Source organism: Scyliorhinus torazame, chromosome 7 (assembly GCF_047496885.1).
Source record: "Scyliorhinus torazame isolate Kashiwa2021f chromosome 7, sScyTor2.1, whole genome shotgun sequence".
NCBI classification, from domain to species: Eukaryota; Metazoa; Chordata; class Chondrichthyes; order Carcharhiniformes; family Scyliorhinidae; genus Scyliorhinus; species Scyliorhinus torazame.
In genome coordinates this window covers 306,797,946-306,870,034 of record NC_092713.1, presented here as the reverse complement: position 1 = coordinate 306,870,034, position 72,089 = coordinate 306,797,946, and the positions used below count along the sequence as shown (strand labels likewise).

General features: G+C 50.2%; 1 protein-coding gene across 1 annotated transcript; it reads left to right on the top strand.

Moving 5' to 3' along the window:
• The first annotated feature begins 13,437 nt into the window (after nucleotides 1-13,437).
• Nucleotides 13,438-40,696, top strand: LOC140427156 (H-2 class II histocompatibility antigen gamma chain-like). The gene is made up of 9 exons (XM_072512709.1): nucleotides 13,438-13,651; nucleotides 19,254-19,432; nucleotides 20,896-20,972; nucleotides 28,773-28,835; nucleotides 30,437-30,532; nucleotides 31,285-31,393; nucleotides 33,605-33,712; nucleotides 36,955-37,152; nucleotides 39,402-40,696. Exons 1-9 carry the CDS (start codon nucleotides 13,551-13,553, stop codon nucleotides 39,413-39,415), a joined length of 945 nt encoding a protein of 314 aa, XP_072368810.1. The 5' UTR covers nucleotides 13,438-13,550; the 3' UTR covers nucleotides 39,416-40,696.
• The last annotated feature ends 31,393 nt before the right edge of the window (nucleotides 40,697-72,089 follow it).

Here is a 72,089-nt window from a genome sequence, read left to right as displayed (position 1 = left end):
CATCCTGGGATACGTAGTGCGCAATGGGATAATAGGCCCCGACCCCGAACGCATGCGCCCCCTCATGGAATTTCCCCTCCCCCACTGCTCCAAAGCCCTGAAACGTTGCCTGGGGTTCTTTTCATATTACGCCCAGTGGGTCCCCCAGTATGCAGACAAGGCCCGCCCGCTAATACAGACCACTACCTTCCCCCTGTCGACAGAGGCTCGCCAGGCCTTCAGCCGCATCAAAGCGGATATCGCAAAGGCCACAATGCGCGCCATCGATGAGTCCCTCCCCTTCCAGGTCGAGAGCGACGCCTCCGACGTAGCTCTGGCGGCCACCCTTAACCAAGCGGGCAGACCCGTGGCCTTTTTCTCCCGAACCCTCCACGCCTCAGAAATCCGTCACTCCTCAGTGGTAAAGGAAGCCCAAGCCATAGTGGAAGCTGTGCGACATTGGAGGCATTACCTGGCCGGCAGGAGATTCACTCTCCTCACTGACCAACGGTCGGTAGCCTTCATGTTCGATAATGCACAGCGGGGCAAAATTAAAAATGACAAGATCTTAAGGTGGAGGATTGAGCTCTCCACCTTCAACTACGAGATCTTGTACCGTCCCGGAAAGCTGAACGAGCCGTCCGATGCCCTATCCCGCGGCACATGTGCCAACGCACAAATAGACCGTCTCCAAGCCCTCCACGAGGACCTCTGCCACCCGGGGGTCACTCGGTTCTACCATTTTATAAAGTCCCGCAACCTCCCCTACTCTGTAGAGGAGGCCTGTACAGTCACCAGGAACTGCCACATCTGCGCGGAGTGCAAACCACACTTTTTCAGGCTGGATAGAGCGCACCTGATCAAGGCTTCCCGCCCCTTTGAATGCCTCAGTCTGGATTTCAAAGGGCCCCTCCCCTCCACCGACCGCAACACATACTTCCTGAACGTGGTGGACGAGTACTCCCGTTTCCCCTTTGCCATCCCCTGCCCCGACATGACAGCGGCCACAGTCATTAAAGCCCTTGGCACCATATTCACTCTGTTCGGTTGCCCCGCATATATCCATAGCGACAGGGGGTCCTCCTTCATGAGTGACGAGCTGCGCCAGTTCCTGCTCAGCAAGGGCATAGCCTCGAGCAGGACGACCAGCTACAACCCCCGGGGGAACGGGCAAGTAGAGAGGGAGAACGGCACGGTCTGGAAGACCGTCCTACTGGCCCTACGGTCCAGGGATCTCCCAGTTTCCCGGTGGCAGGAGGTCCTCCCGGACGCTCTCCACTCCATCCGGTCGCTGCTGTGTACCGCCACTAACCAAACGCCTCATGAGCGCCTCCTTGTCTTCCCCAGGAAGTCCTCCTCCGGAACGTCGCTGCCGATCTGGCTGGCGGCCCCAGGACCCATCTTGCTCTGGAAACATGTGCGGGCGCACAAGTCGGACCCGTTGGTCGAGAGGGTTCACCTCCTCCACGCGAACCCGCAGACGGCGTACCCCGACGGCCGACAGGACACGGTGTCCCTGCGAGACCTGGCACCCGCCGGCAACACACACACCCCCCCCGACACCGATCATCCCCTCCCTGCCACCGGCGCACCCCGCGACCGCCCCTTTCCCGGGAGGATCGGTCCTCCTCCCGTGTCCGCCCAGGAGTGAAACAGGAACAAACACCGAAACGCTCCCGGAGACGACAACGCCGGAACAAGCACCTGCACCACCACCGGGGCTGAGGCAATCGACGAGGAAGACCAGACCGCCCGCTCGACTCGTGGCATCGGCGTGACATCAAGAATGTTGTTGGACTGTAACAAAATTTTTTTTCTCTTACTAATATTGTAAATAGTTTCACAAACCTTGTACATAGCCCAGTATAGGGCTAAAACTGTAATGACATGCCCGAAATTTACCTCCCAGGACCAGCCTTATAAACCCCTACCACCATGCGAACCACCACCCCGCCGGGTTCATTTTTAACAAGGGGTGAATGTGGTAGTATGTATTAGGGGTCATGTGGGACTGTGAAGCCGTGATGCTATTGGCTGACAGATCCCGGGTCCTGGTTGGCTGTTGACTCCTGGCTCCGCCCTGAAGGCGGAGTATAAGAACCCGAGCTTCTCCCCGCCGCTCCATTCTGTTGCTGAACTGCTGGGGACAAGTCTCGCTTAATAAAGCCTCATCGACTTCATCACTACTCGTCTCTCTCGTAAGTCATTGTGCGCTACAACTTCCTTTCATATTGACCAAATCCTGACTTTGATAGCACCCACTGCAACTTGCTGCCAGCCCCCGCTCCCCCCCCCCCCTCGATTTGGGCAGAAAAATCTCTTCATTGTTGTTTCCCTGTTTCTGAATCCTCGAAGGCGTCGACAAAAGTCCCAGTTATTTATTTTATTTTTTTCTCTGAGAACAAACTCTGTGATATCGCAATCGTTGAGGGAATGGGGGAGGCTGGACAAGGATGAAAACTCAGCAGCAGCAAAACCATCAGAAAAATCACTGGTTGGTCATCAGCCTGTGAGTCAGCAGTTACCAAGGGAAGGTTCCTTTCTGTGAATGAGTTTTCGGGGGGGGTCACGTGATGGTTGATAAACCAGAAGTGCTTCCAACAATCACAGAACTGTTACTGCACAGAAAGAGGCCATTCGAATGAGCAACTCACCTGACCGGCATTGTCCCGGATTCTCGCCATAACCCTGCGCCTTATTCATTTTCAGACAACAGCCTGGTTCCTTGTTGAAAGCTTCAATTAAAGTTGAAAGCTTCAATTAAAGCTTCAATGAAACCTGCCTCCGCCACACTCTCGGGCAGCGCATTCCAGGCCTTAACCTCTCCCAGCCTGAACAGCTTTGTCCTCGCATCATTATTCCGTCTTTCACTCATTTCTTTAAGTCGGTGTCCCTTCGTTCTCGATCCTTTCGCAAAGTGGAGGCTGCGATTTCTCGTTCCATGGCGCCGCGGAATGTGTCTGGCACACAATGGGGCCACTCCGCCCATCCTGTCCATGCCGGCCCTCTGCACAAACAGCTCACTTAGTCGCACCGCCCGGCCTTTTCCCCGTGGCCCTGCAAGTTGTCACCTCTCTTGATAATTACCCCATTCCGCCCCCCCCACCCCCACCGCCCCGCATCTCAAGCGGTGCATTCCAGGTCTTGACTCTCGCTGTGTAAAACTGTTTTCCCTCATGTGCCACCACTGCTTTCTTTGTCAGTCGCCCTAAATCGGTGACCTCCACGTCTCGATCCATCCACTAATGGGGACAGTTTAGACCATAAACCTAGGAACAGAATTAAGCCACTCGGCCCATCGAGTCCGTTCCGCCATTCAATCACGGCTCATATTTGTCTCATCCCCATTCTCCTGCCTTCTCCTGTTGCCTTTTTTACCTACTGTAACTATGGCAGTCAACGAGGTTGCCCTCCTTTTTGTGGATATCAATATTCTAATGCTCAGAATCGCCAGGTATCAAATGATGCCATCACAAGGTTCAACCGGATATCGATCAAAGAGCCAAACACCAGTTAGTTAGTTCAAGGTCAAGGGTACTTTATTTACACACAATTAATCACGCAACATAGACACTGCTAGTTAAACTACACCTATCAACTATGACAACCTGTACTTAACTTCAGGCACCCGGCTTAGGTCAGAGGAACAGTGGCCGTTGTTCGATTCTGGATCTATCGGATCTGTAGGAGTAACTGCTGCTCCGCTCGGCTCATCCGCCTGGTAGCGGGCGTTGAACTTGAACGTGCTTCTGGTGGCGCTGCGATTGGAAGTGGACGTTGCCGGAGCGCCAGGTCCAAGAGAAAGCGAACACATGGTGATCTCTCAGTTTATCCTTGGGGGTTTTCGCGCTCCTTTGGGCCGTCCTTCAGTTTGGGCCCCACTAATTGGGTGATTCCTGATCATTGTGTTCGATTCGAACCAATAAAGGGGCGGGTACCTTGATGGCCGGGCGTGTCCCAAGCGGTCATTGACCCTGTTGTTTACGCTTCCCGAGTACAGGGAGTGGCGCCGGAATGTCTGGGACTGTTTCGGTCGCTCAAGTATCAGTCCTTTGTCTGGCGGAGATGGGCCATCAAATGCTAATCGGCTGGGGATTTTGATACCACCTGGGTCCCTCATTCGGAAATATACATTCAGGCTCTGAGCCTGCCTGAATCTCGCATTGTCCATTTTACCCACTATGCTTTGTGACCTTCCCTTGTGTTTGTGCGGAGTCTGCACATTCTCCCCGTGTCTGCGTGGGTTTCCTCCGGGCGCTCCGGTTTCCTCCCACAAGTCCCAAAAGACGTGCTTGTTAGGTGAATTGGACATTCTGAATTCTCCCTCTGTGTACCCGAACAGGAGCCGGAATGTGGCGACTGGGGGATTTTCACAGTAACTTCATTGCAGTGTTAATGTTGTAAGTGGCCATCCCAGATGGCTACACTCCCCATAACCCCTGATCCCCTTATTAATCAAGAACCTATCTATCTCTGTTTTAAAGTTACTCAGTGATTTGGCCTCCACAGCCTTCTGCGGCAAAGAGTTCCACAGATTCACCACCCTCTGGCTGAAGATATTCCTCCTCATCTCTGTTTTAAAGGATCGTCCCTTTAGTCTGAGATGGTGTCCTCTGCTTCTAGTTTTTCCTACAAGTGGAAATATTCTCTCCACGTCCACTCTATCCAGGCCATGCAGTATCCTGTAAGTTTCAATAAGATCCCTCCCTCATCCTTCTAAACTCCAACAAGTACAGACCCAGAGTCCTCAGCCGTTCCTCAAACGACAAGCTCTTCATTCCAGGGATCATTCTTGTGAACCTCCTCTGGACCCTTTCCAAGGCCAGCACATCCTTCCTTAGATACGGGGCCCACAACTGTTCACAATACTCCAAATGGGGTCTGACCAGAGCCTTATACAGCCTCAGAAGTACATCCCTGGTCTTGTATTCTAGCCCTCTCGACATGAATGCTAACATTGCATTTGCCTTCCTAACTGCTGACTGAACCTGCACGTTAACCTTCATAGAACGTGAACAAGGGCTCCCAAGTCCCTTTGTGCTTCTGATTTCCTCAGCATCTCCCCATTTAGAAAATAGTCTATGCCTCTATTTCTCCATCCAAAGTGCATAACCTCACACTTTTCCACATTGTATTCCATCTGCCACTTCTTTGCCCACTCTCCCAGCCTGTCCAAGGCCTTCTGCAGCCCGCCTGCTTCCTCAATACTAACTGCCCCTCTACAGATCTTTGTATCATCTGCAAACTTAGCAACAGTGCCTTCAGTTCCTTCCTCCAGATCATTGATGTATATTGTGAAAAGTTGTGGTCCCAGCACCGACTCCTGAGGCACATCACTAGTCACCGGCTGCCATCCTGAAAAAGACCCCTTTATCCCCACTCTCTGCCTTCTGCCAGTCAGCCAATCCTCTATCCATGCCAGGATCTTACCCTGAACACCATGGGCTCTTAACTTATTTCACAGTCTCCTATGCGGCACCTTGTCAAAGACCTTCTGCAAATCTAAATAAATCACGTCCACTGGTTCTCCTTTGTCTAACTTCCTTGTTACTTCCTCAAAGAACTCCTGATCCCCTTATTAATCAAGCTTCTCCCTACCCACTCTTACCCCAAATCTTCATGATTTTGAACACCCGAGCAAATCCTCTCTTAATCTCCTCTTCTTCGAGACTAACAACCCAGTTTCTTCAGCTGCGCAGCAGTCAGCACTTTACAGTTGCTGTACAGTGCCAGGGACCCGGGTTCGATTCCCGGCTTGGGTCACTGTCTGTGCGGAGTCTGCACGTTCTCCCCATGTCTGCGTGGGTTTCCTCCGGGTGCTCCGTTTTCCTCCCACAAGTCCCGAAAGACATGCTTGTTAGGTGAATTGGACATTCTGAATTCTCCCTCTGTGTACCCGAACAGGCGCCGGAGTGTGGCGACTAGGGGATTTTCACAGTAACTTCATTGCAGTGTTAACGTAAGCCTCCTTGTGACAATAATCAAGATTATTATTACTACAACTGATTAGGCTCCAGTTACGCAGAATTCAATCGAGAGTACACGACAGAAACAGGCCATTCGGCCCCAAACTGGTCGAAATGAAAGATTTGCATTTATCTACAGAGCTTTTCACAACCACCTGTTTTGTCCAAGTGTTTTGCAACCATTCGATCCTTTACATTGACCTCAGAGGGTAGATCCCAGTCTATGTTCCACATAAGCACCCCCCCGGCCGCCCCCCCCCCCCCCCCCCCCCCCCCCCCCCACCAACTTTCTTCACCTAACCTCATCCACAATATTTTCATTCTGATCTCCCAGATGGTGTTTATCTAACTTCCCCTTAAAACATCCATGCAAGTGGGCAGCACGGTGGCGCAGTGGGTTAGCCCTGCTTTCTCACGGTGCCGAGGTCCCAGGTTCGATCCCGGCTCTGGGTCCGTGTGGAGTTTGCACATTCTTCCCGTGTTTGCGTGGGTTTCGGCCCCACAACCCAAAGATGTGCAAAGCTAGGTGGATTGAACACGCTAAATTGCTCCTTAATTGGAAAAAATGAATCAGGTATGTTAAATTTATTTTAAAAAAAACATCCATGCAATGCACCACATTTATTCCCTGCGGTACCGACCGAGTTCTACATTCACACCAATCTTTCACCAAGGTTTTGTGAGCCTTGCTTCATTGAGGAAGTACATCAAAGCGATAGAAAAGGTGCAGAAGGAATTCAACAACAAACTGCATCCATGTAGTACATGTACACCAGTAAAAACACCCGAAGGTAGTTCGAAGAAGTGTTACCGGGCAGAATCTCAGGAGACATTGTCAGGAGGTGAGAAATTTAAAATTGAAGTGTCGGCAGACTGGGATTCCACCTCACGCCGTCGGGAAACCCACGGTGGGGGTGCTCTGTTGGCGGGGGCGGGGGGGGGGGGGGGGGGGGGGGGGGCACCGGTGGGACCCACCGGTGGGACCAGAGGATCCTGCAGGCACAAGGAGCCAGAAAACCTTGCCCGTGAACTCCTTGCTGGAGACACACCTGTCGCGTTGGCGGGGCATTCCATTCTGCAGGGGGCTGAACCTGATTGCTGGCTCCCTGGATCGTGCAATGTTTAAAGAAATAGTAATTTTCTTGACTTCTCCTGTTGCCCTGTTTGACAGTCTTGTGGATGAATGCCCATTAAACATCCAGCCACCCTAACCCCATGCAAGAGGTCCTGATATTAGCCACAAAGGGGAGAAATTGAGCAGGATTAGTCCTGTATTCATTCTGGTTTAGAAAAATGAGAGGTTTTGCTGAGGAAATAGTTCTCCTGGCTGAGGAATCTAGAAGATGGACTCACAATCCAGGGATAAGGAGATTGGCTATTTGTGAGGAGATAGCTCTTCGCTCAAAGAGTTGTGAATCTTTGGAATTATTTCTCCCAGAGGGTTGTGAATGCTCCATCAATGAGTATATTCAAAACAGAGCTGGATAGATTTTTGGATACTCAGGGGATTAAGGGATACAGGGAATTGAGGTAGAGGATCAACCATGACCTCATTGAATGATAGAGCAGGCTTGAGGGCTGAATGGCCTACTGCTGCTCCTATTCTAACACAGTAAAAGCAAAACGAGGGCAGATGGGGAAATGAGACTTCTTGAAAAAGAACTCACAACAAAGAATTTCACTCACTCACTGCCGCCCCCCTGAGGTAAAGGTAAACGAACCGGTTTGACGTTTCTGCTGTGCTTATTGACATTACATGGAGTCGCACGTAGGCCAGACCAGGTAAGGACGACAGATTTCCTTCCCTAATGGATGAACGCGATGGGTTCTCACAACAACGGTTTCATGGTTATCATCACTTCTTCTGCACTGTAAATTACCATACGTCCATAAGACATAGGAGCGGAAGTAAGGCCATTCGGCCCATCGAGTCCACTCCACCATTCAATCATGGCTGATTTCAACTCCATTTACCCGCTCTCTCTCCATAGCCCTTAATTCCTCGAGAAATCAAGAATTTATCAACTTCTGTCTTAAAGACACTCAACGTCCCGGCCTTCACCGCCCTCTGTGGCAATGAATTCCACAGACCCAACACTCTCTGGCTGAAGAAATTTCTCCTCATCTCTGTTCTAAAGTGACTCCCTTTTATTCTGAGGCTGTGCCCTCGGGTCCTAGTCTCCCCTGCTAATGGAAACAACTTCCCTACGTCCACCCTATCTAAGCCTATCTATGATAATTGGACTTTCAACTCCAGATTTTTCACCGAATTCAAATCTCCACCACGTGCCGAGGTGGGATTCAAAGCCGGATCTCCAGGACATTAACCACTATGCCATCACCACCTTGCCATCGCCTCCCCAAACTCACCCACGGGAACAGGAAAATGGCCGTTCTGGCCGCTCGGACATGCCCCCCCCCCACCCCCCCCCCGCCTTTGTGTGTGTATTTCTCAACTTTACTGCTGAAATTTCTGTCTCTAGTTTTCAGGTTACGCTGTGGGTCTCCTGGGAAAAAATCATCGGGACATTAAAAAATTATTGTTCCTTTTGTCATTATCAGATCTGAAAATATTGAAAATGGAGGGGGGGGGGGGGGGGGGGGGGGCGCCTGAGAATGTCTGCTTGATTGACTTGTCCAATTGGGCATTGAGTCTCTTGTCTTCCCTACTGGTGTCGGAAGGCCGGGTGTCACAAGAATGGATGTGTTGTTCGACTAATGGCTCGGTGTGGGGGCAAGTCCTCCAATGAGACCTCCAGGAATGTACACACTCGCCGTCCTGCAGATGGAATGTCTGAAGCAATAGGGAGCAAGAGGCCTCTGACCTAATCCCCAGACTGTTCAACCAGGACAGTGGTGAGTGGAGAGAGGGGAGGGAGAGCGGGGTAGGGGAATATGGGGATGTGGGTAGAATCAGGCAGCATTTCACTTTCCTGATTGTGATCTCATGGTTTGAGAGGTTGGGCAAGGTTAATTGCTTGGATGACATGTGAAGATCATGGGCGGGATTCACCGTTCCCTGACGCCGATATCGTAATCGGCGATTGGACAAAGAATCCCTTCCGACGGCCACATCGGGGGCGGTGCTGGTTTGACGCCAGTTTCCTGTCCTCCGCCCCCTCGCGTCGCACGCTGCACGCCGTTGGAACGGCGTTGGCACGTCGCCTGAAGGCCCCGCCCTGATGCTCCACCCCCGCTGGGCCGTGTTCCCGACCGCGCGGTCGGGAACCCTGCGTGATGGCCGTGGATTGTGTCCAGCGCCAGTCGGCTGGGAGCTACGAGTCGGGGAGACTGGTGGGGGGGGGGGGGGGTGGCCATTATTTGGCAGGTTGGGTCCACGCACGGCCGGCGCCATGTTTTACGGCGAGGTGAGGTCATCGCCGTGCACATGTGCGACCACGAACCCGGCCATTCTCCAGCCGTTTATACCGTGGGAGCCAGGGGTTTTACCCGGCGTGGCTGCGAACTGTCGCAGGATCGGTGAGAGTTCGGCGCTGGTTTTGGATCGTAAAACACCACAGTTCCCACTCCGGCGTTGTCATTTAACCTCAAAAACGGTGAACCCAGACCCATTTATTTGACAGAGGAAGCAGAGGAATATGGATGGGGGCATTCCCAGTCAACACTTTCAGAGAGAGGGCAAGGAAATTAGAAGCAAGAACCAACAGGGGGTTGAGTTCTCCGTTGGCGGGATTCTCCAATCCGCCGGCAGCACACCCCCGCCCAGGGGTTTCCCGGGGGCGTGGGGGTAGTTACAATGGGAAATCCTATTGGCCAGCGGCAGGAATGGATAATCCAGCGACGGCGTGACGCTGAGAAACATGCAACTGAGGAGGTGGAAAATTCACCCCAAGGTCCCATTTTCATTGGAATCATTGAGGACAAGAGTGTATCTGTGCCCTGTGCCAAAGTTAGTTTTTAAACGTTCATCCTCAGTGTGTGGACATCACTGGTTGGGCCAGCATTCGTTGCCCATCCCTAATTGCCTCCTTGAACCGCTGCAGTGTGGCGTAGTAGTATTGTCACTGGACGAGGAAGCCAGAGACCCAGAGCACTGCTCTGTGGCCCCGGTTCAAATCCCGCCACCGCAGATGGTGAAATTTGAATTCAATAAAAGTCTAGAATTAAAAGTCAAACGACGATTGTGAGCAGCTTGGAGGGGAACTTCCAGGTGGTGGTGTTCCCATGCATCTTCTGTCATTGAATCCATAGAGTCCCTACAGTGCAGAAGGAGTCCATGAGAGGCCGGGGGATGAAAAAAGGTTGAGTAGATTATCATAGAATTTACAGTGCAGAAGGAGGCCATTCGGCCCATCGAGTCTTCACCGGCTCTTGGAAAGAGCACCCTACCCAAGGTCAACACCTCCACCCTATCCCCATAACCCAGTAACCCCACCTAATCCCCATAACTACTAAGGGGCAATTTATCATGGCCAATCCACCTAACCTGCACATCTTTGGACTGTGGGAGGAAACCGGAGGAAATCCACGCACACACGGAGAGGATGTGCAGACTCCGCACAGACAGTGACCCAAGCCGGAATCGAACCAGGGACCCTAGGATTGTTTTCGTTGGAAAGACGGAGGTTGAGGGGGGTCCTGATTGAGGTCTACAAAATTATGAGAGGTATGGGTAGCAACAAGCTTTTTCCAAGAGTGGGGGTGTCAATTACAAGGGGTCACGATTTCAAGGTGAGAGGGGGAAAGTTTAAGGGAGATGTGCGTGGAAAGTTTTTTACGCAGAGGGTGGTGGGTGCCTGGAACGCTTTGCCAGCGGAGGTGGTAGAGGCGGGCACGATAGCATCATTCAAGATGCATCTAGACAGATATATGAATGGATGGGGAACAGAGGGAAGTAGATCCTTGGAAAATAGAAGACAGGTTTAGATAAAGGATCTGGATCGGCGCAGGCTGGGAGGGCCGAAGGGCCTGTTCCTGTGCTGTAATTTTCTTTGTTTTTGTTTTGTTATTCAGTCCATTGAGTCTGCACCGACCCTCTGAAAGAGCACCCTACTTAGACCCACTCCCCTGCCCTCTCTCCACAACCCTGAGCATTGATCATGGCCAATCCACCTAATCCACCGAATCTTTGGACACCAAGGGGCAATTTACTATGGCCAATCAGCCTGGTCCTTCTGGGTGATTGAAGTCACACGTTTGGAAGGTGCTTGCTAAGGAGCCTTAGTGAGTTGCCGAAGTGCAGTGCATTCGTCAGGAGTTGAGTTACTCTGCAGAATTCCCAGCCTTTGACCTGCTCTTTAAGCCAAAGTATTTATACGGCTGGTCCAGTTAAGTTGATGAAACCTCGGGAAATAGAGCTGGCAATGCCAGGCTCACAGTCCAGTGAGGTGCTGAGGGAGCACTGCATTGTCAGTGGTGCCATCCTTTGTATAAGATGTTCAACCAAGATGTTTGCCCTCTGGGGTGGGTGCAGACAGGCCCCTGACCTCCATTTGAAAAAGACCAGGGGAGCAGTCCCCAGCGATCTGATCAATATTTATCTCTTAGCCAGTATTCATGAAATATAAATATTTTGTGTTGTGGGAGTTTGTCATCCACAAATTGGCCAAGGTGTTTCCCTCGATTATAACAAAAATAACTTGAATTGCCTATAAAATGCTTTGGGATGTGTTTGGATGGTGAAAGGTATTATTAAATTAAACTGCTTTAATTGTTTGTATCTACAGCTGGGGAGTTAGATGCCAGAGGACGAGAAGAACAGGTTTCTTGTCTTTTGAGTCATAGGTATTTTATTTCCAGAAATGCAGAGATTGAAGCAGACGGATTAATGTTCATTCTGAAACAGAAAGGAGTTACTCTTCAGAGCCCTCACTGGCCTTCCCCTATTTGGAAGGATAGCTCCCCTCTATCCTCACCTGAAATCATTGGGCCCGATGTAACCAGAACAAAATCCATGTCCAGTTTTGAGCGGGTTTTGCGGGGTGTTTCTGGGCGGCTGCAGGGCCATGAATCACTCCACTATACAACGGCACTTTGCTGGGTATTTTCGGCCTTTTGGAGTTTCTCTCCGCCGAGGCCGCACTTGAGTAATTTCCTGCCGACGGGCCCAGCAGGAAAGGCTCCTCGCAGAACGGGCCGCCATTTTGTCTGGCTGCCCCGATCTCACCCCCCCCCCCCTCTTTTTCAACCACCCTCCCCGTTTTCGCCCCCACCCCCCTCCCAACCTCGGGGAGGCTCCCGGGAACACTCCCTCACCAACCCCCCCCCCTCCCAGCCTGGCAAGGGCCCGATCCCTGGCAGTGCCCAACCTGGCACCTGGGCATCCTGAAGGAACAAAAAAAAAGGCTGAAACCTACCGGCTCTTCCTTGATGGCAGGACCTTCCGGACCTGCCAATGGCGACCCCTCACCCCACCAGCCTCACCCCCGCCCCGTAGCACATCCCCCGGCGTCGGAGCGAGCGGCACACACAAAATCCGGTAGACAATGTTGGAACCAGAAGATCCCGCCTCCAGCCAATGGCAGGCTGCCTGTACTGCCAGACAATACGCCGGGGGGGGGGGGGGGGGGGGGGGGGGGGGGGGGGCAGGGGGGGGGGGGGGCGGGGGGCGGGGGGCGGGGGGGGTGGGCGGCCATGTGGGGACATCCCGCCCATTACCTTTCACCTTCTCAGGATGCCAAGTACATTACAGGTGAAGTATGTTCGATGTCTTGCCACTGTTGTAGGGTATGGATCACAGCTTCCACCCAAAGAAATGGTAAAAGTGACCAGACTTTTTTTTAACTAATGCTGGTCGAAGGGTCATCATTGCGTCGGACGTGCCGTGGCCTTCTTCACATCTTTAGTGTGCGCCTGGGAGAACAGATGTGCGGCCCCCCCCCCCGGGTTTAACATCTCACCTCAACGATAGCACCTCTGACATTGCAGCACTCCCTCAACCTCGAACAGGGTTGCGGCAGCCAATTATGTGCTCAAGCCCCCCCCCGCCCCCATGAGTGGGATTTGAATCCCACATACTGTTGCCTAAGAGGCGAGAGAGTGCTGCCCCCTCAGCCCGGGGCTCAGTTCGATCCCTCGTACAACATAGAGTGCAGAAGGAGGCCATTCGGCCCATCGAGTCTGCACCGACCCACTTTAAGCACTCACTTCCACCCTGTCCCCGTAACCCAATAACCCCGCCTGACCTTTTTGTTTTGGACACTAAGAGGCAATTTATCATGGCCAATCCACCTAACCTGCACATCTTTGGACTTTGGGAGGAAACCGGAGCACCCGGAGGAAACCCACGCACACACGGGGAGGATGTACAGACTCCGCAGACAGTGACCCAACAGGGAATCGAACCTGGGACCCTGGCGCTGTGAAGCCACAGTGCTAGCCACGTGTGCTACCGTGCTGGCTCCCAGTGCTTATATCTGAGGTCGACTCATGTTCAGTTCAATACGGTAGGGACTTTCCAAACTAACCTGTGCCAACTTCCTCTTCAGTTGTGGCTGAGAGTGAATAAAAAAAAATCCTTGATCCGCCTGCGCACATAACTCCCTCTCGCAGCACCAGAGCAGAGACCTCAGTGAAGAGTGGACAACGCTGCAAGTAGCAGAGGAAAGCCAAGTCCGTGGAGGTTGTGTTGACGAAGGTTCCACAATGTCAGCCAACGAGCAGCAGAGTGCTTTGCTGAATAATTCGCAGCAGGACATTGCCAGTCACGCCAATGTGGAAGCCACGACCACTGTCACAGGGCAGAGGTAAGATTAGCTCGTCAAGAAGTCTTTTTATTTAAAAAAAAACTTTGCGTGGAATTGTTTGTTGCAATCCTGGTGAGGCGGGGATAAAGAAACACTTTGGATCCTCTCAACAGCTGAGTGGGTCGTTGACTGCTGTTGGAAGAATGGAATCTGTTCCTGTCTGTGTGCTTGTAGGTACACCCACAGTGCTGTTAGGGAGGGAGTTCCAGGTGACCCAGCGACGGTGAAAGAACGGCCGATATATTTCCAAGTCGGGACGGTGTGTTCCATTCGGTAAATGAAGGTAGACGTAAAGGATTGTACGGGCGCCAATCAAAGTTCCTGGTCAATAGTTATCCCTCAATCAATGTCACACAAAGATAAAACTGTCTGGAGTATATTACATTCCTGTTTGTTGGATATTGCTGTGTGCACGATAGTGGGCGCGTTCCCTACATCACAATAGTAACTACACTTCTAAAGTACTGCATCTTTAGTAAAGTGTTTTGAGGCAAACTGGACTCACGAAAACCACCAGGAACACAAGTCCCTTTTGTCTCTGTTTAAAGAGAAGTCAAAATCATTAGCATTGCGCCACGTTCTGGAAGCAGAAGGCAATTTTCTTGAGGTGGTTCAGTGGTCACTCGAGGGCAACTGGGATCCTTTGTGTAATATGATCCTTTCTGTCTGTTCAAGGACAAAACCAGGTCGATCGGAATCTGAAAGGTTTCAGGATGGATCTTTCAAACTGCTCTGCAATTTTTTTTTCTTTGTGTTTTGAATTTTGGAGTCCTTTGTGACCCAACCTCTTCACCTTCAGATCTTTGTCTGTCCCCTGAGGCGATATCTCCATCCTGTCCCCTTTTTGCAACTTCAAACCAGCCAGGTTGAGAAGATAGATCAGCAGAAGTTTTGGTGCAGCTTTGCGCCAGCTCTCTTGCCTGTGTAACCGAACAGATGCCGGATTTTCACAGTAACTTCATTGCCTTGTTAATGTAAGCCACCTTGTGACAATAAATATTATTATTATATTTTTAAAAAAACGAAACTCCCACCCACCCGATTTTATCATTTGCAAGTTTAAGCAGGCTGTTCCGCTTCATACACACACACTGACACACACACGCACATACATTGACACACACAGTTACATACACATGCACACACATACACTGACACACGCAGTCATGCACACAGACAAACACTGACATACGCAGTCTTGCACACACACATACACTGACACACACACACATATACTGACACATACACACTTCCTCCACCAGAGGTCGCAGGTGAGCTGTGAGGACCTGCTTCTGTCTAATTACCAGTTTAGGCAGGCTGATATCATTGGTCTGAGAATACTGAGGCTTGTCTTCATTTCCTCACGCATACACCCTCCCTCTTGACTCCTAGACGGGCATTTTTCCCTTTGGCCCAGGACAGTGAGTGTCAATACAAAAGGCAGGGCATCGCAAATGAATTCAGTGCTACACTCACCTAACGCACACTCACAGACCCACACAGACATGGACACAGCCACGCGCACACTCTCCCCACACGGGGACAAGAACACTCACACAGACATGCATGTATACACATAAATAGGTATATGCACACACACGGGCATATTTCTATGTCCATACAGGTGTGCTTGTACACACACACACCGATGAATACACACATATAAATACAAAACAGCCACACACAAAGCACATGCGGGCTGCGCCCACACACACAAAGTCCACACATTGTGGGCATTGGCCAGGAGCAGGATCTTTAGCTGAATTTGATTCTTTCTCCTGACCCCAGAGTAGCACTTTGGACATGAAAAGCTTTCAATCGTGGCTAAAGTTTAGCTCCCACCTCAGTTTGAATCTGAATCCAGTTACAAACCAGATCATAGAATTTACAGTGCAGAAGGAGGCCATTCGGCCCATCGAGTCTGCACCGGCCCTTGGAAAGAGCACCCTACCCAAGGTCAACACCTCCACCCTATCCCCACAACCCAGTAACCCCACCCAACACTAAGGGCAATTTTGGACACTAAGGGCAATTTATCACGGCCAATCCACCTAACCTGCACATCTTTGGGCTGTGGGAGGAAACCGGAGCACCCGGAGGAAACCCACGCACACACAGGGAGGATGTGCAGACTCCGCGCAGACAGTGACCCAAGCCGGAATCGAGCCTGGGACCCTGGAGCTGTGAAGCAATTGTGCTATCCACAATGCTACCGTGCTGCCCACTACAGCATTCATCAGCATTCATCCCATGGAGAGAAGTTCACATGTTTTAACAAATGTTTCTTTGAAGGGTTTGCAAACAATTAATTTCTGTTTGAATCTTTGCACAGTTACTTGCCACTGCCGTGGAAGGGATTTACATTGCAGTGTTATGGCAGGTGGGGTTACTGGGTTATGGGGATAGAGTGGAGGTGTGGGCTTAGGTAGGGTGTTCTTTCCAAGGGCTGGTGCAGACTCTATGGGCCGAATGGCCTCCTTCTGCCCTGTAAACTCTATGATTCTATGGTATAAGATATTTGGATTTGTTGGGTGGGGGGGGGGGGGGGGGAAATGCCTCACACATTGTCTTGTAGCCCTCTAGAGTGGATCAATTGGGTGGGTGATTACCAAGTGCATTGGATCTACCCTGTATTAGTTTTAGTTGGTATCGAACGCAGGGTTTGGTGCGATGGATACTTCACCTCTTCTCAGAAAATCTTTTCTCCTCTCCCTCAGGTCAGGTTAAAAGACAATCAGGGAATCATCTATTAACAAGAATGCAGCCATCAAAACCACAAAGGGTTAATGTGGGCACAATCCCTTAACTGGCTGTCAAACAAAATGGCCGCCCTTCTATTGGCATGCCGCCTTTGAGATATTAATTTAATCGGTACTGGGAAGCAATTTCCATGAAGCATGTCCCCACAAGACGAAGAACAGTCATATGTAAGCCATTAGGCCCAGTCTTAAGGCTAGTTTTTCAATTGGGTGCTTCCAGCGGCCAATTTGTTTGAGAACTGTCATGGAGGGAATAGTCAACCCAAAAATAGCATTTTTTATGATCCTAAATTGGGAGTTATTCTGTCAGTAGGTGTAACATGGAAATTATGAAAACTGAGAGGGTATAATAACTCGTTTTAAATAATTTATCCATCAAGATTAATCAAAAGTCCTAATTTAAATTTGAAAACGGTGAATTCAGCTGAGAAAATCGCTATCAGCCTTGTTTTTTTTATCACCTCTACTGATAAAGGTCTCCTGCATTTCGAATTCTCATCTGGCTCAACTTTCAATAGCATTCTTGTGACGATACATCAGAGGCATTTAATAATAATAATCTTTATTAGTGTCACAGGTAGGCTCACATTAACACTGCAATGAAGTTACTGTGATAAGCCCCTAGTCGCCATGTTCGGGTACACAGAGGGAGAATTCAGAATGTCCAATTCACCTAACAGCGCGTCTTTCGGGACTTGTGGGAGGAAACCGGAGCACCCGGAGGAAACCCACGCAGACACGGGGAGAACGTGCAGACTCCGCACAGACAGTGACCCAGGCCGGGCATCGAACCTGGCACCCTGGCGCTGCGAAGCAACAGTGCTAACCACCGTGCATTTGCACACTCCTTCATCCAGAAACTCCCTCTTACAACTCAGGACAGCTCCCAACATGCCCCAGTTCAGAACCAGCTCAAATGAACAATTCTCAATTTCCTGTTCAAATTCCTTGTGGCTTCGCCCAAGGCACGATACCTCCCCGACCTCTCTGTAACCTTCCTCGAGCCTTACAGAGAGATCTAATTGAACAGAGCACCTTGTTAGCACAATGTAGTCCATGTGAAAAGGTCATCTGAAAGGATACAGGAAGGGTGTTAGTTTACACCGATACACAAGACATTAAAATGCAGTGATCATTACCCTTTGTTGGCACAGAGACCATTAATTACCCTTTGATAGCACTAGTGGAGGATTCTTTGGGACTTTCCAGATCCTGCTTGACTCTCAGTGATCCAAGAAATTTGAATTCAAAAAATGCAATGTAAATTGGACAAATTCTCAGATAATCTTTCACAGATTCCGGGCGGGGCCTGTTGCTGTGCAATGAAACCGGTGCGGATTTATCCAACTGGACAACGGTAATACTAAGACCATAAGATATAGGAGCAGAATTAGGCCACTCGGCCCATCGAGTCTGCTCCGCCATTCAATCATGGCTGATATTTTCTCATCCCCATTCTCCTGCCTTCTCCCCATAACCCCTGATCCCCTTATTAATCAAGAACCTATCTATCTCTGTCTTAAAGACACTCAATGATTTGGCCTCCACAGCCTTCTGCGATAAAGAGTTCCACAGATTCACCACCCTCTGGCTGAAGAACTTCATCTCAGTTTTAAAGGATCGACCCTTTAGTCTGAGATGGTGTCCTCTGCTTCTAGTTTTTCCTACAAGTGGAAACATCCTCTCCACGTCCACTCTATCCAGGCCACGCAGTATCCTGTAAGTTTCAATAAGTTCCCCCCTCATCCTTCTAAACCCCGAGTACAGACCCAGAGTCCTCAAACGTTCCTCATACGACAAGTTCTTCATTTCAGGGATCATTCTTGTGAACCTCCTCTGGACCCTTTCCAAGGCCAGCACATCCTTCATAAGATACGGGGCCCAAACTAATATTGAACAGGATTGGTTTAATAATGATCAAGGTTCAAGTTCTTACACATTTGGGACAGCTGTAGTCATTGATTGAACCGCGATGGGCTAATTAGGGGAGAGGTTGAAAGAAATCTTGGGCTGCGAGTGGACTTGACCACGTATCATTCATGCTGAGATCGAGAGCTCAACTCTATGGTCCAATCTGTCGAGTTTGAATGTGAGTCTGTAACACGAAAACTATTTCATCTTCTGGTTACGTTTAAGGCAGTTCTAGCGCGATGGTTGTCATAGTACTGGATTTATAACCCAGCGGCCTGCGGAGACATCAGTTCAAATCTCGCCACTGCAGCTGGGGCAAATAGAATTCAGTTGACTAAGTATTTTTGGAGTAAGATGTTAATCTCATTCGGATTGAAGCTACCCGCCAGATTGTCAGTAAAAACCCCACCTGGGGGCAGCACGGTGGCGCAGTGGTTAGCACAGTTGCCTCACGGCGCCGAGGTCCCGGGTTCAATCCCGGCTCTGGGTCACTGTCCGTGTGGAGTTTGCACGTTCTCCCCGTGTTTGCGTGGGTTTCGCCCCCACAGCCCAAAGATGTGCAGGGTAGGTGGATTGGACAAACGCTAAATTGCCCCTTGATTGGAAAAAGTGAATTGGGTACTCTAAATTATTTTTTGAAATCCTCTCAATACGAGCATTTGTTAAAATGTTGGAGCTGGTGGGGGAGGAGAAGGAAAGGTTGTTTGGTCGCCAATCAAGAACCATCCAACCGGGTAATGACAAGTCTGTTGACTTTCCAACTGGCTGAGGAAAGAATGGGAATTGTGGGGCAGTCAGTCACGTGAATATCAGCGGTGGAAGACCATGCAATGAAAGGTCAACGATTTCACCCAGCCAGCATTTGGCAAACCTTTCAACCTTAGACAGCATTACAATATTCCTCCATTTTACTCCTCTTGTCTATATTTCAGCAGCAATAAATGCTCTCGAAGCCTCCTCTGGGGTGGCGTGACTGTGCTGGCAGCCATGCTAATTGCCGGGCAAGTGGTCAGCGTCATGTTCCTGCTGAAGCAACAGGACAAGATAACGGATCTGCAGAAGACAACAGATCGAATTGAAAACAAGTACTCCGCAAGCCGGAATCCTGTCAGTATGTACATTCTCTTTCAACCCAACTGTTTTGACTCAAGCCCAGATAAATCTGAGATCCCTGGAGACAGGATAACACGGCATTAGCTAAACAGTGACGAGGTTGAAAGCGAGCTGTTATATATTTTATACCTCAGAGTTAGGCAGAAATGACATTAGTTTCTAAGTGCGCAAGAACTTTATTGCCAACAGTGCTTTAAATGCCACTCTGCGCTCAGCTCGCAGCTCTTTCTACAGCTTGTTTACTTTTCTCTGAGTCAATGCCCCTGCTCAAGCACAGTGAGCACCAGTAGTAAGCAGACCCACATAATCAAACACAGGACAACTGAGGATTGCACAAACAATGTGAGCGGCAGTAACCTGTCGCAAAACTGAATTAAAACAAACTCCTACAGCATGAACGATTCCCAAGTTTGATTTAAAAAGGAACCCGCCAGGTGATTTGGCTGGGAGCTTCTGCTTAAGGTGTGTACAGCCATGTGGGGAGATTGGGGAAGCTGGGAGTTGTTCACCTGAGGGTAGAGAAGGTCAAGAAGAGGTTTAACGGAGGCGTTCACAATTCTGAATGGTTTTGAGAGAGCAAGTAGGAGAAATTGTTTCCTCGGCAAGTGCTTTGGTGCAACGTCATTACCCAGTACATGGAACAGAGAAGTAGGCCATTCGGCCCAAAGGTTCCCTGCGGGTGTACATGCTCTACACTAGCCTCCGCCATCCAATCACACCAACGTATTCTTCAACTCCTTTCTACCTCATGTGTTAATCCAATTTCTCCTGCATCTATGCTTTTGGCACTAACCACTCCACATGTTGGTGAGGTCCACATTCCCATCACTCTCTGGTTAAAGATTATTCTCCTGAATTCATTATTAGCTGAAGAGTGACGTTCTCATATTTGTGCCACCTAATCATCCTGTAGCATCAACGATGCCAAACCTATCAACCCTTACATAATCCTAAAAACCTCTCCGTTGGAAAGAAATTACCGTCATGCATATCAGCACTTACGCAATGGTGGCCAATGTAAATGATGAACTTACTTTTGTCAGACAGAGCCCTGTGATGAGTCACTGCCTCTTAAACATTCAACACTTCCCCGTCAACATGTTCCCGTGTGCCCAGGCTTCCCCCCCCCCGGTGGTCACAAACCTTCCAAGGACATATGCTTTCTTGGGACTTGAAAACCCTCCATTAGCACATAGAAATAGTGCATGGGAGCAAATCTTCCCATGGTGTTCATACTGGGCACCTCGATCTCAGAAGAGGCACATGTGTGTTCCTCCCAACCCGCCAAACGTCCAGGCGGAAATGTGCGGGGACGGCAAAAAAAACAAAACGAAACAGCTCCGCGCTTTGCAACTCAATTCGTACCTCCGCCGAAAGATGAAAACGCGTTTCTACATCTTCTTTCCATGTTGTCAGTGAGGTGCACTAATTAAGAAATTTAATTCCCTTTTATTCCTTCAGGACCTATGATGCATCTCCGACCCATGATGATGGACTTGCCCATTGCGTACATTGACCCCAAAATGGAACATCCAAAGGTAACTTTCAGCAAAGATAGACGAGCAAGAACTTACACTTAACACGAATGGATGAATAAAAACTGAAGCTGAAAGAGCACCACCAAGCGACACATTAGGTGGTTAGCTGCTGACTTACTGTTTCCGGGATCGTACTGTACACAACAATGGCTCTTGACTTTGGTCAACATGAGTACAGTGACTGATCTGTTTAGCACAGGGCTAAATCACTGGCTTTGAAAGCAGACCAAGGCAGGCCAGCAGCATGGTTAAATTCCCATACCAGCCTCCCCGAACAGGCACCGGAATGTGGCGACTAGGGGCTTTTCACAGTAACTTCATTGAAGCCTACTTGTGACAAGAAGCGATTTTCATTTCATTTCATTTCAACAGACTCATTGGGAGTGGAGGTGGTCTGAGAATGGGATAACGTGTTACGAAAAGAGGAGCATCCTGAAATCGGGCTGCTCTTCCAATGGGACCCTGCCCCAAGTCATACTGGGAGCTTGGTGGAGTACCAGGGCAGTGGTAGGTTGGGACTCAATGGTGGAGCCAGCAGAGGGAAAGGTCATCATTTTAAGGTCACTCAACGCTGTTTTGGAGGACCTCCTCCATTGACCTCCCTTGGTCTCCTCGACCCCCGCACCCTGCTCCCCCACCTTCTTCCGGCTCTGCGCACATTCCAACTTCGGTCAGTCAACATTCCCTGCACCCTCCCCCCTCCCACAACCCGATTCGCAGCCCGGCCCCTCCCCCCCTCTGCATGCCAAGTCGACCGATGTTAAGCATGAGCACCCCTCCCCGCCCAACACACCCCACAAGCAAATGGATCAAACCGAGCGCTGCCTCTGGTGAGGCTGGCAGTCGGGTTTTCGATTCCTTGTCCCTCAGGTGGGACTCTGCAAGGTTGGCGCAGTACCGCCTGGACCCCAGCAGGATCGGGATCCAAACTCTTCGAGATTGGGGGAGAGCTTTGTCGGGTGGGGTTTTTGAAATGGTCCCATTATTTGCTGCAATTGGCCGGAGAGCTGGATTTCACAGCGGTGAACCGGGTAGCCCGCCCCACGCCCTGCGCAAACGTATTTTTAAAATAAATTTAGTGTGCCCAATTTATTTTTTCCAATTAAGGAATTTAGCGTGGCCAATCCATCTACCCAGCACATCTTTGGGCTGTGGGGGCGAAATCCACGCAAACACGAGGAGAATGTGCAAACTCCACACGGAGCGCAAACGTAAAGCAGGGCCTGGTGACATCAGGCCGGCACTGCAGCACCGCCACGCCAGCCTCGCAAACTATGGAATGAGAGCGGGCACGGAATTCGGAAGCCGGGCTGCCATTTTGCAATTGCTAATTCGCAAACCTTTCAGCTTGCTGACAACCCAGCCGCCCAAAACTCTGCATTGCCCACTGCATTTTTCAGACGTTAGACGTGGCACGGTTTGGGTGTGTTTTATACTAGCTATGATGAGGGGGCCGAAGGGTGGAAGAATAGGTTTGCCGCTGGGACCATGACTGGAAGGAGCCGCAGATTCTGTTTCTGAAGGTGGCAGCGTCGGTATGATTTTAAAATCTCATTGTACTTAACGTTTCTGAGCTTCCAATAAAAATAAAGACCGATTCAAAGAACAGGGCGGGGGCTCTAAGTTTGTAGCCGTAAATTACTTCCGGTTTGTGGTATACCTCTCACTGTATGCATCCTGGAGTCCCGTTTGGAACGGTGCATCCCCCCCGCCCCCCGCCCTACCTGCCCTTCCACCTTGAATTGCCCCCTTCCTGCCAGACAGCCACTATTTTGTTATGGGTCCGGGTTTACAGAACCCCAAAGTGTTTCATGGCGTTCAACCGACCCACAACATTTAATAGATTGTGGTCTGGGAAGCACACAGCGTACTCTCCAGGTGCAATTATGGACAAATGGTTTTTAAAACAAAACAATGTTTATTCCATGAACTCAGTTTAACCTTTTATAAACAAACATTGAATATCTTAACACCCATTACTTCAAAGATAATCCCAAAAGACTACAACACTAAATAATCCTTCAAACTATTCCTTTAAACATCCAAAGGACTTCAACCTTTCAAAAACAGACATGAGGTTACATTCAAAATATTTATAGTCTTTGGATTGCAGACATCCACAGACCGGTTCTGTGTTCTCTTCCTGCAGCTCTCAGCAAAACACAGACACTCCCAGCTTTCTCCTCAAACTGAAACTAAAAGCAGAAGTGAGCTCAGCTCCCCCCCCCCCCCCACCCTCTGACATCACTTCAGTAATATGATCAGCTCCATTTATTAAAGGTACATTGCTTAAACATCCATTTCTTAAAGTTACTCTCACATGACACCTCCACCCCCGAAACAAAACCCCATCAACTTCAAGATGGTTTCATTTTTCATCTTTGCACCAATAATTAAGAAATGCACACAGTAAAAACACTTTACCGGTTCAAAAAAAACAACACACACGAACAGGTATAATAATATAGTCCATTTTTTTTTTTTCGTTCTTCTTCCTCCAACCAAAATCCTTCTCGATTGACAGTCTCTTTGAACAAGAAAGTCTTTGCACGATCCATCCATTCCTCTACGCCTCAGCATTTCTCTTTAAAGTTAGGTACTTCAGTTCAATCTGATCACAGATTCCCTTGCAATTCTCCAATACAGGAGCATCGGTTACCACAGCTTTCAGGCAGTCAAATGCATGCAGAAACTCCGCTATCCATTGAAATGTTTTAATACGTTTCTTCAGCAAGTCCATCAGTGGAGCAACCATGCTACAAAACTTTTGCACAAATGTTTGATCAAATCCACTCATGCCGAGAAATCGCATTATTTCCCTTCGTCTTGAGGGTATCGGAAACTCCCCAAGGAAAGTGATTCGGGTTTTTCCAAATTCACATTTGGCTCGGTTTATCACCAAACCCGCCACCTGAAGTCGATCAAATAACTCCATAAGATGTTTTAAATGTTCTTTCCATGTCTGGCTGGGTAATCCTGAAACGACTGTATTAGTTAAATGATGAAATGTGGCTGGGGCATTTTTCATGCCAAATGGCACAACTTTGAATTGGTATATACCATGTGGAGTCACAAAAGCTGAAATCTCCTTCGCCCTTTCGGATAAAGGCACCTGCCAGTCACCTTTAAGTAAATCCAATTTAGAAATAAAAGCGGATTGTCCCACTTTCTCAATGCAATCCTCCAAACGTGGGATAGGATAAGAGTCCGTTCTTGTAACTGCATTCATCTTTCTATAGTCCACACACAACCATTGGGTACCGTCTGGTTTAGGTACCATCACTATGGGTGAGCTCCATTGGCTGCAACCCACTTCAATTATGCCATTTTTAACCATACTCTCAATCTCTTTGTTAACCTGTGCCAATTTTAAAGGGTTAAGTATATATGGATGTTGTTTGATTGCAACAGCATTTCCCACATCTACATCATGTATAGCCATTTTAGTACTTCCCAATTTATCTCCACAAACTTGCCCATGTGATATCAATAACTCTTTCAGGTCAGTTTGTTTATCCTCTGGAAGATAACTCAACAATTTATCCCAATTTTTAAGAACATCCTGATTTTCCAATTTAATTTGAGGTATGTCAAATTCACAGTCATCTGGATTTGGTTCGTCACTTTGAGTTAGAGTCATTAAAACCTCCTTTTTCTCTCCTTCCCTTTCAAAGAACCTTTTAAGCATATTCACATGACACACTCGGTGAGTCTTCCTTCTATCTTGTGTTTTTACCACATAATTGACCTCACGTAATTTCCTTTCAATCTGATACGGCCCACAAAACCTGGCTTTTAACGGTTCACTTACCACTGGTAACAACACTAAAACTTTATCCCCACTGGCAAAACTACGAACTTTGGATTTCTTGTCCGCTACCCGTTTCGTCACATTTTACGCAACTTTCAAATGTTGTCTAGCCAATTCACCTGCTCTATTTAATCGTTCCCTAAAATTTGACACGTAATCCAATAGAGTAAGTTCCGATTTCTCACCCAACAATTTTTCTTTAATCAATTTAAGTGGTCCTCTTACCTCATGACCAAAAATTAGTTCAAAAGGACGAAATTTGGTAGACTCATTAGGTACATCCCTAATTGCAAAGAGTACGAATGGAATTCCTTTATCCCAATCCTCTGGATAATCGTGACAATAAGCCCTCAACATTGTCTTTAATGTCTGATGCCACCTTTCTAACATTCCTTGCGATTCTGGATGGTACGCAGTTGATTTAAATTGTTTTATTCCTAAGCTATCCATAACTTCTTTGAATAACTTTGAGGTAAAATTTGATCCTTGATCCGATTGAATTTCTGTGGATAGTCCATATCTAGTAAAGAATTTAAGTAACTCCTCCACGATCCTTTTAGCTGTAATATTATGTATTGGAATGGCCTCTGGAAACCTAGTAGACACATCCATTATAGTCAAAATATATAGATTCCCACTTTTTGTTTCAGGAAGCGGTCCTACACAATCAATTAGGACTCTTGTAAAAGTTTCCTCAAATGCTGGCATGGGTATTAAGGGCGCTGGTTTTATCACTGCTTGAGGTTTCCCTATCACTTGACATGTGTGACATGATTGACAAAATGTAACTACATCTTTTATGTAGTCCAGGCCAATAAAAATGTTTCTGGATTTTAGCTTGAGTTTTCCTTATCCCCAAATGACCTCCCACTGGTACCTCATGTGCCACTCGCAACACCTCCTTTCTATACCCTACCGGCAATACTACTTGATGAACTTCTGCCCACTTTTCATCCACCTGCATATGTACAGGTCTCCATTTTCTCATCAAGACATCACTTTTACGGTAATAACACTCTGGTATACTTTCAGATTCCTCTTCCGTATATGCTTTCTGATATATCCGTTTTATTTCTACATCTTTCTGTTGTAACTCCGCCAATTTTCCTGAACTAAAAATATCCACCTCATCCTCCACCTGTTCTTGTTCTTTTTCAACCATCTGATCAAAAATCATTTCTGATAATTGCACTTCAACTTCATCTTCACTCTTTGATTTCTCCTCTTGTCTTAACCTGTGACTTTGCGACCTTGTTACTACACAATCCGGAACAATCCCAGGATATTCGTCCTTCAACACTTCAGTTGACTGATTTTCCACTGGCTCATCAACCACAGTAGGCATTACTCCCACTTGCGATCCAGCTATATCATTACCCAAGATAAAGTGTATTCCTGGACAAGATAGTTTCTCTATTACTCCTACTACCACTTCACCACTCTTCAATGGACTTTCCAACCATACCTTATATAATGGAACACTACTTCTCTCACCCTGAATTCCACATATTACCACCTTTTCTGGCAACATTCTTCCCAAACTACATAATTCCTCATCTCATACCATTAAAGATTGACTAGCTCCCATATCTCTTAAAATTGTGACTTCTTTACATGCTCCTCCTGATACACATGAGTAAACTTTACCCACATAAGTAAATTCTTTTCAGACATCTGGCACCTTCTTATCAATCACCTCTTGATCAGGCTGTACAATCTTTTGCACCTCCTTCGCTTCACTTGGGCTTTCCTTTACCACTTTAACAAACCCTACTGTCTTATCTTGTTTTACCACATCAGCCTTCCCAGTGCTTTTCTTCAACCACCAACACTGTGACTTTACATGGCCTAGTTTATTACAGTGAAAACATTTGAAACTTTTAGTTTCTTTTCCACCCTCCTGGATCTCCTTTTTAATCTGAGGTACACTCTCTTTATTGTCTCCCATCAGATCACCTTTACCTTTAACACTTGATGTCATGTCCCCAGTTTCTATCCCTCACCGGCTGAAACTGATGTCGGAAACCAAGCTTTGATTTATGAACTAATTCATAATCATCTGCCATTTCTGCTGCTAACCTCGCAGTTTTAACCCTCTGATCTTCCACATGAGTTCTGACTACATCAGGAATTGAATTTCTAAACTCCTCCAAAAGTATAATTTCTCTGAGAGCTTCATACGTTTGATCTATTTTCAAAGCCCTTATCCACCTATCAAAATTACTCTGTTTGAGCCTTTCAAACTCCATGTATGTTTGACCAAATTCTTTCCTTAAATTCCTAAACCTTTGTCTGTTAGCTTCAGGCACGAGCTCATATGCACCTAAGATGGATTTTTTCACCTCCTCATACATCCCAGATACTTCCTCCGGTAGTGATGCAAACACTTCACTAGCTCTACCTACCAGCTTTGTTTGAATCAGTAATACCCACATGTCCTGTGGCCATTTCATTTGTTTAGCGACCTTCTCAAATGAAATGAAAAAGGCTTCTACCTCCTTCTCATCAAACCATGGCAATGCTTGGACATATTTAAATAGATTCCCACCAAGTCTTCGACTATGACGCTCTTTCTCACTATCCTCATTACTATCATCCAACTGTACATTTCCCTTTACATCTGCCAATTTTAACTGACTGTCATGTTTCATGGACATTTTCTGAAGTTCAAACTCTCCCTCTTTATCTTTTCCCTGATCTGTATCTCCCTTTCTTTTTCTTTTTGTTCTGCTAGGGCTATTCTTTCTTTTCTCCTTTCTTCTCTCTCCGTTTCTTTTTCCTCTCTCTCTCTTTCTATTTCCTCTCTCTCTTTCTTTTTCCGCTCTCTCTCTTTCGTATTCAAGCTGCTTTAATTATTACAATTTGGCCATCCGAAGGTCGATTTGACAAGCTGAGACAGAGAGCGAGGGTGGGAGCGAGCGGAGGACTCAGTCTCTGTTCCCCACCCTGCCAGGAAATGTAAAATCCAATCCATACCGTTTCTTTTATGTACAACCTTCCACAATCCTGCATTTAATCTGCAAAGGAAGCTCTCTGTTCAAACACTGATTGAATAATGGAAGAATCCCACTCTGAGTCCTCCAGCTAGGGTCGGGAGATCTAATTTCACCATTTTGGAGCCCCCCCCCACCCATTTTCGGCTAATTTTGTTTCATGTGTCTTTCCGTCTGGCACGGTGGCAAAGTGGTTAGCACTGCTGCCTCACTGCTCCAGGGTCCAATTCCGGCCCTGGGTGACTGTCTGTGCGGAGTCTGCACGTTCTCCCCGTGTCTGCGTGGGTTTCCTCCGGGTGCTCCGGTTTCCTCTCATGGTCCAAAGATGTGCAGGTTAGGTGGATTGGCCATGATAAATTGCCCCTTAGTGTCCAAAAGGTTAGATGGGGTTACAGGGATAGGATAGAGGCGTGGGCGTAAGTAGGGTGCTCTTTCCAATGGCCGGTGCAGACCCGATGGGCCGAATAGCCTTCTTCAGCACTGTAAATTGTATGACTCTATGACTGGATGCTTGAGGGCTTAAGCCCACGGCCACCTGCACATAGATGAAGAGAGGAAAAGAGCTGGCATTTGCACAGAACCTTCCACATTCCCAGAAAATGCTGAAACAGAGAACAACCGTGCTCATCAGTAGAGGCTGTGGGATCATATATCACCCTCTCAGAGGACAAATATCGTGAGTTCAACATCTCAGCTGGCAGTGCAGTGCTTCCTCGGTACTGGCACGGCGAGCGTCGGCCTAGATTTTTACATTTGAGTTCCTGCGGTGGGATTTGAACCCACAACCTGCAAACCCAGAGGCAAGAAAGTTACCCACTGGGAGCTGGTAAATCCTCCCTGAGATGGGGTGGCCCAGAATCGAATGCGACACTGCAGGCAGGATTGGACCAATATATTGCGACAAATTTGATTTTAAAACAGTTCATGGGGGGTTACGACCCATAAAATTGATCTTAGAAATGTACACATTTCATTCTCGTGATTGTTTTTCCACAGGCTCCGAAACTCACCCCGGCCAAGCCCATGACGTTGCTGGAGCAAGTGCAGGAACAGCTGAAGGTAGGGTTGCAGGAAAGCTTTGAAAGCTATTGTCGAGTCATGGAGTGATACAGAAGAGGAGGAGGCCGCCCGTGCCCATCCCAGCTTCTTGGAAGAGCAGCCCAAGTAGTCCCACTCCCAACAGCTCTTTCCCCAGCGCCCTGCAAATTCTCCCTCTTCTAATATTTATCCAATCCCCTTTGAAAGTTCATCATGGAATCTGCTTTGGCCGTCCTTTCTGGCAGCGCATTCCAGATCACAATCCGTTGTGCGAAAAAAACCTCCTCATTTCCCACCTGGGTTCCTTCGTCAATGAACTTCAATCTGTGACCTCTGGTGACCCACCTTGTTTCAAATGGAAATAGTTCCTTCTCATTTACTCTCTCAAATCCGTTCATTATTTTGAGAACTCTATTAAAGCGCCCGAAAAGTTTTGAACCATTGAATCCCTACAGTGCAGAAGGAGGCCATTCGGGCCCTTGATTCTGAACTGATGCTCTGAAAGAGCACACTAACCTCGCCCTATTCCTGCCACCCCATAACCCCCCTAACCCTGGACACCAAGGGACAACTGATCATGGCCAATCCACCGAATCCGCACATCTTTGGACAGTGGGAGGAAACCGGAGCACCCGGAGTTAGCCCACGCAGACTCGATAGACCGTGCAAACTCCGCACAGTCACCCGAGGCCGGAATTGAACCCGGGTCCCTGGCGCTGTGAGGCAGCAGCGCTGGCTACTGTGCCCCCGTGCCACCCCCACAGTACCGTGCCACCTTTCTTTGCTCCAAGGAGAACGGCCCCAGTTTCTCCAGAGCGGCCAAACAACTGAAGCCCCTCATCCCTGGTACCATTCTAATAAATCTCCTCCACGCCCTCTCCAAGGCCTTGACGCCCATCCTAATGTGTGGTGCTCAGAATTGAACACAGAGCTGCAGCTGGGGCTGAGCTCCTGATGTACAACAGGTCTTTGAAAAGTGATTTCAAAAAGTTAAATTTGCTGGGCTCAGGCAGGGTAAGGTGTGGGCAATGCCTGCCGGACTAATCAGACTGGTCAGCACTGTTGCTTCACAGCGCCAGGGAGCTGGGTTCGAGTCCTGGCTTGGGTCACTGTGCAGAATCTGCACTTTCGCCCCGTGTCTGCGTGGGTTTCCTCCGGGTGCCCCGGTTTCCTCCCACAAGTCCCAAAAGACATGCTTGTTAGATGAATTGGACATTCTGAATTCTCCCTGTGTACCCGAACAGGTGCCAGAATGTGGCGACTGGGGGCTTTTCACAGTAACTTCATTGCAGTGTTAATGTAAGCCTGCTTGTGACAATAATAAAGATTAATCTAAAAAGTGCTGGCTCCGACACGATGGACTGAATGGTTGTACAGCACCAACATGTCTGCACATTGTGATCTGTGAATGTAGAAAAATGGCCCGAAAGATATTGACAGCTTTGATCATTCGCCCAAATTTCCCCAATAAGAGTGGGGGGGGGGGGGGGGGGGGGGGAAGCACTCATTTGTTTGTAGCACATATTTGAGCAGGCGGTTGAATGTCTCTGAACAATGGGGTGACTGCACCTTTGGTGAAATGGTTGGCCAATGATGATACTGTGTTGGTTTTTCAATGGCAGAAGGCGAACACAACTCGGGTGATTCATGAATTCAACAGCACCTTCTCCACCAACCTGAACCTGCTGAAAGAGAGCATGACGGAATCCGATTGGCAGGTGAGTGCTTTGTCGCAGAGAATTGCATCGAAACAACAGCACAGAAAAAGGCCATTCAGCCCCACTAGTGTCAATGCTCCACACCAGCCTTCTCCCACTCCACCCGATCAGCTTAGCCTGCTCATCCTTTCTCCCTCATGCGTCTATCTTCCTCTTGAATGCAGTTACGCCCTTCGCCTCAACTGCTCTCCGTGATAGGAAACTCCACATTCCCCCTCTCCCTGGGCAACAAGATTTCCCCTGAATTCCTTCCTGGATTTATTAGTGACTGTCTTACACTGATGGCCTCTTTCGTCTCGGCTTCTCCCACAACACAGGAACTGGAAGTGGCCATTCAGCACCTTAGGCGTGATCTGCCATTCAATGATATCATGGCTAATCTGAACTTTAATTCCATCCATCTGTCTGACTCCCCAATTCCTTCATCCCGTGGCGGGGCAAACATCCCTCACTCTTGGGATTTGACAGGATAAATTGAGTTGGCACCGACTGTCTGTGGGAGGAGTGTGCCACACCACCTCCAGCCCCTGTGAAGAATTGGAAACAGTTTCTCCGCTTCCACTCTTTCGAAACCATTCATAAGTTTAAAGTTTGAGTAGACTTTTATCTTTAGTGTTTGAGCTTGATATCAGAGATGCTTCAATACTTACCATTAGAAGTCTTTCTGTAGCTAAATGTAAACGTGCAGTATAGTTCAAAGGACCTGTTTCAAATCATTAGAACTGACCGTGTGATGTATCTTTTGTTTCCAGAACTTTGAAACTTGGCTCCAAAACTGGCTCCTCTTTCAACTCATCCAGGAGAAGAAAACAGCCCCAACAACCCCCCAACATGTGCCGAAACCCCAACCCCAACCCAGTGGTATGTATCTGTTAAATGGTTTTATATGATTGGCACTCCATCCACCAGTTCAACATTCACCTCCCCCAGCACTGGCACACAGTGGCAGCCGTGTGCTCCATCTACAAGGTGCACTGCAGTAACTCAACAAGGCTCCTTTGACAGCACCTTTCAAACACACAACCTCTCCCATTGATAGAGGATGTGTCTGGCGTAATGCGTGTTAGTCCGCTGAGCGTAGTTTTCTTTCAGTAGCGCCATGGCTTCATCGTAGTTCGGCGCGTCCTGGATAAGCGGAAAGACGTTGGAGCTCAGCCGCGTGTAGAGGATCTGAATCTTCTGAGCTTCCGGAATTGGGTCTGGTGCAGACCTGATGTAAGCTTCGAAACAGGCTAGCCAATGTTCAAAGTCCTTTTTGCGTTGCCTGATTGCGGATCCAGCTGCAGGCGATCCGGCTTGATGTGGAGGTCCATCTTCTGAAAACTTTAGTCGAATAAATTGATGCACGATCAATTACACAAAGACGAGAGTTGAATGCAACTGAGGCTTTATTACACTAATATCTGTGGCCTCCTACAGCAGCTGGCGAAATGGCTGCTGTACTGGAGCACACATATTTATACTCCGCCTACTGGTCGGAGCCAGCAGGCAGGGAACTACCCCCGTACCAGTAGTACAGGGCCTTACCACAAATCACCTAATATATACATCAGTGGTGACTACCACACCCATCTAGAAGGGAAAGGGCAGCTGATGCTTGGGAACTCCACCATCTGCAAGTTCCCCTCCAAGCCACTCACCATCCTGAATTGGAAATATATCGCCGTCCCTTCACTGTCGCTGGGTCAAATTCCTGGACCTCCCTCCCTAACAGAACTGTGGGTGTACCGACACCACAGGGACTGCAGCGGTTCAAGAAGCCAGCTCCCAAAGGCAACAAATGAGGGCCCAGACAGCAAAACCTCACCTTTTTTTTTTGATTTGTTCATGGGATGTGGGCGTCGTTGGCTGGGCCGGCATTTATTGCCCGCCCATTGGGGCATTTAAGACTCAAGCACATTGCTGTGGGTCTGGAGTCACGTGTAGGCCAGACCGGGTAAGGGTGGCGGATTTTCTTCCCAAAAGGACATTAGTGAACCAGATGGGTTTTTAAACAAGCGTCAATGGTTTCATGGTCATCGTTAGACTTTTAATTCCAGACATTTATTGAATTCAAATTCCACCAACTGCCCTAGTGGGATTCAAACCCAGGTTCCCAGAGCATTACCCTGGGTCTCTGCATTACTTAGTCCAGTGACAATACCACTACATCACTGCCCCCCCCCCCTAATGAAAGAATAAATAAAATATGTTATTCTTCCTCGTTCTTGGCCAACTTCTGTCCTCTTTTTCTCTCTTTCTCGCCCCTTGTCCTGAAGGTGTCAGCCCAGGGAGCTGGCTCACCCTCTGTCAGCAGACAAAAAAAAATAGAAAGGACTTGCATTAATACAGCACCTTTCTCATCCTCAGGATGTCTCAAAGTGAGCCCCTGTCAAGGAACCTCTTCTGAGTTTGGAAGAATGAGGGGGATCTCATAGAAACTTATAAAGTTCTAACAGGACTAGACAGGGCAGATGCAGGAAGGATGTTCCCGATGGTGGGGGTGTTCACAACCAGGGGTCAAAATCTAGGATATGGGGTAGATCATTTACGACAGAGATGAGGAGAAATGTCTTCACACAGAGAGTGGTGAGCCTGTGGAATTCGTTACTACAGGAAGTAATTGAAGCCAAAACATTGTCTGTTTTCAAGAATCAGTTAGATAAAGCACTTAGGGCGAAGAGGATCAAAGGATATGGGGGGAAAGTGGGATTAAGCTATTGATCAGCCATGACCATAATGAATGGGGGAGCGGTCTCGAAGGGCCGAATGGCCTCCTCCTGCTCCTATTTTCTATGTTTCTATGATTGACTAAAAGCCAGCGATGTGCGCGAGGCCAGAATTGGAAGAGGGTGGATAACTCGGAGGGTTGTCTGGCTGAAGGATCAGTGAGACCATGGATGGATTTAAAAAGAAGGGTAAGAATTTCAACATTGAGGCTGGACCCGGGAGCCACTGCGGATCGGCAGTCATTGAGGGTGACGGGTGCAGTCGGAAAATCACGTCAACGCCAACTTGCTCTCTCTCCAACTGGTGCCAAATGTATCATTGTGACATTATGTTGAAGCTGCTGTTTATTTCTGTTTGCCACAGGGAGGAGGATTTATTCAAGCATAGCCATGAGCCCAATGATGGTCGACCTGCCAGTCGCATCTGATGCGACTAAGGCCAAACATCCCAAAGTTGTGCCTGCAGCAAAGGGTAACTATGACGACGAATGTTTAATCCACAGCAAATACGGGATTGGAAAGGACCGAGTTTGGGTGTCAGTGTAACAGTGAGACTAGCCCACACAGAGAAAAGATTCAAACTGGATTAGGGACGGTGTCATAAGGCTGTTCACTTGCACACAATCACATAGTACAGAACAGCAGCACCAGTTCAAAGGGATAAAATTCAATATTACCCCCTGCAAAACAATTTGGACCCTGTTTTAACACCATGCAAATGAATAGGTCTGAATGAGTTAAAAATCAGGCTCCGTGACCAGAACACCTCAGGAGTGGCAATTGCAATCAGATTGGCACCTCGCTGCTTATTATTTACCTTAGTCAGGAGGTGCATAATTTCTCGTAAAACCTTGATTCATTCAATTGCAAGTCGGATAGACGTCATTCGCAAAACACCAATTTGGAATACAGATTCTGAGTAGCTTTGAGACATGCGGGATAGGGGGTCTTCCGACCTCGATGCTGGTGGTCATCGTCACGGGCAGGGGTGGAAGATTTGGAGAGCTGCCGACTTTTAACGGCTCCGCAGGTTTTCCAGTCCCACCTTGCCTGTCGGTGTCAGGGCCAGAAAATGCGGCCGGGCATGTGGTGAGTGTAACGTGCTCGGAGAACAGGTAATTTTGGATCTATGGTTCCCCAAGCTGGCCACCACAGGGGCCTCATACCTGGGTCTGTCATACACTCCGTGACACAAAAGGCTCTGAATCATCGATTGCCGTGATTGGCGAGAAGGGCAGCACGGTGGTGCAGTGGTTAGCACTGCTGCCTCACGGCGCCAAGGTCCCAGGTTCGATCCCGGCCCTGGGTCACTGTCCGTGTGGTGTTTGCACATTCTCCCCTTGTTTGTGTGGGTTTCGCCCCCACAACCCAAAGATGTGCAGGGTAGGTGGATTGGCCACACTAAATTGCCCCTTAATTGGAAAAAATGAATTGGGTACTTTAAATTTGAAAAGAAATGATTGCCGAGAAACTCCATGAGTGTTGTATCATGTAAGTGGGGCACATGACACATGTACAGGCTGGGTTCACCAGGGAGATGCACGGGATAAGTCAAGTTTTGAGGAACGACTTGAGATATTGGGACTATTTTCGCTGTTGAAGAGAAGTCCAGGAGCAGATTTAATTGAGGTTTGTAAACTTTTGATGTGTCTTTGATGAGGCTTGATTAGGCAATTGATTAAGGGGAAGGTTGTTTCCCCTTGTGGGAGAGTCTGGGAGCAGTGGGCATAATCTCAGAGTAAGGGGTCACCTCTTTCAGACCGAGATGAGGAGGAATTTCTTCTCTCAGAGGGTAGTGAATCTGTGGAATTCCTTACCGCAGATATCTGTAGAGACCGGGTCGTTCAATATGTTCAAGGCTAAGATAGACAGATTTTCAACAGTCAGGGGGTCAAGGGTTATGTAGATAAGGCGGGAAAGTGGAGTCGAGGATTATCACATCAGATCAGTCATGATCTCATTGAACGATGGAGCAGATTCGATGGGCCGAATGGCCTACGTCTGCTGCAAGGTCTCATGGCCTTATAGTCTTATAGAGTTTCGGAGAAATATCTCCATCCAGGGAATGGCTGGAACATTTTGCCACTGAAGATTATTCAGGCAGGAACTGGCATTGAAGGACAAACTGGTGAGATCCTTGATTCTGAAAATACAAGGAGAAAATGCAAAGATTAGCTGTCCAAAACTCCGGGTTATATGAATCCAGTACTATAACCACTGTGTCGTATTTATCATACAATAGTGCAAACATATAAGCAGTGATGGAGAAAATAACATTAACATTTGATCTCTTCCCACAGTCCATGTACACTCTACCCTACCATAGACTCTGCCCAGCTAATAGATTTTACCACCTCATTGAATTCCATTCTACAGATCATGTACACTGACTCTAAAGATAGACTCGACCCAGTCACTGACTCTCTGCTCACAGTGTATGCGCAGTCTGGCCTATTGGACTCTATCCAGTCATTTACTCTTCTGAAAAAAATGTTTCCTATCAATATTCCGTTATCCATCAAGAGAAATTCTAAAATACTGATTCATATTGCATTTTTGTTATTCAACACTGGAATTCTGTTAATGACTCACGGGCCTGAAGAATTGCTGCAAGTTCATTTCACAGCTGGTGTGATTGAAGGGAGGATTTAACCCAGTTTTTAGGTTCCCGTGTATCCCAGAGCGACGAGACTGCCCTCGTGGAGTGTCAGTTTGATGAATTGAAGACTGACCTGTTTGATCCACGCAAGGCCACAGTCCAAAGGAACTCAAGCACAAGATCAGGAATGCCCTGGAATGCTGCACCTTTGAGTGTTTAAGGCACAGGTTATCGCCGACACATCTTCTCAAGAAAGAATTCTTCAGTTCTTTGTTATGCCGTTGGGGGACTTACTTGCTTGATGTACCGTCAATTGCCACGAGACGAGAACGGTGAAACAATCGAGGCTTTATTGCACACGATGTTGTGCCTCCTGCAGCTGGAACCAGAATGGGAGCAGCCCAGGAGAGCAGACACTTTTATACACCGCCTGCTGGGAGGAGCCAGCAGGCGGGGATTTACTGTTGTACCTGTAATACAGGGGCAGTACCGTAATACATGAAATGTTACTAGTGGTGTTTACCACATTGCTCAATGTTGCTTTCACTTTCGCTGTTAAGGTTGGGATACCAACCCCTCTTTCCCAGTCCCTCATAATGTCCTGGTCCCTTCTCAGATGGGAGATGATGCAGTCAGCCGAGTTGAAAATCCCAATTCCAGGAACATCTCCCAATTACATGTGCCTTGAATGGAGAGCCAGAGGCATCAAGGTTAATGATGGGGGGTTGGGAGAACAACAACAATAATGTGCATTGATGTAGCACCTTTAACACAATAAAACATCCCAACATGCTTCACAGGAGTGATTGGTACCGATCCACATAAAGAGTTAACAGGATGAGCTTGGTCAAAAGGTAGCTTTAAAGATCACAGTGAGGTGGAAAGGCAAACAGGTTTATGGAGGAGATTTCAGAGCTGAACAAAGAACAATACAGCACAGGAACAGGCGCTTCGACCCTCCAAACCTGTACCAGTCATGGGGGTGACAGAGACAGGGAGACAGAAGAGGCCCATGGAGGGATTGGGGGAAAAATCCAGGAAACACGCTGCCAGCAGAGGACCTTGGGATGTGAAGCATATCATTCTGATGTCAATCATTACCTTTCCTCATCCAGTACACAAAGCCGCCACTGACTGTGAGAGACGCCGCAAGGGAGCCTCGAATATTCCTGGAAGCTTCATTCCCAAGTGTGATAAGATGGGAAACTATGAGGTGATGCAATGTTGGCCCAGCACAGGATATTGTTGGTGCGTTCATCTGAATGGAACCAAGATCGAAGGAACAAGCTCTCGCCTGCAATTACGCTGCAAACGTATGTTTTAGTTTTCTTGATCTATCTGGGAGTACAAATGTGATTTAAAAGGTACCCCCCACCCCTTTCAGAGCCCGCATGCAGCAAAACATTCAGATTTGGCCCGCTAAGTAGGAAGTAGCAATCACGCCACGCAAGTGCCAGGCAATAGCCACCGCCTCTGTGGAGTCCCCCACCATCAACATCCTAGGGATCGCTAATAACCTCAAACTGAACTGGACTAGCTATATAAATACTGTGGCTACATGAGTAGGTCAGAAGCTGGGAATTCTGAGGTGAGTTCCCCCAAGCCTGTTCGCCATCGACAAGGCACAAGTCAGGAGTGTGATGAAATACTTCCCACTTGCCTGGATAAGTGAATCTCCAACAACGCTCAAGAGGCTCAAATCCATCCAGGACACCCCATCCACCCCAATAAGTATTCACTCCCTACACGACCGACACAACGTGTGTACCATCTACAAGATGCACTGTAACAATACATCAAGACTCCTTCAACAGCCTCCTTCTAAACCTCTACCAGCTAGAAGGACAGGGGCAGCAGATACCTGGGAGCACCCCCACTTGGAGGTTCCCCTCCGAGTCACTCACCATCCTGACTTGGAAATACATCGCCGCTCCTTCACTGTCGCTGGGTCAAAATCCAGGAACTCCCTCCCTAACAGCACTGTGGGTGTACCTACACCATAGGGACTGCAGCTGTTCAAGGAAGCAGCTCACCACCACCTTCTCAAGGGCAATTAGGGATGGGCAATAAACATTGGCCTGGCCAGCAAAGCTCTTATCCCGTGAATGGATGAACTGAAATATAAGAATGGAATTTGACTAGTCAACCCCTCAAGCCTGTCCCACCATTTGATAAGACAATGGTTGATCTGTACCTTAGCACCATTTTGCAACTTTTGCTCCATCTTTCTTTATGGCCTTACTTTCAAGGAAATCTGTCATAGATCCAATTGATCCCCAGAATCCACAACCTTTTCAGTGCAGAGAGACTTCCAGATTTCCCCTACCCTTTGTGTGCAGAATTTCTCTCTCATTGTGCTCCTAATTGCTTTAATTTTAAGATTTGGTTCCCTCGTTTCCCATCGCTTCCTGATGAAGGAGCTCCGCTCCGAAAGCTAGTGATTTGAAACAAACCTGTTGGACTTTAACCTGGTGTTGTAAGACTTCTTACTAGTTAGTAGCCACATTTCGTACATTACAACAATGTCCGCACTTCAAAAGCACTATGTTGGATGTAAAGTGTTTTGGGAAGTCCTGAGGTCACGAAAGACACAAAATAAAATGCAAAGTCAAGGAATTCCCCAGTGAGTAACTCACCTCCAGACTCCCCAAAGCCTGTCCGCCATCTACAAGGCACAGGCAGCATGGCGGCACAATGGCTAGCACTGTTGCTTCACAGCGCCAGGGTCCCAGGTTCGATTCCCCGCTGGGTCACTGTCTGTGCGGAGTCTGCACGTTCTCCCCAGATCTGCGTGGGTTTCCTCCGGGTGCTCCGGTTTCCTCCCACAGTCCAAAGACGTGCATGTTAGGTGGATTGGCCATGATAAATTGCCCTGAGTGTCCAAAACAGGTTAGGAGGGGGTATTGGGTTACGGGGATAGGGTGGAAGTGAGGGCTTAAGTGGGTCGGTGCAGACCCGATGGGCCAAATGGCCTCCTTCTGCACTGTATTTATGTTCTATGTATGTAAGAAGCTCAACCAGAACAAAGCAGCCATCTGATTGGCATGCCTTCCACAAACATTCACTCCCTCCAACACCGACGCACATGAACAGCCGTGTGTACCATCTACAAGATGCACCACAGGAACTCACCAAGACTCCTTCAACAGCACCTTCCATGAGCTCTGCCATCTAGAAGGACACATAGGAACACCACCACCTGAAAGTTCCCCTTCAAACCACTCACCATCCTGACTTGGAAATATATCGGTCATTCCTTCACTGTCGCTGGGTCAAAATCCTGAAACTCTCACTCCACCAGCACCGTGGGTGTACCTACACCAGGGGGGCTGCAGCGGTTCATGAAGGCGGCTCACCATCACCTTCTCAAGGGCAATTAGGGATGGGCATTAAATAGTCTTGGCCTAGCCAGCAATCCTATGTTCCATGAAAGAACTTTTAAAAACTACACAAATTGTTTGCATATAGCACCCAGAGGAAAACACTGTTGAAAAAATTGTTGAAACTTCAAAATTTTGGAATAATTAAAAAACTCATGTAAACTCTTTCTCTTTGATTACAGCACACGAAGAGTGAAGATGGACTCTTGATGGAGAGACGGGCACAATCTGACTGGCTACGCTCCACAATTCAATCATTCATTAATTGCAGCTACTGATTTTTATTAACCTTGGGTATGATCGCTAACCGTTGAGAGCTGCCTCCTTGTCGGGCTATTGCACTTCCCACTCTTGTTAAAGATTTGTCTCAACTTGCCCAGATCTTTGCCATTCTTAATTTGGCACTCTCCCGCCATCCCCCCCCCCCGCCCCCCGCACTCCTCCCCCCCAAAAGGAAATTCCACAGGGGCTGCTGTGATCCCATTCCCCGGACGAAGGGACAAAACACAGAATTCCCCCTCCGAGGTTTGTTTGTGGATGGCCGGGAAAGCAACATCCCTAGAATCTCAGGCCCTACTTTAAAAAGAACCCCGAAAGATTTGAACCGGTTATCGTGATAGTACCAGTTTATATTCCTACGATATACATTGCCACACCTTACCGAAGCATCACCTTCTAACTGTGTGCCTGGCTATTGATTACTTTGTTTGAAGCTAATATTGCCTATAATCAACTTGCGAGAAAATGATTTTGCTTCCTGATCTTTTTATTTCTTATTTAACAGTGATTACTAACTGTAGATGGGGAAAATAATTTTGCAATAAAGGGAGGGAATTTTATTCTTGTTCTTTTATTTTCATACAACTTTATCAAAGCCGTGGATAAACAGATTCCCTGTGGTTAATATCCTTCACCAGCACCTTTTCAAGGACTATTCATTCATTGGTTTGTATCGGGGTGGGGGGGGGGGGGGGGAGGGGGGGGGGGGGTGACCTATCACCTGCTGGAGTTTCTATGGCCTTTGCATTTTAAAATTGTATTCTTTTAAGATTTGCACATTATAATTAAGATTTGCTTAAATAAAGTTTTTCCTGCGTGTAGTTGTGTCGATGTTGGTGGATAAGGTTGAGAAAAAGGGACATTAGCTGAGAATGCAGGCTGTTATAGGAATGACCATTACTGTTGCTCGAGGCGGGGCCCTGGGCAGTGAATTGCAGACTTGGTTCGTCCAGCAGAGGGCAGCAGAGCGGAGCTGCTGATTGGTTGTTGTGGGGGCAATTTGCATACGTCTGTTGTGCTCACCCTAACTTGAAGGTGGTTTGTGGATGAGCTGTTGTCAAGATGGCGGATGTTCAGACAGCTTCTGAAATCCACATGAGACGCGAAAATGGCTTCTGATTAATGACATTTGTAAAAGGGAAAAGATTTGGATTTGTTATAAAGGAGTAACAAAGGAATAAAGGTCAGAGGAAAATTACATGACTCTGTTCTTTTTTTCCAATTAAGGGGCAATTTAGCGTGGCCAATCCACCTACCCTGCACATCTTTGGGTTGTGGGTCTGAGACCCACGTAGCCGAGGGGTTCTTGTGTGTCTTTGTCTTTCTTGCCCCTACGTTTCATTTATTGCTGGGATGTGAGTCACTGGCAAGTTCTGAACTTGTTGCCCAATGCCTCATTGTTCTCGAGGAGCTGGTTGTCATCCACCTTCTTGGACTATTTGGCCCATCTTCTGTTGAAATCCTCCTCCATTTTCTTTGATGTCTTCAGATTCCACCATTCCAATGCTCCCATTCCCAGACTCCCACATCCCAAACTCCGTCGACTTCAGTTATCCACCTCCTGACTCTCACAAGTCCCTGTGCAATATCACTGCCTCCCACCCGTCCCCCACACCATGCACCACCTCGCCTCCCACGCAGCCCCGCACACACCCCTCCCCCACACCCCCCACCACCCCGCACACCCTCCCCCATCCCCCCACACCCCGCACACAGCCCTCCCACCACCACGAACACACCCCTCCCCCACACCCCGCACACCCTCCCCCATCCCCCCACACCCCTTCCCACACCCCTCCCCACACCCCGCACACCCTCCCCCATCCCCCCACACCCCTCCCCCGCACCCCGCACACAGCCCTCCCACCACCACGAACACACCCCTCCCCACACCCCGCACACCCTCCCCATCCCCCCACACCCCTTCCCACACCCCTCCCCACACCCCGCACACCCTCCCCCATCCCCCCACACCCCTCCCCACACCCCGCACACAGCCCTCCCACCACCACGCACACCCCCCCCCACACCCCGCACACCCTCCCCATCCCCCCACACTCCTTCCCACACCCCTCCCCACACCCCGCACACCCTCCCCCATCCCCCCACACCCCTCCCCCACACCCCGCACACAGCCCTCCCACCACCACGCACACCCCTCCCCCACACCCCGCACACCCTCCCCCCATCCCCCCACACCTCTCCCCACACACCCTCCCACCACCCCGCACACACCCCTCCCCATCCCCCCACACCCCTTCCCCACCACTCCTCCCCACCACCCCGCACACACCCCACACACACCCCTCCCTGCACCCCGCACACCCACACCCCCCACCACCCCGCACACCCTCCCCCATCCCCCCCAAACCCTCCCCCACATCCCGCACACACCCCTCCCCCACACCCCGCACACACCCCTCCCTGCACCCCACACATCCACACCGCCACCACCCCGCACACCAACCCCCATCCCCCCACACCCCTCCCCCACACCCCGCACACACCCCTCCCTGCACCCCACACACCCACACCCCCCCGCACACCCTCCCCCCAACCCCCCCACACCCTCCCCCACATCCCGCACACACCCCTCCCTGCACCCCACACACCCCCACCCCCCACCACCCCGCACACCCTCCCCCATCCCCCCACACCCCTCCCCACACCCCGCACACAGCCCTCCCACCACCACGCACACCCCTCCCCACACCCCGCACACCCTCCCCCATCCCCCCACACCTCTCCCCACACACCCTCCCACCACCCCGCACACACCCCTCCCCATCCCCCCACACCCCTTCCCCACCACTCCTCCCCACCACCCCGCACACACCCCTCCCCACACCCCACAAACACCCCTACCTGCACCCCGCACACCCACACCCCCCACCACCCCGCACACCCTCCCCCATCCCCCCCAAACCCTCCCCCACATCCCGCACACACCCCTCCCCACACCCCGCACACACCCCTCCCTGCACCCCACACACCCACACCCACCCGCACACCCTCCCCCAACCCCCCACACCCTCCCCCACATCCCGCACACACCCCTCCCACACCCCGCACACACCCCTCCCTGCACCCCGCACACCCACACCCCCCACCACCCCGCACACCCTCCCCCATCCCCCCACACCCTCCCCCCATCCCCCCACACCCCACCCCCACACCCGCACACACCCCTCCCTGCACCCCGCACACCCCCACCCCCCACCACCCCACATACCCTCCCCCCATCCCCCCACACCCCTCCCCCACACCCCGCACACAGCCCTCCCACCACTACGCACACACCCCTCCCAGACCCCGCACACCCTCCCCCCATCCCCCCACACCCCTCCCCACACACCCTCCCACCACCCCGCACACACCCCTCCCCATCCCCCCACACCCCTTCCCCACCACTCCTCCCCCACCACCCCACTCACGCCCCTACCCCACCACCTCCCACACCCTCCCCCCATTCCCCCCACACCTCTCCCCCGCACACACCCCTTCCCCACATCCTGCACACCCTCCCCCATCCCCACCATACCCCTCCCCACATCCCGCACAGAACCATCCCCACCACCCCGCACGCACCCATCCCCCACACCCCGTACACACCCATCCCCATCCCTCCCACACCCATACCCAACCACCCTGCACACACCCCTCCCCCATACTCCCCACACCTCTCCCCCACCAACCCGCAAACACCCCTCCCCACTACCCCACACACCCACCCTCATCCCCCACACCCCGCCCACACTCCTCCCCGCACACCCTCCCCATCCCCCCACACCCCTCCCCCACCACCCCGCACACCCTCCCCCCACCCCCCGCACACCCCCCTCCCCCACCACCCCGCACCCCCCCCTACACTCACCTCCCCGCACCCCCCCTCCCCACATCCCGCACACACCCCACCCCCACACCCCGCACACACCCCTCCCCACCACCCCGCACACACCCCACCCCTCCTACACTCACCTCCCCGCGCACACCCCTCCCACCACCCTGCACACACCCCTCCCCACATCCCGCTCACACCCCTCCCCACACCCCGCACACACCCCTCCCACCCCCCTGCACACACCCCTCCCCCACCAGCCCGCACACACCCCTCCCCCACCAACTCGCACACCCCCCTCCCCACCACCCCGCACGCACCCCTACCCCACCCCCCTGCACACACCCCTCCCCACACCCTGCACACACCCCTCCCCCACACACCGCACATACTCCTCCCCACCAACACGCACCCCCCCGCACACTCCACTCCCCCACCAGCCCGCACACACCCCTCCCCACCAACTCGCACCCCCCCTCCCCCACCACCCCGCACACACCCCTACCCCCACCCCCCTGCACACACCCCTCCCCCACACCCTGCACACACCCCTCCCCCACACACCGCACATACTCCTCCCCACCAACACGCACCCCCCCGCACACTCCACTCCCCCACCAGCCCGCACACACCCCTCCCCACCAACTCGCACCCCCCCTCCCCCACCACCCCGCACACACCCCTACCCCACCCCCCTGCACACACCCCTCCCCCACACACTGCACACACCCCACCCCCACCAGCCCGCACGCACCACTACCCCACCCCCTGAACACACCCCTACCCCACACCCCGCACACACCCCTCCCCCACCAACTCGCACCCCCCCGCACACACCCCTCCCCACCACCCCGCGCACACCCCTCCCCCACCAACTCGCACCCCCCCGCACACACCCCTCCCCACCCCCTTGCACACACCCCTCCCCCACCAACTCGCACACACCCCTCCCCCACCACCCCTCCCCATCCCTCTCCCACCATCCCTCCCCCACCCCTCCCCCACCATCCCTCCCCCACCCCTCCCCCACCATCCCTCCCCACCCCTGCCGCACCACCCCTCCCCACCCCTCCCCATCCCTCCCCCACCATCCCTCCCCCACCTCTCCCCCACCATCCCTCCCCCACCCCTCCCCCACCACCCCACACACACCCCTCCCCATCCATCAATCCCAAATCTCCAGGTTCTCTGTGCTCCTCCAGTCCTGGGGCCTTGCGCATCGCTGATTTTAATCCCTTCACCATGCTCTCAGCTGCTGAGGCTCCGAACGCTAGCACTCTGTGGTAAACCTCGCCACCTCACTACTTCCTGCTCCTCCTCTCAGATGCTTCCTGAAGCCCTCCCCCCGGCCGAGGCCGAGCCTCTCCGATCCCGCCCTTGGAGGGAATCGTCATGGCCGGGGCGTAAAACGTAACAGACCAGACAAGGGTCCGTGGGTACGGCCCAGAAAATCCCAGGCCTGGTTTGACCATCCCTCAAATGTCTTCTCTTTGGCTGGCTGGCCCAATTATCTCGGTGGCCCTGCGCAGAGGAAGTTAGCTCCACAGAATTTCCTCTCTGGAATCTGATGTAGTCACTGGATGGAATAGTGGGAGTGCGCCAAAGGGACTTTCCGTGTGATGCGATGGTGGAACGAGATAATTCACAGAGCTTCTGCAGCCACAGTTCCCCTTGATAATTCCCGGATTAGAAAGCAATTGGCACGACTGATCTATTCGCTATGGAGAAGGCGGTACTTCTTCACCCGCCATTCAAATTGAAGAATGACAAGTGAAGCTTGAATAATACTAATTGTGTTGAATCACAACGCCTCTTTGGGTGAAGCGTTACAAGGAGGGCACTCCCACCCTCTCAAGTGGGTAGAAGGTCCCACGGCCACTATCTGGTGAAGAGCAAGGGGAATTCCCTCATGTGTCCTGGGCCAACATTCATCCCTCTCAAACACTCGCAGCTCAACCTGCCCCCAGCTGCACAAGGGATAACCAATAACATTCTTCAAACGTTGGGATCATGGGATGTTGAGGTGACGATCTTCTCACTTTCTCTTGCGGTTGTAAAGTGAGTGGACATCTGTGGGGGAGCTCACCCGAGCTATTGGAGGCAGAAGGACGTTCCTGGACGTTCCTAAAGGAATTTTGAAAGCCTTCTTCAACAGGGTGGGCGGGGGGATGGTTACAGACCCCGATGAACTTCAGCACGACAGGGAGATGGAGCCGAGGCAGCAGAGAGGGGAAGCTCTACTCCGAAGGAGGAGGGAGAGGAGGGAGGGAGGGGACATACAACAAACCTTGGCTCTCGTGAGGAGCTAACCAGATTCCTATTCTTCTGAAAATATCCTGTATCATCCTTGTTCCATAATTCCCCACCTTTCCATCCCTCAGCACCTTAGAATATCAAAGCATCTTCCTGGGACGAGATCCCAACCTAATGGAAAGCACAAAGGTTCAGATTGTCTGACCATGGCAGGTATAGCCGCGGACGGGACACAAGATTTGACAGACCAGAAAAAGGAGTTTGGAAGACAGCAATTCCTGGTCCCATGGCGGGCGGGACGAGAAAATCCCAGTGAATGAAATTATTCCCGAGCAACTTTATCCAGCAACACCTCCAATAATATGTGCAAAACTCAACTAAACACTCTTGTGTATTCCCTCAGTGCCCGTTCGTCTGTCCGAGTGCTCCAACACAGCACTGCCCTAGTGGTCGTTGAGTATTTTACATCTGAGACTTAAGCAGAGATGACACTAGTTTTTATGTGTACAACAGATTTTTTTTTTACGGTGCTTTGAAATGTCTGCTCCATGCTTCTGTGCAGGCTTCCGGCTCTTTATACAGTTTTGTTTACTTATCTCTGAGTCCACACCCAGGCTGAACTAAACAAGCACAGTGAGCATCAATTGTAAACAGGCTCACATCATCAAACACTATGGAGCAAGATTCCATTGATTGATGGAGCAAGTGCCAAAGGTTAAAAGGTTTACTACCGTTGCCATTTGTCCAGGATACCCTCAAACAGCCATTGCCCTTGAGGGTCTGGCTTCAGATTACACCACCTCAGGATGGGCGGCAGCATCTGAAACTTGTTCTTCGCGTCATATTGCAGGATGTGGGTGAAGTGGGATCGAGGAGGTCCATTCAGCAGGAACACACGGCTAACATGGTGGTTCTCGGCAGCACCGGTTTCAATGGCCTCAGCCACTGCCACACTGATAATCCGCACCATTGTCCACTCTGAAGGATGCAGAAAGTGCAGGCGTGCCTGTCCCAGGGGTTTTCTGCTGCTCCATCCCGTGATGGGCCAACTTGTCCTGCGAGTGAGAAGGAAATGTGTCGTAGAAACTTGGAAACATAGAAAATAGGAGCCATTTGGCCCTTCGAGCGTGCTCCGCCATTCAACTTAATCATGGCTGAGATGGGGCCCCGCGGGGGAGGGGGAGGCCCGAGTCGGGGGTGAGGGGACTGGGCCTGTAAAAGGAGCTGCGTCAGAGGTGGCGGGGCCGGGTAGGTGGAAAGCGCGGGCTTTTTCCCGTGCTGAAGACTGGAGGGGGCGGGGCCAGGGCGGGGCAGCGAGGGTTGTTTCCCGTGCTTAGAATGGAAGGGGGAGGGGGAGAGCCTATGGATGGGGAATGGGAGAGGAGGGTGTGTCACACAATGTGAGGAGTCGAAGGAGAGGCGGGAGTGGCCGGGGTCAGCAGGAGTCATCTGACTTGCGGAAGTGCAATGGGGGGAATAAATCAGCTAGGATGGGTCCTAGCTGGGGTGGGGGGGGGGGGGCGGTGGGGGGTGGGGGGGAATTGAGTTGCTGCTGCTATGGTCAAGGAGGAGCTGGAGCGAGTGGGGGAGTCAAGACGGGGTTATGCCGCTGTGGGGAACGGGCCGGGTGTGGGGTGTGGGCGCGTGGCCGGCCGAGGAGGGGTCATGGCTAGGGGGAGGGGGGTCGGGTAGCCCCCTGATCCGGCTGATAACCTGGAATGTAAGGGGACTGAATGGGCCGGTTAAGCAGGCCCGCGTGTTTCGCGCACCTGAAGGGGCTTAAGGCGGATGTGGTTATGCTCCAGGAGACACACCTGAAGGTGGCAGACCAGGTAAGACTGAGGAAAGGGTGGGTAGGTCAGGTGTTTCACTCCGGGCTGGATGCCAAAAATCGAGGGGTGGTGATCTTGGTGGGAAAGAAGGTGTTATTCGAGGCGTCGAGCATTGTGGCAGATAATGGCGGTAGGTACGTAATGGTAAGTTGCAGGGAGAGAGGGTGGTACTGGTCAATGTGTATGCCCCGAATTGGGACGATGCGGGTTTTATGCGGCGTATGTTGGGTCGGATTCCAGACTTGGAAGTGGGGGGCCTGATAATGGGGGGAGACTTTAACACGGTGCTGGATCCGGCACTGGATCGCTCCAGGTCTAGGACGGGTAGGAAGCCGGCGGCGGCTAGAGTGCTGAGGGGGTTTATGGACCAGATGGGAGGGGTGGACCTTTGGAGATTTGCAAGGCCGGGGGCTGGTGATTTTCATTCTTCTCACATGTCCATAAGGCTTATTCCCCGAATCGACTTTTTCATTTTGAGTCGGGCGCTGATAGCGAGAGTAGAGGATACCGAGTATTCGGCAATAGCCATTTCGGACCACGCCCCGCATTGGGTGGACTTGGAGATGGGGGAGGAGAGGGACCAGCACCCGCTGTGGCGCTTGGAGGTGGGGCTGTTGGCGGACGATGAGGTGAGCGAGCGGGTCCGAGGAAGTATAGAGAGGTACTTGGAGACCAATGACAACGGGGAGGTCCGAGTGGGGATGGTATGGGAGGCACTGAAGGCGGTGGTGAGGGGAGAGCTGATCTCCATTAGGGCCCACAAGGAGCAGAGGGAGTGGGGGGAGAGGGAGCGGCTGGTGGGGAGATGGTGAGGATAGACAGGAGGTATGCGGAGGTGCCCGAGGAAGGATTGTTGAGGAAGAGGCGCAGCCTCCAGGCCGAATTCGACCTGGTGACCACCAGGAAGGCGGAGGTGAAGTGGAGGAAGGCCCAGGGGGCGATTTACGAGTATGGGGAAAAGGCAAGCCGGATGCTGGCGCATCAGCTTCGGAAGCGGGACGCAGCTAGGGAGATCGGGGGAGTTAAGGACAGGGGAGGGAGCGTGGTGCGGAGTGGGGTTGGCATCAATGGGGTCTTCAGGGACTTCTACGAGGAATTGTACCGATCCGAGCCCCCACAGGAGGAGGGAGGGATGGGCTGCTTCCTGGACCAATTGAGGTTTCCAAAGGTGGAAGAGGGACTGGTGGCGGGATTGGGGGCCCCGATTGGGCTGGAGGAGCTGATCAAAGGGATAGGAAGCATGCAGGCGGGGAAGGCACCGGGGCCGGACGGTTTCCCGGTCGGATTCTATAAAAAATATATGGACCTGTTGGGCCCGTTGCTAATCAGGACCTTCAATGAGGCAAGGGAGGGGCTTTGCCCCCAACGATGTCCCGGGCACTGATCTCCTTGATCCTGAAGCGGGACAAGGATAACCTGCAGTGTGGATCTTACAGACCGATTTCCTTGCTAAATGTAGATGCCAAGGTGCTGGCGAAGGTCTTAGCCACGAGGATTGAGGATTGTGGGCCACAGATCATCCATGAAGACCAGACAGGGTTGGTGAAGGGGAGGCAGTTGAACGCGAATGTGGGGAGGCTTTTGGACGTTATCATGATGCCGGCGAGGGAGGGGGAGGCGGAGATAGTGGTGGCGATGGACGCTGAGAAAGCCTTCGATAGGGTAGAGTGGGGGTACCTGTGGGAGGTGCTGAAGAGGTTCGGGTTTGGGGAGGGGTTTGTCAGGTGGGTTAGGCTGTTGTATGAGGTCCCGATGGCGAGTGTGGCCATAAACAGAAGGAGGTCCGAATACTTTTGGTTGCACCGAGGGACGAGGCAGGGGTGCCCCCTGTCCCCCCTGCTCTTCGCACTGGTGATTGAACCCCTGGCTATGGCACTGAGAGAGTCGAGGAACTGGAGGGGGTTGGTGCGGGGTGGGGAAGAGCATAGGGTGTCGCTCTATGTGGACGACCTGCTGCTGTATGTGGCGGACCCGGTGGGGGGAATGCCGGAGTTAATGAGGATTCTTAGGAAATTCGGGGACTTTTCGGGGTACAAGCTCAACAAGGGGAAGAGCGAGCTGTTCGTGGTTCACCCAGGGGACTAGGAGAGGGGGATTGGCGAGCTCCCACTAAACAGGGCGGAGAGGAGCTTCAGGTTTTTGGGGGTCCAGGAGCTGGGGGGGGCCCTGCATAGGCTTAATTGTACAAGGCTGGTGGAGCAAATGGAGGAGGAGTTCAAGAGGTGGGACGCGTTGCCGTTGTCCTTGGCGGGTAGGGTGCAGTAAATCAAAATGATGGTGCTCCCAAGATTTTTGTTCCTGTTCCAGTGCCTCCCCGTGTTTATCCTGAAGGCTTTTTTCAGGTGGGTTAACAGGAGTATAATGGGGTTTGTGTGGACGCGAGGGACTCCTAGGGTGAGAAGGGTGTTCCTGGAGCGGAGTAGAGATAGGGGGGGACTGGCGCTGCCCAACCTCTGTGGGTACTACTGGGCCGCCAATGTGACGATGGTGCGCAAATGGGTGATGGAGGGGGAGGGGGCTGCATGGAAGAGGCTGGAGATGGCGTCTTGTGTGGGTACGAGACTGGGTGCGCTGGCAACGGCGCCGCTGCCACTCCCTCAAAGGAGGTATACCACGAGCCCGGTGGTGGCGGCTGCCCTCAAAATTTGGGGGCAGTGGAGGCGGCATATGGGGGAAGTTGGGGCCTCGGCGTGAACCCCAATACGGGGGAACCACTGGTTCGCCCCAGGGAGAACAGATGGAGGGTTTTCGGGGTGGCACAGGGCAGGGATACGAAAGTTGGCGGACCTGTTTGTGGACAGGAAGTTCGCGAGCCTGGGTGAGCTGGAGGAGAGAGTACAGGCTCCCCCCGGGGAACACCTTCAGGTACTTACAGGTAAGGGCGTTTGCCAGACGGCAGGTGGTGGAATTCCCGCGGCTACGGCCACACACAGTACAGGACAGGGTGCTCTCGGGTGGGTGGGTGGGAGTGGGGAAGATCTCGGAAACTTACCAGGTGATGCAGGAGGAGGAGGAGGCCTCGGTGGTGGAGGTGAAAGGTAAGTGGGAGGAGGAGTTGGGAGACGAGATCGAAGAGGGGACGTGGGCAGATGCCCTAGGGAGGGTGAACTCTTCCTCATCGTGCGCGAGGCTCAGCCTCATACAGTTTAAGGTGCTGCACAGGGCACACATGACCGGGACAAGGATGAGCCGTTTTTTTGGGGGTGAGGACAGGTGTGTTAGGTGCTCAGGGAGCCCAGCAAACCACACATATGTTCTGGGCATGCCCAGCGCTGGAGGAATTTTGGAAGGGCGTAGCGAGGACGGTGTCGAGGGTGGTAGGATCCAGGGTCAGACCGGGCTGGGGGCTCGCAATATTTGGGGTGGCAGAGGAGCCGGGAGTGCAGGAGGCGAAAGAGGCCGGTATTCTGGCCTTTGCGTCCCTGGTAGCCCGGCGAAGGATTCTTCTTCAGTGGAAAGATGCGAGGCCCCCAAGCGTGGAATCCTGGGTCAGCGATATGGCGGGGTTCATTAAATTGGAGAGGGTGGAATTCGCCTTGAGAGGGTCGGTACAAGGGTTCTTTAGGCGGTGGCAACCGTTCTTAGACTTTCTGGCAGAACGGTAGACATTGGTCAATGGCAGCAGCAACTCGGGGGGGCGGGGGGGGGGGGGGGGGTTTACTTTATTTTTGTTTTTGTTATTTACACTGAAGGGTCTGAGGGGGTGTATATACCTGTTGTGCTAAGTCGAGGTGTTCATGTTAATTTATTATTTATGTACAAGGTGGAGGGGGGTATGGAGCGTTACTTTTCTAGACTGTGTTTTGAACTTAACCCTGTTGGGTTCTTTTTTCATTCTGTTATTGGTATTTTATGAAAACCTTAATAAAAATTATTTAAAAAAAACACTTAATCATGGCTGATGCTCTATCTCAAAGCCATACTCCAGCGCACTCCCCATACCCCAGTTAGTGAGTATTGCAATGAGCCCGGGCGATGTGTCTGCCATAGCTGAATAGCTAGAAATCTGTGAATGCTGCGATATGTGGGTGCGAGGCATACTGAGAGCTAGTCATGAGTACCTACTGAAAGGGATCACTGATGGGTGAGTGAAGGGGGTGTGGTGCATTAAACAGTGTTAGAGGTTGGTGGTGTGTAATTGGGCAGGTTACGGTACTTAAAGATGCATTCGCTGACCTTGACCATTCATGTGAGATCATTGAACTTTTAGCCGCGCTGCAAGCAGGGAATGGCCTGGCCCGAATTTGAAGGATGTGCCCTATACCTCCAGATGATCAATTCCTTTCAAAATCCTTAAGACCTCAAGCAATTTACACCTTAGTCTTCAATAATCCCAGGACATTTCAGTTTATGTAATCCCTCCTCATAAACTAACCCTTCACAAGAAATACGAACAGGAATAGCGTTCAATTCTGGTCGCCACACTACCAGAAGGATGTGGAGGCTTTAGAGAGGGTGCACAAGAGATTTACCAGAATGTTGCCTGGTGTGGAGGACATTAGCTATGAGGAGCTCGGTTTGTTCTCACTGGAACGACGGAAGTTGCGGGGCGACCTGATAGAGGTCTACACAATTATGAGGGGCATAGACAGAGTGGATAGTCAGAGGCTTTTCCCCAGGGTAGAGGGGTCAATTATTAGGAGGCATAGGTTTAAGGTGAGAGGGGCAAGGTTTAGAGTAGATGTACGAGGCACGTTTTTTACGCAGAGGGTAGTGGGTGCCTGGAACTCGCTGCCGGAGGAGGTGGTGGAAGCAGAGACGATAGTGACATTTAGGGGGCATCTTGACAAATACATGAATAGGATGGGAATAGAGGGATATGGACCCCGGAAGTGTAGAAGATTGTAGTTTAGACGGGCAGCATGGTCGGCACGGGCTTGGAGGGCCGAAGGGCCTGTTCCTGTGCTGTACATTTCTTTGTTTGTTCCATGGGCCATTCAGCCATGTGAGCCCACTTCACCATCCCATGGCTGAACGTCTATTTTGACACCATTTCCTTGCACTATCCCTCCATCCTTTGACCCTTGATGTTTTTAACGGGCACAAATCCATCAATTTTAGGCTTGAGCAGACTAAACGACTGAACCTCCACCGCCCTCTGGGGCAGGGTGACACCGGAGCCCCAGTGACATTTTGTTGAATCTACACTGCATGCCTCCCGAGGCCAATATATCCTGGGCTCGATCTAACCGAATTGCAACAGAGTCCCGTGTCGAGCGTGTTTAGCTGGGTGTTTCCCGAGAAGGACCATGCCATCGAACGGGACTCTGTTGCAATCTGGGGCCTCCGCGGGGAACATCCCACTGAGGTCGCACTTAATCCCATTCCCTGCGCTGAGGAGCTCTGCTCACCGGAACTCCAGAGTGCAAAAGGAGATCGGGAGAAGGGAGGGAGGCAGAAGACGGGAAATTATAGGCCGGTTAGCCTGACTTCGGTCATTGGTAAGATTTTAGAGTCCATTTATTAAGACGAGATTGTGGAGTACTTGGAAGTGCATGGGAAAATAGGATTGAGTCAGCACGGCTTTGTCAAGGGAAGGTCATGTCTGACAAATCTGTTAGAGTTCTTTGAGGAGGTAACAAGCAAGTTAGACAAAGGAGAACCAGTGGACGTGATTTATTTAGATTTTCAGAATGCCTTTGACAAGATGCCGCATAGGAGGCTGTTAAATAATTAAGAGCTCATGGTGATCAGGGCAAGATCCTGGCATGGATAGAGGATTGGCTGACTGGCAGAAGGCAAAGAGGGGGGATAAAGGGGTCTTTTTCAGGATGGCAGCCGGTGACTAGTGATGTGCCTCAGGAGTCGGTGCTGGGACCACAGCTTTTCACAATATACATCAATGATCTGGAGGAAGGAACTGAAGGCACTGTTGCTAAATTTGCAGATGATACAACGATCTGTAGAAGGGCAGGTAGTATTGAGGAAGCAGGGGGGCTGCAGAAGGACTTGGACAGGCTAGGAGAGTGGGCAAAGAAGTGGCAGATATAATGCAATGTGGAAAAGTGTGAGGTTATGCACTTTAGAAGGAAAAGTGGAAGCATAGACCATTTTTCTAAACGGGAAGATGCTTAGCAAATCAGAAGCACAAAAGGACTTGAGAATCCTTGTTCACGATTCTCTTAAGGTTAACGTGCAGGTTCAGTCGGCAGTTCGGAAGGCAAATGCAATGTTCGCATTCATATCAAGAGGGCTAGAATACAAGACCAGGGATGTACTTCTGAGGCTGTATAAGGCTCTGGTCAGACCCCATTTGGAGTATTGTGAGCAGTTTTGAGCCCCGTATCTAAGGAAGGATGTGCTGGTCTTGGAAAGGGTCCAGAGGAGGTTCTCAAGAATGATCCCTGGAATGAAGAACTTGTCGTATGAGGAATGGTTGTGGACTCTGTGTCTGTAGTCGTTGGAGTTTAGAAGGATGAGGGGGGATCTTATTGAAACATACAGGATATCGCGTGACCTGGATAGAGTGTACATGGAGAGAATGTTTCCAGTTGTAGGAAAAACTAGAAACAGAGGACACAATCTCAGACTAGAGGACGAGTCCAAATCACTAAGTGTCTTTAAGACAGCGATAGATAGGTTGAGGGGCGACCTGATAGAGGTCTACAACATTCTGAGGGACAGAGTGGATAGTCAGCAACTTTTTCCCAGGGTAGAGGGGCAATTACTAGGGGGCATAGGTTTAAGGTGAGAGGGGCAAGGTTTAGAGTAGATGTACGAGGCAAGTTTTTTACACAGAGGGTAGTGGGTGCCTGGAACTCGTTGCCGGAGGAGGTGGTGGAAGCAGGGACGATAGTGACATTTAAGGGGCATCTTGACAAATACATGAATAGGATGGGAATAGAGGGATACGGACCCAGGAAGTGTAGAAGATTGTAGTTTAGTCGGGCAGCATGGTCGGCACGGGCTTGGAGGGCCGAAGGGCCTGTTCCTGTGCTGTACTTTTCTTTGTTCTTAAGCCGTGGTTCTCATCCGTGACCTTAATGACATTAGCAGTCCCCAGCTGTAATGCCCTTGAGAGTGTTGGATTGAGAGCCCATTTGAGGATTAAGTTGAGGACTCAGCTCTACCCCGGTTGCTTCTGACTGCTGTCTTCCGTTGAGGATTTTCTTAGGACTTCTCGCCATTTTGTCACCAATGTTTAGCCAGAAATCTTCCAGGGGGATAATATGGAGTTTCACTGCCAGATTGGGTAAGTACGGGCTGCGTGAGCACGATAAATGAGGGGATGAAAGATAGAATAGCAGCAGAGCCTATGGAAATACAACAATTCCCGTGCTTGCATCACATCACCTACCATGTATCAGTTTTTAAAAGGCCCACATCGACCTTTCTATGTTTAATTGTAAAAGGTCTTTGTGTTGGTATGAATGTCCCTCAATAGGCAGAGTTGTATGTAGAGCCTTCGGTGACCTCAGGACACCCCAAAGCACGAAACAGCTAACAAAGAATTTTTGAAAAGTGAAATGCAGGAAATAATGGCTCAGTCCACGAGAGGGAACTCCCTTGCTCTTCCTCTCATTAGTGCTGTGGGATCTATAAGGTCAAACCTGGAGAGTTGATAATGGAGAGGGTTGTTTAGCATCTCCTCTGAAAGACAGCACGTCCAGCCATACAGTCCACCCCGCCGCATGGCACCAGGAGTGTCAGCTTGTGCCGATCAGGTCTAAGGATTGGGACCGGAATCCACAACAATATGTTTGACTTTTAACTGCCCTCTGAAATAGGCCTTTGTACTCCATTGTAACCACCAGCTTCTCAAGGGCAATAACTGCTGGCCTTCCCACATCCCACGAATGAATACGGAAACCCTTTCCGACTCAAAGCTGAGAGAGCTAGCATGGAAATGATGGCTGCAAGGCCCCAGCACGGGGAATCCAAGGAGGTGCAGAAATTGCCCTTCTCAATGGGTAAAAGGTTCTGCCCTAACCAATGATGCCCACATCCCTATGGGCAGCACGGTGGCACAGTGGTTAGCACTGCTGCCTCACAGCGCTGAGGACACGGGTTCGATCCCAGCCCCGGGTCACTCTCTGGACAGAGTTTGCACATCCTCCCCGTGTCTGCGTGGGTCTCAACCCCACAACCCAAAGATGTGCAGGGTAGGTGGATTGGCCGGGCTAAATTGCCCCTTAATTGGGAAAAAAAAATAATTGGGTGCTCTAAATTATTTTAAAAAAACAATGCTCACATCCCTTAAATGAACAAAAGAATTGCAGGGATTTCAGTTCTACCATTGCCCCTTGGCGTAAACCCGTCAGTGTTTCCCACTCCACAGATGCTGCCTGACCTGCTGTGTCGGTCCTGCATTTTCTGCATTCTTTCAGTTTTAACAGAGATAAGATCAGCCCCTATCAATAACAGTTGTGATGATCTGGAGTGCGCTGCCTGAGAGGCCGATTCAACATTACGAAAGGGGAATTGGACAAGTGCTTAAAGGGGAAGAAGGTTGCGGAGCTGTGTGCCGAGAGCAGAGTGGGGGGGCGGGGGGGGGGGGATGGTGTGGAGCTGACTGGACGGTTCAGGCAGGCATGGGCTGAATGGCCCCTGTGCTCCAGGATTCTATGAACTCAGAGTTGGACATTGCGGGTTTTCCGTGTGGGTGGTTAACTCCACCCCCTGCATACCTCTTCAATGGAACCAAGACACATCGCCTGGCAACAATCTGGAATGGAAAGTCCCCAACACAATTTCCTGATTCGGTTCGAACATTACAAAAACCCACAAACAGGAACAGTTTGAATTGTTTTCAGGACTTTGAAGGTTTACTTTTGATCACGAAATGGCCCTTGGCTGCACTGCAATGAGTCCTGGCAAGTTCATTTGATCTTCGGTTTATTGACCTTGTGTGTACTGAGAGGGGGAGGATGTTTTTATCTCAGAGGGTAGTGACTTTCTGGAACTCTCTTTCTCAAGAGGCACATCCCTCCGCCAACGCACCCCCCCCCCCCCCCCCCCCCCCAAGGCCTCGCACGTTCCAGGTGACTAACCTTGTCGGGAGCCTCTCATCCTCGAGTCAGCCATGATGTGTCATGCCATCAGCACAATTACCTAAGATGGCCACCTGCCCCACCCGCTGGGTGTGACAAAGAAAATCCCCTGGTCACAGTTAGCTGTCTGCCCCCCACCCCACCCTCCACCCTCGCATAACTCCTCCCTCTTCCCTCAAGCTGGCAGACTGCCTGCTGCTTCAGCTAAGCCACCCCTCCCTCCCTCCTCCATTGTCTAAATCCCAGAATCCTTACCATGCTCCCCTTCCCCTCCAATTACCAGGCCTCAAGAATAGAAAGTAAACCTTCTCCCAGCCTCCAAGAAAAAGAACAAAAATATAACGCAACATGTTGCAATATTTACAATGCACCCGGCCTGACTTTCACACACACCATCCCACGAGCCCTCCTCAATCCAGACCCAGTCCTTTATCCATGATGTAGGCCTCCGCCTGCACCGGCATGTCAAAGTCATGGGGCGGGATTCTCCGGACCGCCAGCCACGTTTTCCTGGGCGGTGCGCCCTGGCCGGCAGCTGGATTCTCCATTCCCGCCACCTGCCAATGGGATTTCCCATTGCGGCCACCCCACACTGCCGGGAAAGCGGCAGGTGTGGGCGCGCTGGCGGAGAATCACACCTGTCGTGTTAGGTACACCGGTCTAACACTGGCTGCAACTGGGTGCAGCTTAGATCAGAAAGATACTCCAGACCTTGAAGTTAGTTCAATCAGGTTTATTGAACTAATAGCACAGTTAGCACAGTTCTCTTGTGAGTTTGACTCTCTGCTGGTTTAAGTGTGGTTACTCTGTCTGACTGAACCAAACTAGCTCTTAGCCACGTGGTGGAGGTGTGAGATTGCAACAACACACTTGACTGACTCTCTAGATGTTCATCAGTGGAAAGAGGCGGAGTGCGAGTTCCTCGTGTCTTTTATAGTCAGGTCCCACCCGTGAGTGTCCTGCCTGCTTATTGGTTATGTCCTGTTCTCGGTGTCCATTAGCTGCTTGTCTGTATATCATTATGTGTGTGTTGTGTGCCTGCATATCATGACACCACCCTTGATCTTTCCAGTCCATCATGACTCTCAGTCTCGCTGGATACACCACCCCGAATCGCACACCCTTGATGGTCAGTCCCGCCTTCGCCTCATTGAAGGCCGCCCGCCACTTCCCCGGCTCTGTGCCAACATCTTGATAACTGCGCACCCTGTGCCCGTCCCAGTCTTGCTGATTTTCTCCTTGGTTCAATTGCTCTGTTTTATTACCTTTGCTCTCGAGTCGCCAGGTATCTTTATGATACCGCCACGAGGTTCAAGTCCGAGTAATGATCAATAACCCAGTACACCGATTAGTAAGATTTAAATCAAAGCACATTTATTATACACAGTAATCGCTACTCATGCACAAATTCTACATCTAAGCTACTTCTATAACTAACAGGCCTATACTTAACTTAGGACTGGCCCACCAGGTCAGGGGAACAAATGGCCTTTCGTTCGGGTTCTGAGTCTGTGGGATTCGAAGTTGGTACGGATTGGTAGCTAGGAGCGCCTATCCCATAGTGAGCGTTGAATTAAGACTTACTTCAGTCGATGATCACTGCACCGGTCACGGTCAAAGTTGGTTCGTGTTGCTGGGTGGCCCGGGCAGGAAGAAGAGGTGAAGAGAGCGATTTGAACTTGGGGCTCAACTCTTATAGTCCCCAGGGGCTTCCCGCCTTTCAGGGCGGACCCTGTACCTGGTCCCAAGTGATTGGACTTTGTCCCAATCATTTGGTTCGATTTTCTCCAATACTGGAGCGGTTCCCTGATCGATGGGCGGTCTTGAGGTGCTTGTTCACCTCCTTTGTGTTGGCTCCTGCTGGCGCCGGGGAGTCTGGCTTTGCTTTGTGTGTCCAAAATGTTACTTATTGTCCCCGGGGATTGCTCATCAGTATGTAGATGACTGTTACTTTGTTATGCTGATGGTTGCTGGTATCGATGTTGTCTGGCCTTTGCTGAGGTATATACACAGCAAACCCGCAGCTGCTGGTGTCTGTCTATGTTGGTTGACTTTCCCATCAGCCTTTGCCGTTCACCATTTTAAATTGGGAGTTGGCCAATTTAGGTGGCTACACCAGCCAATGTGCCGATTCTTCTTGGCCCACTCCAGGACCCGCTAATTATTATTTAAAAAAATAAATTTAGAGTACCCAATTAATTTTTTCCAGTCAAGGGGTAATTTAGCGTGGCCAATCCACCTGTACATCTTTGGGTTGTGGGGGCGAAAGCCACGCAAACACAGGGAGAACGTGCAAACTCCACACGGACAGCGATACAGAGCTGGGATCGAACCTGGGACCTCGGCGCTGTGAGGCAGCAGTGCTAGCCACTGTGCCGCCGTGCTGCCGTATAGACAAAGATATCAAAGGCTACAGAACCAAGGGGAGTAGATAGAGTTAAAATAGAACCACATATGATCTGCTTGATGGACTTAATGACCTCCTCCTGTTACTATGGACTTTGAAAGCATGGACAGAATCTTGTGGAAGTGAAGGGAGTAACGGGCGACAGGTGGGACGCCCTTGTCGCCTCTTTGCGAGGCGGCCAATCACTTCTGGTGCCCCTCGGGCACTCAACAGGGCATCAACGGGCTTTCTCCCAGGATTAAGGACTGAGGAGGAGGAAGTCCCAGCTGGCGAGAGCCGTCAGCTCTTTAGTACTCAGCGGCACCACTGGTGTGCGGGTGGCTGCTGCGAGTACTGCACCTACCCGGGGCTTTGAATCAAGGAGGGATCCAGGCAGTGGTGAGTGATGATAGTGGGGATGTCTGGGGAGGGAGGGTGGGGGGGGGGGGGGTTGTGGGGGGAGAGGGTCTGAGGGCAGCTGGGCAGCAAGAGTAAAGGGGTGTCTTTCAGTGGGCACCTCTCTCCTGTTGCCAGGTCCTTAATTTGGCACTGAATGCTTTTGAACAAACCCCACCCCCTCATGGTGCCCGCATGCAAACAAATCAGTCCCAGGATTTAATAATAATAATAATAATTTATTGTCACAAGTAGGCTTCAAATGAAGTTACTGGGAAAAGCCCCTAGTCGCCACATTCCGGCGCCTGTTCGGGGAGGTCGGTACGGGAATTGAACCTGCGCTGCTGGCATTGTTCTGCTTTGCAAGGCAGCTGTTTAGCCCACTGGAGAAATTAATGGGATTGAAAGCTGATAAATCCCCAGGGCCTGATAATTTACATCTCAGGGTGCTGAAGGAGGTGGCCATGGAAATAGTGGACGTGTTGCCAATCATCTTCTAAAATTCTGTAGATTCTGGAACTGTCACAACAGATTGGAGGGTGGCAAATGTAACCCTCACTATTTAAAAAAGGAGACAGCATGAAAACAAGCAATAACAGAGTTGTTAGCTTAGTATCAGTAGAGGGGCAGCAGGTGGCGCGTTGGTTAGCACTGCTGCCTCTCGGTGCTGAGGACTCGGGTTCGATCCCGGCCCCGGGTCACTGCCCTCGTGGAGTTCGCACATTCTCCCCGTGTCTGCGTGGGATTCACCCCCACAACCCAAAGATGTGCAAAGTAGGTGGATTGGCATGCTAAATTGCCCCTGTTGCTAACTTTTGCCTTAGTTTAATTGCTCTGTTTTATCACCTTTGCTCTTGAGTCGCCAGGTATCTTTCTGATACCGTCACGTGGTTCAAGTCCGAATAATGATCAATAATTTAATACACCGCTTAGTAAGATTTAAATCAAAGCACATTTATTATACACAGTAATCACTCCTCATGTATAAATTCTATGTCTAAGCTACTTCTACGACTAACAGGCCAATACTTAACTTGGAACTGGCCCACCAGGTCAGGGAAACGAATGGCCTATCGTTCGGGTTCTGAGTCTGCGGGATTCGAAGTTGGTACAGATTGGTAGCTAGGAGCGCCTATCTCGTAGCGAGCGTTGAAGTAAGACTTACTGGATATCAGCGGTGGCTGGACCGGTCACTGTCAAGGGTTGGTTCGCGTTGCTGAGTGACCCGGTCAAGAAGAGAAGCAGAGGGACGATTTGAACTTGGGCTTGATTCTTATCATCCCCAGGGGCTTCCGCCTTTCGGGGCGGGCCCTGTACCTGGTTCCAAGTGATTGGACTTCGTCCCAATCACTTGGTTCGATTTCTCCAATACTGGAGCGGTTCCCTGATCGATGGGCAGTCCTGAGGTGCTCGTTCACCTCCCATTGTGTAGGCTCCTGCTGGCGCCAAAGAGTCTGGTTTGGCTTTATGTGTCTAAATGTTGCTTATTGTTCCCGGGGATTGCTCATTAATATGCAGATGGCTGGTGTTTTGTAATGCTGATGGTTGCTGGTATCGATCTTGTCTGGCCTTTCCAGTGCTAAATACACAGTCAACCTGCAGCTGCTCGTTTGTGTCCTGTTGGCTGACTTTCCCATCAGCCTTTGCCGTTCGGCATTTTAAATCGGGAGTTAGCCATTTTAACTGGCTACACCCCTTAATCGGAAAAAATTAATTGGGTACTCTAAATTTATTTTAAAAAAGCTTAGAATCAGTCGTAGGGAAAATGCTAGAGCCTAAAATAAAATATGTTAGAACAGGACACTTTGAAAATATCAATGCGATTAGACAAAGTCAATATCGTTATGAAATGGAAATCACGAAAAATCTACTGGAGTTTTTTTAATGATGTAATCAGTAGAAATTGTTAAGGATAAACCAGTGGATGTGGTGTCTTTGGATTTTCAGAAAGCTTTTGATAAAGTCCCACATAAGAGTTTAGTATGTAAGATTATAGCACACGGGATTGGGGGCAATATATTGGCATGGATCGCAAATTGGTTAGCAGACAGGAAACAGAGTGAAGGAATGAATGGGTCTTTTTCAGAGTGGTAAGCGGTGACCTGTGGGGTGGGATTCTCCCCTACCCCGGCGGGGCGGGGGGTTCCGGCGGGATGGAGTGGCGGGAACCACTACGGCGTCGGGCCACCCCAAAGGTGCGGAAGTCTCTGCACCTTTAGGGGCCAAGCCCTCACCTTGAGGGGCGAGGCCCCCGCCGGAGTGGTTTGTGCTCTGGCGGGAAAGGCCTTTGGCGCCACGCCAGCCGGGGCCGAAAGGTCTTCGCCGGGCGACGCATGCGCGGGAGCGTCAGCGGCTGCTGACGTCATCCCCGCGCATGCGCAGGGGACGAGGTCTCTTCCGCCTCCGCCATAACGAAGACCATGGCGAAGGTGGAAGAAAAAGAGTGCCCCCACGGCACAGGCCTGCCCGCGGATCGGTGGGCCCCGATCGCAGGCCAGGCCTGATCGCCCCGCGCCCCCCCCCAGGACACCGGAGCCTGCCCGCGCCGCCTTGTCCCGCCGTTCAAAAGGTGGTTCAATCCACGCCGGCGGGAAAGGGTTGACAGCGGCGGGATTTCGGCCCATCGCGGGCCGGGGAATCGCTGGGGGTGGGCCCACCGACCGGCGCGGCGCGATTCCCGCCCCCGCCGACCGGTGCGGTGCGATTCCCGCCCCCGCCGAATCTCTGGTGGCGGAGAATTCAGGACATGGCGGGGGCGGGATTCACGCCAGCCCCCGGCTATTCTCCGACCCGGTGGGGGGGTCGGAGAATCGCGCCCGTGGAGTTCCACATGGGATTGGTGCTTGAGCCTCAGCTAGTCACAATCTATATCAATGATTTGGATGAGGGAACCAAATGTAACATTTCCAATTTTTCTGATGATACGAAACTCATGGGAATGTGAGTGGCGAGGAGGATTTTCGAGGCTCCAAGGTGATTTAGACAAGTTGTGTGACTGGGAGAGTACATGGCAGACGTGGTATAATGTGGATAAATGTAAAGTTATCCACTTCGGATGGAGTAACGTAATGACAGAGTATTATTTAAATGGTGATAGATTGGGAAATGTTGATGTACAAAGGGACCTGGGTGACCTAGTCACTGAAAGCAGTTAGGTACAACAAGCAGTTGGGAAGGCAAAAGATATGTTGGCCTACATTCAAGAGGACTTGAGCAAGGATGGCTTATTGCAGCTACCCAGCACTTTGGTGAGTCACACATGGAGTATTGTGGGCAGTTTTGGCCTCCTTACCTAAGGAAGGATATACTTACTATAGAGGGAGTGCAGCAGAGGCACACCGGACTGTTTCCTATGTTAATTGCCCACTAATGGACCTCAATTGGTGGCGGAACACAACCCTCCTGTCTCATTAAATGCCCACCCCCACCAATAAACGTAGCAGAGAGGAGACACAAGGTTCCACCCCATGGCACAGCAAAAACAATTCTCATCTAGAACATTAACTAGTCTTTGGGTACAGAATGGGTCCACAGGAGTTCTACCACATAAGACCGGGAATAAAGGTTTATGTGGACTTGTGTGGAGAGGCTGGTCAGGCTGAGAATGACCTCTTCAGAGCAAAGAAAGTGAAAGGGGGAAGCTTGAAGAATTACTCAAATTTAATAAGAGGTTTGCAAAGAGCAAGTCGGCCAGGAATCAGAAGGTTAAAACAAATTGCAAAATGACTTGAGATGAAACTAAGAGAAATGAAAGGTCTGGCACACGTCAGCTGAAAGGGTGGTGGAATCAGATTGAGTAGGAACTTTCAAAAGGAAAGAGGACATTTACTCAAAGAAGATTAAATCGCAGGGTTGTGGGGATAAAGTTGGGGAGCGGTACTAATTAGGTTTCTTTCAAAGAGCCAGCCCAAATGGTCTCCAGGTGTGCTGTAAGAATCATAGAATATACAGTGCAGAAGGAGGCCATTCGGCCCATCAAGTCAGCATTGATCCTCCGAAACAGCACTCTACATAGGTTCATTCCCTTGCCCTATCTCCGTAACCCCAGACATTGACCACCTAACCTGTATATCTTTGGACTGTGGGAGGAAACCGGAGCACCCGGAGGAAACCCACGCACAGACGGGGAGAACGTGCAGACTCCGCACAGACAAGGTCAAGAATTGAACCGGGGTCCCTGGTGCCGTGGGGCAGCAGTGCTAACCACTGTGCCACCGTGCTGCTCTATGAATCTATCAGAGTAAAGGAGAAGAGTAATTTGTGTAAGTCAGGGTATAATTACCCAGAGGCTAATGAGGGGGAGAATTGCAAAATACAAAATGCATTCGAGTGTATTCCTCCCTATGCCCAGGAATGTCTGGAAATCTGGCAAGAAGCCCAAGGCAAAGTCGATTGCATTACAGCAAGTATCTCACTCACGTCCAACTTTGAGAGAAATATTACAAAACCTCAAAAGTAATTGTAAATGAAGACAATGATTGTCATGGGGGGTCAGTGCATAACTTGATTGATTGATTTGATTGATTGTCACATGTAACGAAGTACAGTGAAAAGTATTTTTCTGCGGCCAAGGGAACGTACACAGTACGTACATAGTAGGGAAAAGAATAATCAACAGAGAACATTGACAAATGGTACATCGACAAACAGTGATTGGTTACAGTGCGGAACAAGGGGCCAAACAAAGCAAATACATGAGTAAGGGCAGCAGTCTTACAGGGTGCAGATCAGTCCGAGGGGGAGTCGTTGAGGAGTCTTGTAGCTGTGGGGAAGAAGCTGTTCCCATGTCTGGATGTGCGGGTCTTCAGACTTCTGCGTCTTCTGCCTGATGGAAGGGTCTGGAAGAAGGCAATGCCTGGGTGGGAGGGGTCTCTGATAATGCTGTCTGCCTTCCTGAGGCAGCGGGAGGTGTATACAGAATCAATGTGGGGTTGGCAAGCTTGTGTGATGCGCTGGCCTGAGTTCACCACAGTCTGCAGCTTCTTGCGATCTTGGGCCGAGCAGTTGATAGGATGCTCTCTATCGCACATCTGTAGAAGTTTGTGAGAGTCGATGCCAACATGCCAAATTTCTCTAGCTTCCCTAGGAAGTAGAGACGTTCTTGGGCTTTCTTGACTGTTGCATCAACGGGAGTGGATCAGGGACAGACTGTTGGTGATGGTGACCCCCAGGAACATTTCCATCTCTGAGTGAAGAAAGCGCTGGGTATGAGCCTGGCTCCCGAAGTAGGTTAACCAGGCCGACCCGCCCAGTGCGGTGCTGAGGGACTGCTGCATTGTTGGAGGTGCCGTCTTGGAATCGGGGGAATGTCCATCCTGTACAACTGAGTTTCAGTATTTGCCAGGCTGGCTGCTCTGTTTCCTGGATTACCCTAGTGATTACACAACAGAAAATATTCAATTGGCTATAAGAGGTTTTGAATGAGCTGAGGTTGGAAACTATCGAAATACTCATTTGTTCTTTCTTCATCGTTTTCTTCCTCAATGCTATTGTGCAACTAAGATGTGATCCTGGCGGCAATTTTTTGTTTTTGTTTCGTGTGACGTGGCAACGGCAGCATTTATTGCCCAACCCTAATTGCCCCTTGAGGAGGTGGTGGTGAGCTGCCTTCTTACACCGCTGCAGTCCATGAGGTGTAGGTATATCCACAGGGCTGTTAGGGAGGGAGTTCCCGGATTTTGACCCAGCAACAGTGAAGGAACGGCCGATGTATTTCCAAGTCAGGGCGGTGAGTGATTTGGAGACGAACGTATAGGCGGCGGTGTTGCCACATGTAGGCTGCCCTCGTCCTTCAAGATGGCAGCAGTCACGGGTTTGGAAGGTGCCACCAAAGAAGCCTTGCCGGGTTGCTGCAGTGCATCTTGTAGATGGGACACACGGCTGCGTCGGCGGTGGAGGGTTTGAATATCGAAGTTGGTGGATGGGGGTGCCAATCAAGTGGGCCTGCTTTGTCCTGGATTGCGAGGAGCTCCTCGAATCTTGTTAGAGCCGTCCTCATCCAGGCAAGTGGAGAGTATTCCTTCGCATTCCTGACTTGTGGTTTGTCGATGGTGGACAGACTTTGGGGAGTCAGGAGATGAGTTACTTACCGCAGGATTCCCAGCCTCTGGCCTGGTCTTGTTGCCACAGCAAAGATAAGATTTGTCCAGTTCAGTGTCTGCTTTGTACATTAACTATGGTCTTTTTTGGAGATACTGCGCCAAATCTCTGAATCCATGGGCCTTGCGTGCAATACCGCACTCCCCATACCAAAATACTGCATCCTCATTCTGCCCAGAAGCGTGTGGTGCCATGGAAGAGGAACTCTCATGTGGTTCCAATGTTGCTCTGTAACCAGGATTCTGGAATCAATCCAGTTGAACCAGCTGAGATTGTCGATCCATCTGACTCTCAATTGACTCCCCAAAATGGCCATTACTTAATGGGCTACAAATAGGGTGCAGTTTTCAGCATTCCCATTCGGGGCAGTAACCTAGGGGGAACTGATCTCATACACATTGTTAAATCTGTCCCACCTTCAAATGCATTGACATGATTGGATCAAAAATGGAGTATGTTGTGGAGAGGAAATGTCCTCCAGGCCATTCCAGCCAATGAAGCACTTTCAGAAGTGTAGGGTCTGTTGAAATGCAGGAAACGAGGCAGCCAAGTTGCGCAAAGCAAGGTCCCATAAACAGCAATATGTTAAATGACAAGATCATCTGTTTTTGGTGATGTGGGCTGAGGGAGGAATGTTGGCCAGGACACTGGGAGAACTCTCCTACTCTTCTTCAAAATAGAGCTGCGAGATCTTTTAAGTCAACGGGCTAGGTCTGGGTTTAATATCTCAACTGAATGATGGCATTGCTGTCAGTGCAGCATTCCCTCAGTGCTGCACCGAAGGTGTCAGCCTGGACTATGCGCTCTTATTTTGACAAAGTTTTGAGATAACGAGTATTCATGGAATACAAATGTATTAAACATAGGGGACTCACCACTTGGTGATCCACTGCTGACTTGACGTCCACATCTCAACCCACCACTGGAAAACTGAGATTTCAGCTCCCGCCTGATTAAGGCGATCCACTTTTTCCATTCTTACAGGCCCACTAAATACCACCCATCGCTCCTCCCTGAGGTTGAAGTATCTCAAGAAGAGAAAGTTACAAGAGAATGGCTTCCTGAAGACTTGAGGGTCACTTCCTCCAGCTGAGAGCCTCCTGCCCCGACTCCTCATTCTCTTAACATCCTGTCCTACTCTGTGTTGCCTTTACACAATCTCACAAGGCAGACTGTTGGCCAAGGGGGAGGGAAACCAACTGCATCCACCTTCGAAAGCAAGTGGCCTGGAGCAGAACCCTTGCAACGCGAACTGAGGCCTTCACACTCCCCATAGCCGTCACCTATCACAGCGGGACACCAGGAGTATTCCACTAACTCAGCAACAGCCCGATCATAGTGAACGATCCATTTAAATGGAGCAGGTGTGGGTCCTTGCTGCTGTTGAACGGGCACGTTCAGCTGTGTGAGATTATGAGAGTATTTTGGCTGGAGTATTGGGGTTGAAACTAATATAATAATAATCTTTATTGTCGCAAATAGGCTTACATTAACACTGCAATGAAGTTACTGTGAAAAGCCCCTAGTCGCCTGTTCAGGTACACGGAGGGAGAATTCAGAATGTCCAATTCACACCTAACAGCACGACTTTCGGGACTTGTGGGAGGAAACTGGAGCACCCGGAGGAAACCCACGCAGACACGGGGAGAACATACAGACTCCGCACAGACAGTGACCCAAGCCGGGAATCGAACCTGGGTCCCTGACTCGGTGATGGCGTCATATCAACCATACCCACAGACTGGCGTCGCGATCTGCCCACCACCACATGGTCCCTATGCCCACAATGATGCCCTCACTGAAATGATGTCTGGTGTGTGCTACACTGGGGGTGTACATGCAAATGTAACATGGAAACTACGGGCGCCAAATTTTGAGGCCTTGTATCGGAAACTGGACAGCCAGAACTTCCTTGAAAAAAGAGAAGGTTGACCGAATCGAGTCCTTGAAAGTTGTGAAAGGCGTTGATAGAGCACTGAGAGAGAGAGAGAGTGAGAGAATGTTTCCACTTGTGGGGGGAGGGCCAAACTCGGGGCCATCAATTGAAGATAGTCACCAAGGCACCCATTAGGGAACTCAGGAGACGTTTCTTAACCCAACAGGTGGCGAGCACTCACTGCCCCGTGGGCTTAGGTGAACAGCATAGCTCGCATTTAAGGGGAGGCTTGCTACATTCAGGAGGGAGGTGGAAATAGGAGAGTGCGCGGATGTGATTAGATGAGGGAGGGCAGGTAGTATTGAGGAAGCAGGGGGGCTGCAGAAGGTCTTGGGCAGGCTAGGAGAGTGGGCAAAGAAGTGGCAGATGGAATACAATGTGGGTAGTCTCGGGATATGATTCTCACTTTGGGTGCAATGTTAGCATTTATGTCGAGAGAGCTAGAATACAAGACCAGGGATGTACTTCTGACGTTGTGACAAATGTTGAATTCTTTACCCTCCAGTCTGGCCTCAATAAAACTCGAGATGGATTTGTAGGCATAGTATTATTTATTTTTACCCAACTTGCAAGTCTGACTCCCTTCACAAAAACCCAGAACACAAGCTGCCTCCTGGGTCTTCAGAATCGAGTGCTATCAGAGACAAAGGAATCTCTACAAATACATCCAAATGGCATCAAGTTTCACATACACGATTCCCATAGGTCATCCTATACCCCTCCTGACCTGGCCATACATCCTAATTGGCTCACTTCTCATTCCTACACCCTGGCCTCTTGTTACCCAGCATCCTTTTCTCCTCCTCAACCAGACACCCCTCCCCCTTCCTTGCCAGGCTCTCTGAAATCCTTTGTCTGTGAACTCACTAGAATTAGACCGGCCTACATCTACATTACTGTAACTAATATATTTAACCTAACTATCTTATATCACATTCATCAGCTGTATAAGGCTCTGGTCAGACCCCATTTGGAGTATTGTGAGCAGTTCTGGGCCCCGTATCTAAGGAAGGATGTGCTGGCCTTGGAAAGGGTCCAGAGGAGGTTCACAAGAATGATCCCTGGATTGAAGAGCTTGTCGTATGAGGAACGGTTGAGGACCCTGGGTCTGTACTCGTTGGAGTTTAGAAGGATGAGGGGGAATCTTATTGAAACTTACAGGATACTGCGAGACCTGGACAGAGGGGACGTGGAGAGGGTGTTGCCACTCGTAGGAAAAACAAGAAGCAGAGGTCACAATCTCAGACTAAAGGGACAATCCTTTAAAACAGAGATGAGGAGGAATATCTTCAGCCAGAGGGTGGTGAATCTGTGGAACTCTATGCCGCAGAAGGCTGTGGAGGCCAAATCATTGAGTGTCTTTAAGACAGAGATAGATAGGTTCTTGATTAATAAGGGGATCAGGGGTTATGGGGAGGAGGCAGGAGAATGGGGATGAGAAAAATATCAGCCATGATTGAATGGCGGAGCAGACTCGATGGGCCGAGTGGCCTAATTCTGCTCCTGTGTCTTATGTTTGTGGAAGATAAATGCCAGCATGCGCCATATAGGCGGGGTTCTGCACATGTTTACAATCCGTGGAAACCTGGTTCAGACTGAGGTTTCGTGCTGTACACTTTTACTTCCAATGGACAGCCCACATGCTCTCTACCGTAGAACTCTACACATGAAATGTGCCCCCAAAAAACAGATGTTTCCTCTCTGACTAAAATAAAACAAACACCTTCATGCCAACGTTCTCTTAATTTCTCTTTATTTTCCGGAAGTGTGCTACACTTGTAATTTCACATCCTCTTTTCTCACAGCGAAGTGGTTATTTCTGCGCAATGTTGAGCTGATCTGATGCCACACAGTAGCAAGATGGGGGACAGGAGGAGGCCATTCAGCCCAGCCAGCCTGTTCTGTCATTCAAACAGATCATTCAAACTTGGCCCCGTATTCCTTCATACCCTGACCAGCGGCCTGCTGGCGAAAGCTGCTGAGTGGACGCAGGAAAACCAACGCAGAACTTAACTTGGCTGGAAGGTTCAGTTCTTGGTGTTCTACCTGCGAGCCAGTGCATGACGTCCCTGTGCAAGCTAACCCGTAGACTGCCTGATGCTAATATAGGAGTCTGAGTTTGCAGTGAGCGGATTGTTCATCTAACTGGTGGAGCACAGCAGATAGTTCAGCGTTTACTGCAGTGCAGGCTGGTTCTTTTTTGGACCTCATGGGAACTAGTCACCCTGGAGAGCTTCACGCAGGACTCCACAGTCAGATAGGAGGGCCTTCTACTTCCATCCTGCCAAAACACGTTTCCTGAAAAGAAAAAGTGCTTTGACAAAGAATCAACCAGACCTGAAACATTAGCTCCCTTCTCTCTCCACAGATGCTGTCAGACCTTCTGCGATTGTCCAGTGTTTTCCATTTTTCTTTCAGATTCCAGTGTCCGCAGTAATTTACTTTTATATTGTGGCTGACCTGGACCCCCTGCCTTGGCTCCATATTCCTTCATACCCTGACCAAACAAAAAGGCAGAGTTCAGAGGGCAAAAGTTCCAGATGTAAGGATCCTCCTGTTAATCCCGGCCTGTCCCTTGTTTTTTTCCTTATAATTTCTGGTATTCTGTATTTCAATTTTTGTACCTGGACAATTAATGGCACTTATGCCTTGAAGGTAGACTTAACCTTTAATTGAAAAAAAAAACCAGGGCATTCCAGCAGGATGTGCTGTTTGGTCAGTGGTGCCACCTTTTGATGGACTTGGGTGGCGGCCAACAAACTGTTTTACAATTGCTGGGCCTTAGCTGATATTCAATATTGATTGGTGCTGACTGTTCTGGAATGTTCCCTCCTCCGTAGGGCTGTGTTTTGCTTTTAGTTTTGTTTTGATCAGAAGCTAGAGGGTCACAGCTCTGTTTCCTCTCTCTCACCTGATGGATTATTTCTGAACGTCCAGAATAAATACTTTTGTCTCTGCACAGCCAGTTTGAGCTATAAGGAAAATCTAGTGCAGCACCAGCTGCAGACAGTGCCAGCTGTTTAAAAACCCTTTTTTGAAAACTCGCGTGGGGAACTCTACTCTTAACTCAGAAAGGCTGTCAGACATTCTGGTGGAGTTGGGCACAGATTAGAATTACACAGGCCTGAGGCTGTTCTTTTGGATTGAAGACCCAGGTTAATAAAAGTTTACGTGACTCCCGAGAGGGAATCATACATCTGTGAGTTCTGACTGAATGTTACCGCCAGAAGATTCTCGTTAGCAATCCAAACGCTGGTTTCAATCACTCCACGTCCTGGGAGGACATCTTACAGCTGCAATGACGCGCGCACCCGAAGCAAGGACACACATCTTCCACTTCATATTGTATTTCCTATTATTTTTACCCCTCCACCTCCCTCTGTCTGTGTCTGTCTCGTGTGTGTTTGGGTAGAGGGTGGGGCGGTAAAAGAGGTGAAGTAGATTAGTTAGTCGTTATTTATAAGTATTGCATCTCTTACTTCTATTTTTGTTATAAGTGAACAGTTGTTACGTTTCACTGTAATCTGGTGCCTGTAAGTCACTGGGGCGATCAAGAGCCAAAGATCTCGGAAACTTTAGACAAATTATTGATTAATTCACTTGTGTTGGGACTCCAGGGGCCCGTGGGGGCTGGGGCTGGGATTGACCGCGCACTAGCCCAGGGTGTCATAACACAGGTTTCCACTACCATGTGTGCGATGAAGTGATTCCTGATTCTACACCCGATTTACCTGGCTTGAATTTTCAAATTGTACCTCCCCCCGTTCCTAACCCCCCCCCCCCCCCGCCCCGGCCCCGCCAAGAGGCAATGGTTTCTCCACTTCCAGTCGATCAAATCTCTTCTGACGTTTCAAGCCCCTCGGTCAGATGATCGGGTGATCTAGGTTTATGCAACATGTTAACGTAATCTAACCCTCCAAAACCAGGCACATTGAGGAAACTGAACATCCCCTTTGGGATTTCTGCCAGACTAAAGAATAGGATTGGTTCAATAAATCAGGAAAACCAACACAGAAACAAAAGCTAAGACCAAAACAAAATGTGAAGAAGAGAAATCTGTGACTATGTGGCATCAATTTATTAATGTAATATCAGTGTTAATTTCAGTTAAGGGGACAGGAGATTCTTTGGATTAGTCAGTATTCCAATTGCGAATGATGTTTTACGATTTTCTGTCATAAACCAGACCGGTGGTATCTGCGAGGATGTCTCAACGTGGACGTCAGGATGGTGAGTGACTTGGAGGGGAACCACCAGGTGGTGGGGTTCCCAGGTATCTGCTATTCTTGTCCTTCTAGATGGCAGTGGTCATGAGTTTGGAAGGTGCTGTCTGAGGAACTGTGATGAGTTCCTGCAGTGTATCTTGTAGATGGTACACACGGCTATCACTGTGCGTCAATGGCGGAGGGATTATGTGTTTGTGGGAAGGGTGCCAATCAAGCGGGGCTGCTTTCTCCTGGATGGTGTCGAGCTTCTTGAGTGTTGTTGGAGCTGCACTCATCCAGGCAAGTCGAGAGTATTCCATCAAACTCCTGACTGGTGCCTTACAGGTGGTGGACAGGCTTTGCAGGGTCAAGAGGTGAGTTGCTCGCTGTAGGATTCCTAACCTTTGACCTGCTCTGGTAGCCACAGTATTAATGTGGCAAGTCCAGTTCAGTTTCTGATCAATGGTTACCCCCAGGATGTTGATTGTGGGGGATTCAGCGATGGTAATGCCATTGAATGTCAAGGGGCGGTGGTTAGATCCTCTCTTGTAGGAGATGGTCATTGTCTGGAACTTGTGTGGCGTGAATGTAATTTGCCCCTTGTCACCCCAAGCCTGGATATTGTCCAGGTTTTGCTGCATTTGGACATGGATTGC

What these genes read in the sequence shown, in the direction of transcription:
- LOC140427156 (XM_072512709.1), top strand. Translation starts at nt 13,551, where the DNA reads ATGTCAGCCAACGAGCAGCAGAGTGCTTTGCTGAATAATTCGCAGCAG. An exon ending in CGCAAGCCGGAATCCTGTCA is followed by an intron (nt 19,433 to 20,895) that starts GTATGTACATTC and finishes TTATTCCTTCAG; the next exon opens with GACCTATGATGCATCTCCGA. An exon ending in ACCCCAACCCCAACCCAGTG is followed by an intron (nt 31,394 to 33,604) that starts GTATGTATCTGT and finishes TGTTTGCCACAG; the next exon opens with GGAGGAGGATTTATTCAAGC.